Consider the following 72,089-nt stretch of genomic DNA (forward strand, 5'->3'; position numbering starts at 1 on the left):
AATAGTAGGGTAGAACATATCTTCCAGGGACAGAGGAGGGGGTAAAGAGCCTTAAATTGCCTGGGCTGAGCTCATGGGTCAACACACATTAACAATCACACACACACAAAAACAGAGAGAAACAGAGGGAGAGAAAGGTTAAATCTATATAAAATTTAAATTTTAAAATTTATTCACACTGAAAGAGTAGAACATTGGATATGCATTTTTCTTTATAACGTTCTAACCAAGAGATTAGATATAAATTGATACCTAAAAGGTACCATAATAATCATCTAGTAAAACCATGTCATTTCACAGAATAAATTAATTTACTGTAATAACAGAATCACTATCTAAGATTCTCTGTTGAGGCTCTGGATATAGATACAGATGCTAGTTTTAGGGAAAAAAATCTGTGAATTAATTATTTTATTTACAAATTCTCAATTAACTGTATGAACATTTTTGCACTTAAGTTTTAATGTTATGTTTAAGCCATATGTTTTGCTAGTTTTTAATCTGTAGAAAGAAATATAACTAATATGTATATAACCTAATGATTAAAACGAGGCAAGTGTTAGATGAAACTAAAAGTCACTTGTCTATGTTGATCATCTACAAAGGGATCCTGAAAAGTTAAACATTTCAAAGGACTGCTGCAAGTGAGGGAAACAATGTTAGAGGGTAACAATGAAGAAGGGAAGCCAATGGATATGATGTTTTATGCTGTTAATACAATGCTAAAAATAAATAATGCACTAACATGTGAACAGTTTTAAGCAGACACACTTGTTTAACCAACTGAGCCACCCAGGCATCCTATTTGTTTTTGTTTGTTTGTTTGTTTGTTTTTAAGGATTTTATTTATTTGTAAATAGATACACTTGTAATGATAGTCAAATAAGCACCCAGTTAAGTCAAAGATATTGCATAGCATCTTTGCTATTTTTTTACATGATTGATGAAATTTATTGGTGGTGTTAATATTTTTTTAAAAAGAGTGCAGGAGAATGAATCTGAATGATTTGGGAGTCTGAATGGTTTCTCATCATGTTTAAGATTTGAGAGACATAGATATTAGCTGGATCTATAAGCCAAAATTTGTAGCTATCTGCTCTCTGAGTGGTCTGTGTTATGCTGGGTCAATTGATTGATTCATTAAATCAACTGATTTGTGTCAATCAACAAAGATACTAATGGGCAGTACACAAAACAACCAAGTTATTGCTTTTAAAAAGAATGTATTTTAATGGGAGGTACAAGTAATTAAAAGTATACCAGTTGTAAAAAAAAAAAATGTGTACCAATTGTGAAATCTAATTTAATGATACATATTATGAAGATAATGAATAATTTGATAGAAAGTGATGCCAAAGTGGTGCTACTTTAGATGTGATTACCTCTCCAAAGACATGACGTCTGGGTAGAGACCTGAGTGACAGGATGGAGTGAACCTTAAGACTCCCTAAGTAAAAGGCGCTGAAGGCAAAGCCTCAATCCAGGGTAGATGTCTCCGGTGGGAGCCCACTCCAAAGTGGACGGAGCCGACTTATCCACAACAAAAGGAAAGGAGTAGGTCAGAGTAAGGGTACCGGACCATGTAGAATCTTAAAGCCAAGCATAGGATTATTTTATTCCAAGAAAGGCTGGAAAACACAAGGAGAGCTGACATTGTGACACGGTTATATGAATATATTACAAGGGTCAATCTGGCTGCTGTCTATAGAATAGAATAGTGGGGTGTAAACATGGAAACAATTTTGACAGTTACAAGGCTATTGAAATGAGTTGATATGACAGACGATGATCATGGAGACTATAATGCAAGCAGTGAAGGTATTGAGAAGCAGGTGTTCCTGGGTATAATTTAGGACAGAGCATACAAGGTATGCTGAGAGATTTGGCTGTGGAGTATGAGAAAATAAATGTCAAAGTGATTCTAAGGACCAAATTTGAGCTAAGAAACTGGAAAAATGAAGTTACCTTTCATGAAGATGTTTAATACTACAGAAGATGGAGATTTGAAGGTAAATATCAAGCTTTATATATGTGAAGTTAGAGGGGCCTTTTGGAAATACTGGAAATGCTATCAGGCAGGGAGTTGGGTATTTGAATTTTTTGTCCAAGAGTATAGTCAGAATAAGAGGTAAAAATTTGGGAGTCATAATAATACATATGATATTTACTAGTTTTACTAGATGCAATGGACATACAATAAAGAGCACATATTTGAAGTGTTCAATTTCATATTTTTGATATATGTATAAATCTGCCAATCTATTCCCGTAATTAAGATGATGAGCATATGCATCAGCCCCTAAGGTTTTCTCATGGCACATTGTAATTCTTCCTTCTCATTAAACATCCTTCAATACACAGGGCAGAGACTCCTTTTTCTCCCCCCAAAAGAATTATTTAGACCAAATAATAGTGCTGAGGTTGAGAAATTCTTTCGGCTCAGGTCATGATCCTGGAGTCCCTGGATCGAGTCCCGCATCTGGCTCCCTGCTCGGCAGGGAGCCTGCTTCTCCCTCTGACCCTCCCCCCTCTCATGTGCTCTCTCTCTCTCTCATTCTCTCTGTCTCAAATAAATAAATAAAATCTTTAAAAAAAAAAAAAGATATTTCCAACTTCATTTAAGGATTTCTCTCTATTACTCTTTTTAGTAATATGATTATGATGTGTCGCAGTGTTGGGTTTCTTTTTCTTTTCTGGTTATCTTTCTTATAGGTACTTGTACTTTTTTGGTTTTTGTTGTTGTTTTGTTTTGTTTTGTTTTTTTCTTTTTTCCTACTCTTGGTTCATATTTTAAACCACATTTGGGAAGAGTTTGGCCATTATACTGAAATAACACTTTTTCTCTTATATCATTTATTCCGGGGTCTCAATTACATGTATGGTACACCGCTTGATATCATCCTACAAATCACTGTAACTCTGCTTTTAAAAAAATCTTTATTTTTCTCTGTGCTAAATTTTTAAATAATTTCTATTGTTGTCTGCCAAGTTCACTGATTTACTCTGTCTTATCCATAATAGCTATCAATCTCCTTTGGTGAGATTTTAATTTCAGATATTGTTAATTTTATCTCTAAAATTCTCATTCAGTTCTTTATTTAAACTATAATTCTCTTCATGTTGTGAGGAACATGACAAACATTAGAATGTATTGAAAATATCTATAATAACTTTCAAAAGTTCCTTGTGTGGTAATTCATTATTTCTGTCATTTATGATAGTGTTAGTATTGGCCAATTTTTTAGCTTTGTAAAGAAGGTCTAGATTAGTCGTTACTCCAGAGTGTACTTACTTTTACAACTAGATCAAAACTTTTGGGGTTCTCTCCTGAATGCTCTCGTTGTATGACAGACATTGTCAACTTCAGTAAGTCATATCAGGGGTATGTCTCCCTCAAAAGTGAGACAAGAGCTGATGCTCCTTGAGATGCCCTTCTTTAAGAAAATGTCTTTCAGCGGTGCCTGGGTGGCCCAGGTGGTTGAGCATCAGACTCTTGATTCAGCTCAAGTCATTATCTCAAGGTTGTGAGATTGGATCAAACCCTGGTCTGGCTCCATGATCACTGGGGAGTCAGCTTTTCCTTCTCCCTCTGCCCCTCCCCTCGCTCACACATGCTCGCTCTTTCTCTCTCAAACAAATAAATAAATCTTTAAAAATATATTTTAAAAAAGAAACTATGTCTTTCAACAGATGAATGGATGAACAGAACATATTGTAAAATAATATTCACTAATAAATGATCTATTGAGTCACATAACAACATAAATGAATCTTAAATGCATTTTGCTAGGTGAAACAAGCAAGATTGTCTGTAGGCTGTACGATTACAGCTATAGGATTCAATTCTTATGAAATTTTAGAAACTGCAAAATTAAAGGATAGAGCACAGAACATGATTGCTCATGGTTGAAGTAGCATGAAGGGCTGACTACAAAGGTGGTTCTGGGGATATTTTAAAGTAATGAAACTGTTCTCTGTGGTGTTGGTACAGTAGATACATTACACGATGAATTTCTCAACATCTGCAGAACTATGTAAGATAAAGGCAAAATTTAATGCATGTAAATTAAAAAAAAAAAATCATCCAGAAATTCAGAGGATCCCATGATGAAGTAAAGACTGTGACAAGTGAATCTAACAGCATTATAAATTTAAGATTAACCTCAGTGAACTGGTGGGAGAAAAATTAAGCTGACCTAAATAACTTTACAAAACAGTATTTTGACTAGAAACTCCAAGAATAAAAGCCTTAGAATAAACAAAAATAAAAACAAGAACTGTACTTGAACACTATATTGTTGTTGGTAGTTTTGGTTTTCAAAATAATCTGGATTAACATATTGAGATTAATTTACCTGTATTGTTAGACTAAAAACAAATAAATATATGGAAGAAAGTAGGAATCAGGTTTTTCACTCTCAGAGAAATTGCAGCCAGACTAAAGACAAAAATGAACTTTGTGGTGTTGAATTAGAGCTGGCAACATCAATGTGAATTCATGTTCATGTATATACACATACACACACATAGAATCAGAAAGACAGAGGTAGATGTATACACAAATAAACATGCACACATATGTGTGTGTCCCTGTCTCTGTGTGTGTGTGAGTTAAGTTGACTCTGTATGCTCACAGTCCCTGGATACCGTGAGACCCTAGCAGTAATGAGAATGCACAAAGCCCAGGATTTGGATTTCTATATACCATTCTTTATTAAAAGGAGCCAGGGCTTCTTTGAGAAATGGGTGAAGCTAGAGCTCAGACAGGGAAACTATGAGATGAGCCTGAACATCATGCAATACTATAAAGTAAGGAAGTGTTAAAAACCAAACTAATGGAGATACATCAAGGTGACACATGAGTCAACCTAAAAGAATACACAAGGGCCAAAATTGGAATAATTTGAGTAATGCAATAGAAAATGCAGTATTGGATTAAAACCTAAATTGTGAAATTAATATCAATCAGTCTATATTGATATAGGTAAATTATTTAGTATGTAAATAAATGGGAGAGATAGGAAAGCTTCTTGATATAATAATTCTAAATGATATATTGGTATGTGTTTGTTTCCCTTCTAAAAGATTTGCCTCTTCTCAAACATGGGTTGGCATGAGTGACTTTTTTTCTGAAGATTGCAGTATGAAAATGGGAAAATAGTATCATACAATGGAGAAATTTTGCAAACACTATTCTAACCAAGTGATCAAGGTTAAGTCCATCAGTAATAAGCTATTTTGATACCAACAATTCTGATATTGGACATAATGTGGTGGTAAGGGCACTTCACCTCCGCGACATTCTTCCTCAAAATCCATAACCCAGTGTATTGATAGGGAAAAAAAAAAAAAAAAAAAAAAACAGACATGCCCAAATTGAGGGACTTTCTATAACTCTTCAAAACTGTCAAAATCATGAAAAAAAAAAAAGAAAAGAAAAGAAAGGCTGAAGAACTGTCACTGAACACTAGAGACAGGACACGTGACAAGTAGACGTAATGTGGCATCTCTGCCTGAATTCTGGGGCAGAAAAGACATTAATAGAAAAACTAGTGAGATCCATACAAAACTTCAAGTTTAGTTGATAGTAATGCAACAACACTAATTTTTAGTTTTGACAAACGTGCTATATGTAAGATGTTACACTAAGAGAAAATGAGTGATATATACATTGAAACTCTTGGTGCTATTTTTAAATCTTTTTGTAAAGCTAAAATTACCCCCAAGTTTTATATGTATAGATATAGATATATATCATGTATGAAAAAGAGAGGGAAAACCTTAGGGACTCCATAATCATGGGCCATAAAGGATTCAAAACTTGAATAAATGAAAATTTCCATGACTGCATCAGAAGAACTTCATCCAACCAATATGCAGGCAGATACAGTGGGAGAAAAATAAAATAGATGCTGTAAGAAGGAAGTTAGGACAATTCAGGGCAGTCTCAGGACACTTTATGAAGTATTACCCTAGCAGCTATGTTTTATGTGAATTAATATTTTTCTACTCTCTTCCTTCCCCCATATACTTTATTTGAAGCTTGTCTTTATTTTGAAAATGGGAATATAACATAATTAAAATCATGCTTAATAATACAGTGTCTGATGCAAATTCATGGTTTCTCTACACTGGGGATAAAAGTTTTTCATTTAGACAAAAGATGAATGGAAAAGAGGCCTGCTGTGCTAAATGGATGTATAGTTCCACAACTATGCTCAACCCTGGGACAACGGAAGGCTCCTGTTGGGTCAGTTTTCTATAGCTTCAAGCAATTGCTCCCTGCTATAGGTTGAATTGTGTCTATCCCCAATTCATATGTCAAAGTCCTAAACCCCCTTACCTCAAACTGTGACTATATTTGGAGCTAAAGTCTTTAAACAGTTAAGATTAAATGAGCTCCTTGGGGTGGGCCCTAATCCAATATGACTGGTGTCTTTATAAAAAGAGATTAAGACACAGACATGCACAGAGGAAAGACCATGTGAAGACACAAGGAAAAGACAACCATCTATAAGCCAAAGAGAGAAGCCTCAAAATGAAATGACCCCTGCCAACACCTGGATCTTGGATTTCTATCCTCCAGAATTATTCGAAAATAACTATCTGTTGTACAAGTTGCCCAGTCTGTTGTAATTTGTTATGGCAGCTCCAGTGAACAATGCACTTGCAAACCTTTCTCTTTTAGACATAATGACCTCTTGCCACTGTTGTTACCTCAGAGATCTTTACCATCCCTTGTTGGTTTCCCTTATCCCTGAAAAAATTGTATAAGTTGCTTTTTTTAATTTTTTTTATTATTATGTTATGTTAATCACCATGCATCACATCATTAGTTTTTGATGTAGTGTTCCATGAGTCATTGTTTGAGTATAACACCCAGTGCTCCATGCAGAACGTGCCATCTTTAATACCCATCACCAGGCATCACTGAGTTTTTTTAGTGTATTATTTGTTTTCTGTCAGGACCTTTTGGATATGTTACTCTATCACAAAGTGAACAAAGTGAGCAATTCTTTTCTTAAGATACTTTAACTAAAATATATGCCACTTTTCTGGATTATGAGTCACAAAATAGTTTTTAAATAAGTGTTTTCCATGAGACATACCTTTTCAAATTATGAAACTACTGAAAGGGTAAGACAACATTTCTTTGCCAAATGTGTCAACTTTATTTTGAAACTCATTTGGAATCACCATTTCAAGTCAAACATAAGACAATCAGTCTTAGTATTTTGTATTACATCTTGATTTTGAAAAAAAATGATATTATTCACCTGGATTACTTTTTCTATTAAAAAAAAATGAGTTCTGCTGTCTTCCAGTGATGATGATTTGTCATCACAGGAGACTGTAAAAGAGAAAATCTTCCAGGAATGTCTAAAAGTAGATTTAAAAGAAGTGTGTCAAAACTATTTTCAGGGAAAATGATGTCACCAGGATGGCAACATAGGTCATTCTTGACTTTGCTGCCACTTACAGCATAAACAACTAACATCTATTCGAGAATAAGACACCACTGAGAGAAGCTCAGAACACAGGGTTGAGGCCAAAGCATGCCCTTGCACCTAGGAGACCAATAAGACAGACTGCATTAGAAGGGTAAAAGAAATGGCTACACAGCATCATGTGGAGAGATCCCCTCTGAGCCTCCATGTCCCCCAGTGGGAAGATTGAGCCTGGGTGAGGGGCAGCCAGCCTTCCCTAGCATTGTGGGGACTTTATGGGGACCCCCTGCTCTGATCTTACACCACAGGGATAGCAGACAATTCTTTAGGGCTCAGGCAGTGGGAGTCTGGTTGTGACAGAAAAGGGAGAGGAGTCTACAACAAGCAGCAGATGAATCTTGGCAGACCCAGGACATTCCTACAATGCCCAAGTAGTATTCCCAAATAGTTGCTTTGCTCATCTGCAGACCCAAGATGGGGGCACACTCTGGCCAAGAAACTCAGCAAAGTGCAGAATTGCCTGATTTGGATCCTCAAACAGAGAGTTTTCCCAGCCAATATAGTATTAGTGGTAAATAACTCACAACTCCAGTTTAAAAGTTAAAAAAATATATAACAAAAATAACCATAAATATGGGACACCTGAGTGGCTCAGTAGGTTAAGCAGTAAACTCTTGATTTCAGCTCAGGCCATGATCTCAGGGGTGTGGAATCAAGCCCCATGTCAGGCTTGGCACTCAGTAGGGAGTCTGCTTCTCTCCTCTCCCTCTTCCTTTGTCCCTCCCCATGCCCCCCACACACTCTCTCTCTCTTTCTCTCAAATAAATAAATCTTTAAAAAATAACCATAACTACAATAACCTGTTATTATTTACACAATATAAAAGACATGTAAATTGTAACAGTAATTACCTAAAATATGAGGAGGAAGAGAAATAAAAATGTAAAGTATACAGGTTCTACTGAAGTTAAGTTGCTATCAATTTGAAATAGAGTGTGAATAAGTTTCAAATGTTTTATGTAAGTTTCATGATGACCACGAGGGGAAATTCTGTAATAATCACAAAAAAAAACACAATAAATAAATCAAAGCATAGTAATACCAAAGGACATCAAAACACGCATGTGCGTGTGTACACACACACACACAAAGACAGCTGAGTAACAAGAACAATGGATCTACAAAACACAAGAAAATAATTAACAAAATGGCAATAGTATGTACTTAACTATCAATAATTAGATTAAATTCTTCAATCAAAGATGTAAAATGGCCCAGTGGATTAAAGAAAATAAGATCCCAAAATATGCTGCCTACAAGAGACTCACTTTAGTTTTATTTTTTTAAAGATTTTATTTATTTATTTGACAGAGAGAGACACAGCGAGAGAAAGAACACAAGCAGGGGGAGTGGGAGAGGGAGAAGCAGGCTTCCCGCAGTCTTTTACAGTCTCCTGTGATGACAAATCATCATCACTGGGAGACAGCAGAACTCATTTTTTTTAATAGAAAAAGTAATCCAGGTGAATAATATCATTTTTTTTCAAAATCAAGATGTAATACAAAATACTAAGACTGATTGTCTTATGTTTGACTTGGAATGGTGATTCCAAATGAGTTTCAAAATAAAGTTGACACATTTGGCAAAGAAATGTTGTCTTACCCTTTCAGTAGTTTCATAATTTGAAAAGGTATGTCTCATGGAAAACACTTATTTAAAAACTATTTTGTGACTCATAATCCAGAAAAGTGGCATATATTTTAGTTAAAGTATCTTAAGAAAAGAATTGCTCACTTTGTTCACTTTGTGATTTATTTTTTTAATTGTGTATAGCCAAACCCAGGACCCTGGGACCATGACCTGAGCCGAAGGCAGACACTTAACGACTGAGCCACCCAGGTGCCCCTCACTTTAGTTTTAAAGACACATCTTTAAAATGGATAGAAAAAGACATTTGAAATACATAGTAACCCAAAAATTTCAGGAGTAGCTATACTTACATCAGACAATACAGACTTTAAACTAAAAATGGTAAAGGTGAAAAAGACGGTCATTATATAATGATAAAAATGTCAATATGTAAAAAAAGATCTAACGCTGTAAATATTTATGTGCCCCACATCAGAGCATTTAAATATATAAAGCAAAAACTAACACAGCTAAAATGAGAAATAAACATTAATACAATAAGAGTTATGGACTTTAATACCCACTCTCAATGATGGATAGATCATCCAGACAGACAATAACGAAACTGGATTTGCACAGCACTATAGACCAAATGGACCTAAAGGATATATACAGAATATTTTACCCAACAACAGCAGAGTACACATTTTCATATGTACATAAAACATTTTCTAGAATAGACCATATGTTAGTCACAAAACAACTCTTAGTGAGTTCAAGGAGATTGACATCATACCAAGTGTCTTCTCTGACCACAATGGTATGAAATAATACCAATAACCTCAATAACAATACTAAGTTCCTTAATAACAAGAGGAAAACTAGGAAATTCATGAACACATGGAAATTAAACAACATTCTTCTGAACGCTCTTCTAAGAGAGAAGTTCATAGCAATAAGCACCTACATTAAGGAGAAAAAAAGATCCCAAGTAAGCAACCTAACATTATTCTTTGAATAACAAGAAAAAGTAGAACAAACTGAGCCCAAAGTTACCAGAAGAAGGGTAATAATATAGATTAGAGGAGAAATAATTAAAATAGAGAAGAGAAAAACAATAGAAAATATTAACCAAACTAAGAGTTAGTTATTTGAAACAATAAACAAAACTGGCAAACCATTAGCCTGACTAACCAAGAGAAAAAGAGAAAAGATCTAAATAAACAAAATTGTAAATGAAAAAGAAGACATTATAATAGATACCACAAAAATTCAAAGGATCGTAAGAGGCTACTATGAACAGTTATATGCCAAACAACTGGACAACCTGGAAGACATGGAAAAATTCTTAGAAACACAAAACTTATCAAGACTGAATCAGGAAGAAATGGAAAATCTAAATAGATCAATTACTTTTAAGAATATTGAATTGGTAATAACAAAAATTTCCTAATAAAGAAAAGCCCAGGACTAGATGGCTTCACTGGTGAATTTTACCAAACATTTAAGGAGAATTAACACCAATCTTTAATCTTTCTCAGACTCTTCCAAAGAATTGAAGAGGAGAGAGTACTCCCAAACTCATTCTATGAGGACAGCATTATCTGATACTAAAACCAGAAAAAGGACACTACTTGAAAAGAAAACTGTAGGTCAATATCCCTGTTAAATATAGGTGCAAATTTTTTTCAGTAAAATACTAACAAATCCAATTCAGCAGCAAATTTAAAGGATAATTCATCATGATCAAGTGGAATTTACCCCTGGGATGCAAGGATGATTTTAGATATGCAGATCAATCAATGTAATATATCACCTTAATAGACTGAATGAGAAGAATCATATGATCATCTCAATAGATGCAAGAAAAGCATTTGACAATATTCTACATCCACTCATGATAAAACTCAGCAAGTTAGGCATAGAAGGAGCATATCTCAACATAATAAGAGCCATGTATGTCAAACCCACAGCTAAAATTATACTCAATAGCGAAAGGATGAAAACTTTTCCTCTAAGATTAGAAACAAGACAAGAATGTTCACTTTCTCCACTCCTATTCAACATAGTACTGAAGTCCTAGTGAGAGGAATCAGGAAAGAAAAAGAAATAAAAGGTATTGAATTGGAACAAAAAAGTAAAATTGTTACTATCTTCAGATGACATGATTTTACATAGAGAAAATCCTATAGACTCAATCAAAAAACTGCTGGATTTAATCAATGAATTCAATCAAGTTTCAAGATACAAAATTAACATACAAAAATCAGTGGTGTTTCTAAACACTAACAAATTTTCTAAAAAAGAAATCAAGAAATTGATCCTGTTTACAATAGAATAAAAAAATACTTAGGAATAAATTTAACTAAGAAGGTGAAAGAGCTGTATGCTGAAATCCACAAGACATTGATGAAAGAAATTGAGGACAGAAATAGATGGAAGAGTATCCCATGTTCATGGACTGAAAGTATTAATATTGTTCAAATGTTAATACTACTGAAAGCCATTTATAGATTCAATGCAATTCCTATCAAGAATCCAATGTAATTATTTTTACAGAAGTTAAGAAAACACTCCTAAAATTGATATGAAACCAAAAAAGATTGTGTATAGCCAAAGACAATCTGAGAAAGAACAAAGCAGGAGGTCTCACACTACCTGATTTCAAGCTATACTATAAACGCATAGTCATCAAAACACTATGGTACTGGCATAAAAACAGACTAATAGAACAGTGGAACAGAACTGAGAGCCCAGAAAGAAACACTAGCATATACAGCGGACTAATATTTGACAAAGGAGCCAAGAATACTCAATGTAGAAAAAACAGTCTCTTCAGTAAATGGTGCTGGGATATTCCTCTATAAAAGAATGAACAGTTCTTATACTACTTACAAAAATTACCTTGAAATGGACTAAAGACTTAAATATAAGATCTGAAACCATGAAATTTCTAAAAGAAAATATAGGAACAAAGCCTCTTGATATGGGTCTTGGTAATGATTTTTTTTTTTTTTTTTTTGGAAATGACACCTAAAGCACAAGCAACAAAATAAAAATAAATAAATAAATAAATAATAAATAAGTGGCAGTATATCAAACTAAAAAGCTTCTCCACAGCAAAAGAAACCATCAATGTGGTGAAAAGACAACCTATGGAATGGGAAAAATATATTTGCAAACCATATATCTGATAAAGGGTTAATATCCAAAGCATATAAGGAACTCATGTAACTCAATAGCAATAGAACAACTCAATTAAAACAAACGTGGGCAAAGAAGCTGAGTAAACATTTTTCCAGAGAAGATATGCAAAAGTCCAACAGGTATATGAAAAGATGCTCGACATCATTAATCATTAGGGAAGTGGAAATTAAAACCACAATGAAATATTACCCCTTGCCTGTTAGAATGACCATCATCAAAAAGATAAGAGTTAACAAATGCTGGCATTGATGTATAGAAAAAGGAACCTTTGTGCACTGTTGGTGGGATTGTAAATTCGTGGAGCCGCTGTGGAAACAATATGGAGGATCCTCAAAAAATTAAAAATGAACTGCCATATGATCCAGCAATTCTATATCCAAAGGTAACAGAAACACTAACTTGAAAAGATATGTACATCTCCAGGTTCACCATGTTCATAGTAGCATTTTTTTATAATAGCCAAGACATAGAAGCAGCCTAAGTGTTCATTGATGGTTGGATGAAGAAGTTGTATTACGTATGTACACAATGGAATACTTTTCTGTCATAAAAAATAAGGAAATCCTACTATTTGTAGCAATATTTTTTTAATTTTTTTATTGTTATGTTAATCCCCATACATTACATCATTAGTTTTAGATATAGTGTTCCATGCTTCATTGTTCGTGCATAACACCCAGTGCTCCATGCAGAACGTGCCCTCCTCAATACCCATCACCAGGCTAACCCATCCTCCCAACCCCCTCCCCTCTAGAACCCTCAGTTTGTTTTTCAGAGTCCATTGTCTCTCATGGTTCTTCTCCCCCTCCGATTTCCCCCCCTTCATTCTTCCCCTCCTGCTACATTCTTCTTCTTCTTTTTTTCTTTCTTAACATATATTGCATTATTTGTTTCAGAGGTACAGATCTGAGATTCAACAGTCTTGCACAATTCACAGCGCTTACCAGAACACATACCCTCCCCAGTGTCCATCACCCAGTCACCCCATCCCTCCCACCCCACCCCCCACTCCAGCAACCCTCAGTTTGTTTCCTGAGATTAAGAATTCCTCATATCAGTGAGGTCATATGATACATGTCTTTCTCTGTTTGACTTATTTCGCTCAGCATAATACCCTCCAGTTCCATCCACGTCGTTGCAAATGGCAAGATCTTATTCCTTCTGATGGCTGCATAATATTCCATTGTATATATATACCACCTCTTCTTTATCCATTCATCTGTTGATGGACATCTTGGCTCTTTCCACAGTTTGGCTATTGTGGACATTGCTGCTATAAACATCGGGGTGCACGTAGCCTTTCGGGTCCCTACTTTGGTGGAACTTAAAGGCATTATGCAAAGAGAAATAAGTCAGAGAAAGACAAATACTTTGTGATGTCACTTCTATGTGAAATCTAAAACAACAATAAGAAGAAATTCATAGAAAAAAGAGATCAAATTTATGGTTATCAGGGACAGGGAGTGGTATGAGGGGGAACTGGAGGAAAGTGGTCAAAAGGTCCAAACTTCCAGTTATAGAATAAGTACTAGGGATATAATGTAGAGCATGATGAATATATCTAACAGTGCTGTATGGTATAGGGAAGTTGTTAAGAAAGCAAATCCAAAGAGTTCTGATCACAAGAAAAAAATTATTTTTTCCTTTATTCTTTTCTTATTTCTTTTCTTTTTATTGTATCTATATGAGAAGATGGATGTTAGCTGAATCTATTATGGCAATCATATTACAATATATATCAATCAAACCATCATGCTATAGGCCTTAAACTTGTACAGTGATGTCTGTCAATTATTTCTCAATAAAACTGAAGAAGCAGATTATATTCATAAAAATGATTTTGGATTAAGTATATTATATACACTGATTATTCTAAAGTACTACTTATTTAAATTTATATGTCAAAAGTTAACTTCTATTATTTATTTTCAGTGTCATCAGAATACATTTTACTCTATGATATATTTATTTTAATTAAAAAAAATTTTTAAGTAGGCTCCACGCCCAACATGGGGCTTGAACTCATGACCCAGAGATCAAGAGTTGGCTGCTCTACCAACTGAGCCCGTTAGGCACCCCTATGTTTATTTTAAAGAAACATGGATTAAGTACTTACAAAGCCTGGGGGGAAAAAAAGAAGTTCTTTCTATTAAAGAGGGCACATATTAAATGGAGCACTGCGTGTTATACACAAACAATGAATCATGGAACACTACATCAAAAACTAATGATGTAATGTATGGTGATTAACATAATAAAATAAAATTAAAAAAATAAAGAAAGGAAAGTAAACCATAATTTTTAAAAAGATTTATTTATTTATTTATTTTAGAGAGAGTAGGGAGCATGAGCAGGGAGAAGAGCAGAGGGAGAGAGAAAGAGAGAATCCCCAAGCAGACTCCCCTCTGAGTGTGGAGCCCCTCACATGGCTTGATCCAAGGACCCTGAGATCACATCCCAAGCCGAAACCAAGAGTCGCCACTCAACCTAGAGAGCCACCCAGGTGCCCCACATAATTAACTTTTTTAATAAATTCAAAATTTGAGAATCCTAGTATTGCCTTATTTAGGCAGCATATTTTTCCCATATTTACATAAAGCATTTCTTATATATAGTATGTTAGACATCTTCAAGCAAATTACTACACTTTTTCACTTGGATCTTGCCAAATATTATGGGTATGTGGACAAGTCTTTGTAATTAACATCATTCAAGCTGATTTATATGCATAGAATATATACTTCTCCTATGGCCCCACATTTAAGATAAGAATACGCACCCCCTGAATCTTGCATAAATATTCACTAGCCATTGTTGCTTCCAATTTTTAGAGAGAAAAAAATATTTCCAATCTTTTTATGAAAGCATTGTTCATCAGGTTGCATTTAAAATGGTACAAAAAAGGGTGCCTGGGTGGCTCAGTCAGTTAAGCGTCTGCCTTTGGCCCAGGTCATGATCTCAGCGTCCTGGGACTGAGCCCCACATCAGGCTCCCTGCTCAGTGGGGAGCCTGCTTCTCCCTCTCCCCTTGCTCCTCCCCTCTGCTCATGCTGTCTGTCTCTCTGTCAAATAAATAAATAAAATCTAAAAAAAAAAAAGGGGTGCAAAAAAATCCATGTCTGTCAATTAGACTAAAATGGATACAGTACATTTCATAGAGAATCAGAAAGACACAGCTGGGGGGTGCCTGACTGGCTCAGTTGGTATTTCACATGACTTGATCTTGGGGTCATGAGTTGGAGCCCCATGTTGGGTATAGGGATTACTTAAAAATAAAATCTTTAAAAAGAAAAAAAGTAAAAAAAAAAAAAAAAAAAAGACACAATTGCCCAGATGATTGTAGGCCAAATCAGTGAAGCTTAGAACATGTGCTGCAAGTTGTTAAGTGTTTGCTGATATGAAGCCTGCCTTTGATTCCCAGCCATCATTCAGAGGAGTCCTGACCAGTATAAAATTCGCTGTTCATAGATGAACACAAATCACCAGAGACTAGTGTTGTATTTTCAAAAAGCTGACTTTTTTCTCTTGCACCTCTGAAAGATAAGCAGATAATACCATATTCATTTTCAGATTCCAAGAAATAGATTAAATTATTTTGACAATCTTAAGATGATCAACCAAAATTTGTATATGTATATGTATAGGTAATAATGTATACATATATATGTCTGTATATATATGTATAGGTAATATGTATAGGTAATAATGGTATTTATATTGCTTAGCAACCAATAGCTTTCTTGATTCCTGTCTTTAAGTTGTAGAGTTAGAAAGATACTGAAAAAAAAGGAAAAGAGTGAGAGCCAGGGCATCATCTTTACTGAAGATTTCCATGTGGTTGGTTTGTGCAAAGGGGTCACAAACAATTAGTTACACATCAGCCACTCCTAACTCCATTTACAATTTTCTCTGGTCTTTAAATTTAACTCTATTTCACTTCATTCCATCACCTAACAAAAATAGATATGTTTTAGGGAGGTTATAAAAGTCGTCTTTTAGATTTACGCATCCTGGTAAGTATATCTTAATAATATCTACCTGAAAATGTAGCATTAAATTAATTATATCTGAAATGTACTTAGTGTCTGACACATATTAAGAAATAAATATTACCTATCATCATCATTACCACCACCATCATTATCAGAAGAGTAATTTAGTTAGCAAGAGAGAATTATAGACATCTATTTTGCTTCATATTCAAAGTAATGCAGTAACTTATTAACCAACAGCATAATCTAAAATTTGATACTTGAGTGATTTGAGCCCTTGATGTGTGGCTCTTCTTCAATGGAATTATCAGAGGATGCCCTAGAGAATTCTCTCGATTCCAGCTACCTTTCTCTTTGAACCTAAGTTATCAGTATCCCTATTAACCTTGATGGTTAAGATTAATCACCTCACCCATCAAGATAACTTACTGTTGCCTACTAGTGCAATAAAAACCTTAACTTCCTATTAAAGGAATCAGTATGTGTACACCAATGAAATACTTTTCACTTGGAGAACAAAAATTATAAGCTAAATGATCCCAATAAGCCAGGTTGGGGGAGAGGGGAAGCAGAAATGTGAATCATCAGATGTAATAGTGAAAAATATGATTCTTTTTTCCATCTCTTTTTTCCACTTTCTCTCTTGTTCCTGTTTTTTGTTCTGTTTTGTTTTGTTTTGTTTTGTTTTTTTAGCTCTACTTTCTAACGGGGAGTAAACACCATCAGGTGTTGCTACTTTATACCTTCAAGTCTTCAACTAATCTCTAAATATATTATCACCCAACTGGCTTCATTACTAAATTTTCAATATGTCATTTTATATAATAAGGGCCAGTGTTCCAATGTGATAGGGAATATGATAAGCCCAATGAAAGACGTTTTTTAAAAAATGTATTTATTATAGAAATAGAAACACTTCTAAAGATTCTGATAGAGATATGAAGATAATATTAAGTATGCCACAAAAATTGGTCAAATCCAGGAACTATCTCAGACAAACCTGGATTTAAAGTCATCCCACCAATGAATACATGGACCTCAACTCATTTTTACAGTAAATTATTGCATAAAATCACTAATTATTTGCCATTTTAAGGTTTTCATGATGTTGTATAAGACATTAAGCAATCCCAAGTAAGCTCAGACTGACAGTTAAGTAGGAGAAAGAAATCCACATCCCCAAAAACCATTGTTTCAAATATATTATATAATTCCAGATGTAATCAACCTTCATGATGTGTCTGCTTTGCATCCAGAGATCCTCCCTTGCTTTTATTTCTATTCAATGAAAGATGGTCAGATAAGCATACCGTGTGTGTGTGTGTGTGTGTGTGTGTGTGTGTGTGTGTGTATGTGTTTTTTATGACTGTGTCTTTTCATCATTTTGGATAAGGTTATTTTACATGCTGTACAATTCAAGGTCAACAGAAATTTTACTGAAATGACAGATACCTAATTTTTATGGAATTAATCTCCTACATTATGCCCCCAATAATTCTTAACAACATGTATTATACCTAATATCCTAGGTTCTCTATATGCTATCAGCAGGAATATATAAGAAATTTATGCCATAATGCCCTATAGGATGTTAGACAATTAAAGCCCTTTTAGTCTAACTTCTGTAATAGAGCCAAATGATGACTACAACCCAATGTGATAAAATGAACATATACTGTTATCTCTGCTTTCTGCTTCTGGTATTCTCTAACTACTGGAATAAGAAGGGAAAAACCCACATTTGGCAGTTTAATTGTTGTTTATCAGATCCTAAGGTTGTATTGATTTGCTCAAGTAAAGAGCACATGTCAGATAAAATCTCTGAATTTGAAACTGCCAATTAATAATCTTAGACTATGCCTCTATCTTCTTCCCAAAACCATCTTACTTCTTTTAAGGGTAAACATAGAATCATATTTTATGTCTTTGATGGTGAAACTAATCTCTGTGATTCCCCAGGTGAAGTAGTATTGCCTTTAGTTTATCATTTTGGGAGACAAAATGCTTCAATTTAGTCCCTCATGTTCAAATGATCATATAAGGATTAGAGCTGATATGAGAATTCTGTCAAGTGCTATTATAAATATATGTTTGCAAAACAGTAAAATAATTTTAGTTGAGATTAAAAGACTTGCTAAGTAAAATATTTATCACTTGACAAAGTAAGTTCCACTCTGAGCAGTGAACCACGGAGGTGTTCAGTTTGCCCAGATGTCATGGTGGGCTCAGAGCCAGGTTCAAATATTTTCTGTAAAGTTAATGTCTAGATAGTTTTGTTTCCTGGTACATATTTATTCTAAAAAAATAGCAGCAATTACATTTGAGGAATTCTAGTAACAAGATTTAGGGAACATGGCTGTGATGTTTTATGAAATGCTTTTTCTCATTTTGCTATCCTGGGAATCCAGAGATTCCAATTGAAATCAGAAAGTCCACTTAATTGAAGTATCTCCTTACAGAGAACAATTAATCTAAAATCACTTCTTAAAGACCATGATGGTCTCTCTTCAGTGGTTTTCATAATGACTTGTTGAGTGAATTCACTTCTGGGTCCATTCAGAGGGCATTGTTTGGGGGAACTGAGTCTCTTACACCTGACAAATCTACTCAAAATTTTTATTTCTCTGTGTTCTTAAAGTCTATTCCCTTCATTGTAATCAGGAACTTCTGTCATCTCAAATTTGGTTTTCATGGTCCACTACTAAATCCAAATGTGTCAACTAAACAACAAGAGTGACTATAGACACTCCTATCTGTTTGATCTAGCACACTGAGTGCAGAATATCTGCCAAATACACTCCTATTCATAAATTGAAATCAGACTAAAATTTTGCCCCACCCTAATTTAATACAGCTTTCAGAAACTATGCACAGATATACTTATCATGATTTTGTCCTAAATAATAAAATTTAGAACTAATTTATTTCTTATATGTATTTCTTCTGCTCCTAGGTTTGACTTTGTAATTGATCTACAGAGCATGATCTCATCTAGTTCTGGAGAAAAGAGAGAATATGAGACTGATGCTTGAATATTTCTTTCTCCTTGCAAATTCATTTTGTAGGAGAGGTTGCCAAAGTATCTCCAGAAAGTAGAGGAAGAAATGATTCTGCCAGCTAGTGAGATTCTTCATTATGAGATAACTTTCATGATGGAGTAGTGTTGTTTTCTTCAGTCTAGAGTGTAACACATAATAAACTCAAAAAATTTGTTGAATGAATGAATGAATCTAAACTTTCAAATTGCCCCCCCTCTTATTCAATCACTTTCCAAATGTTACATGGAAAACTAAAAGGATATGAATTCAAGTGAGACAACAGAGGATGCAAAATTTGAATTTTTGGTCTGTTATCTTAGCTTCGTGCCTAAAATAGATAAGACATTCTTTTAGCATGAGCATAGAATGTTTCTGGAATTTAACCCAATCAGAGAATTTAGAAATGTGAAGTTTATATCCTTTTTATTTAAGCAAATTATTTGAAAGAATCATCTGTCCTCTATAGTCTTTGAAATAATTAAATAGAAATACTTATTCGCCATGTCTTTAAGTCATTATCCATTCAATACAAAATAATTGTTGAGCATCCATTCTCTTCCAGGCACTGTTCTAGGCTAGAGGGATACAACAGTGAATAAAGGAGATATCTCTATGCTATGGAGCTAATATTTTAATAAAATGAAACAAATAATAAACAAATTGAGTGAATGTATGACATGTCCAATGCTGATATATGCTATGGAAAGAAAGAAAATAGATTAAATGGGATAGAGAGTGCTAACAAGGAGTGTGGGTTGCTCCAGAGAGTCCATTTTCCAGGTGATGATAAGGGATCATTTGATGAATTGTTTTATCACTGCACTCCTTAAACTGCCATAAGGCCATCCCTTATTCCTGACGGGATCTTCTCTACTTTTAATCTCCAATCCAGATTCCTTCTCTCAGATTTGCCCAGATATTCTACTTTTTTGCCTATAGTCACTTTATGTACCAGTTGCTCTATCATTCATGTTTTGTTGTGGAATATAAAGGGAAAAAATACTGTCAAATTCAAGGAAAATAAAAGTATTAGAAAGTATTAGGTAGATCAATGAAAGCCCAAAGTTGTTAGAGAAATAAGAATGTGGTTACACAGTCAGGGATGATACCCAAAATAATAACACAAAATTAGTCCATTGTCAGTCTTTTCACTGCAAAGGTACACTGCAGTTTCTACCAAAACTCCACAGTGGTTGGATGCTAGATACTGCTGAGAAAACTTACTATCGCCACCTCTAAAAATATCACCACTACCACAACCCTTGCAAAAACTGAAATCATTGGATTCTGTTTACATGAGTGGGATGTGTTTATCTCATTTATTCACATTATGACACAACTGTGACTTAGCTTCAAGGAAGCTAAAAATTGCTGGCTCTCTTGGTCAGGGTTTGGTCAGAGGATAGAACTAACCAAGATATTTCAATCTGAAAATTATAAATACAGAGAATTGGAGGCTTACCAAATTGTTTGAAATGGAGAATGAATGCAAAGTAAGCAGTGCAGTAGAAATGCAGGACCTGTAGGAAGCCACGCAAATGGTTTCTGCTGCCTGATGCAATAAAACGGCTCATTCACAAGGAAGACCCATAAAGCTTGAGTAAAAATATCTCACTGGCTATCTCCCATAGGTCACAAGGTTTCTTTGTATTTTTAACCACTTAATTCAGATATATTTGCTATGTAAAGAGCTACAACTATTTAATATGTACAAGTGATGAGTTTAGACATATGCAAAAACTTGTGAAACCATCACTGCAATCAAGGTAATAGATGTATCCGACACCTCCCAAAGTTTCCTGTGTCTCATTGTGGGTTTTCTTTATTTTGGGGGGAGGGTATGGGGGTTTTTGGTCTATTTTTGTGGTAGGAATACTTACTGGCAGACATTTATAGTAATCTATACTGGGAAATGTCAGTCTTATATCCTACTTCTCCATTGCTACATCCAATGGCAGAAAATAGTGACACAGTGGTATATTTCTCTAAGAAGCAGTAGTAAACAAATTATTGTAGTAAAATACAAACTATTTTGTAGTAAACAAACTATTGTTCAAGAAAAACCAGTAGTGAGGTCATCTGGGTAGCTCAGTCGGGTAAGCGTCTGCCTTCAGCTCAGGTCATGATCCCAGGGTCCCGGGATTGAGTCCCACATCCTGTTTCCTGCTCCACGGGGAGCCTGCTTCTCCCTCTCCCTCTGCCTATCTCTCTCTCTCCAAAAAGCACAAGAAATTAATGAAGTGATTTTTGCCAAGAAACCTGGAGGTGACCATTGAATCTATTTCCGTAGGAATAATACTATAATAAAGAGGGTCGCAAAGAAGAGTTTTAATGATATAAAATCTGCATAGGCAGAAATAATGTAAAGTCTATGAATAAAGGAACTGTATGCAGAAAACCATGAAATGATGATGAAAAACATTCGTGAAGATCTAAATACATGAAAAAATAATTCCTGCATGTGGATTGGAAGCCTCCATATTACTAAATGTTAATTTTTCCCAACTTTATCCACAAAATGGGGGCAATCCAAATAAAAATCCTAGCAACATAAACTGATTCTAAATTTTACCTGGAACGTAAAAACAAAACAAATCAAAAAAACCTAGAATATCAACACAGTTTTGAAGAAAAAGAGGAGCACTGGAGGACTCACATTACCTGATTTCAAGCCTTACTAGAGGCCACAATAATTGCACCAATGTGGCATTGGCAAAGGGAAAGATACACAGATTTGGGCTATATATAGCCCAGAAATAGATCTACAAGAAATACAGTCAACTGATATTTGACCAAGAAGCAAATTAAAAAAAAAAAAAAAAAGAAATTAAGGAAACAATTTCATTTACCATTTAAAGTATTAACTTACAAAAATCAGTAGTTTTCTCATATAAAAGCTACAGATAGAAAGATATATCAAAATAAAGGTCTGCTCGCAATTGTCAAAACTATTAACATCTCTAGATATAAACTCAACGTGAAATGAGCTTGATCTATGTGAAGAAATATTTAAAATATTACTCAAAGACCAAAGATGGCATAAACAAATACAATATATATCATGTTCTGCATAGTAATACTCAAAATCATAAAAATGCCATTTCTCCATATGTTTATCCATAAATATATAAAAATTCCAATAAAAATAAAAATGGTATTTTTGTGGGAAGGAGGTGAAACAGCAGATCTGGTTTTAAAGGTCATAAGAAAAAATAAATCCGAATGATCAGCCAAGAACTTACTAAAATATAGAGTAATAGTGATAGGGCAGAGGGGGTTAACGCTACCAGATATTAAAGCATAATATAAAGATGCATAGATCAAAATCAAAACTCTAGAAATAGTCTCTGCACAATGCTAAGATTTTGTATGTACATTTAAAATCAATGAGAAGAAGAGATGGATGATTTCATAAATTATGATGAGGAAACTAGACTGTCTGTCAGATGGGAAGGGAAGTGTTTTTTTTAAATAGAGATGATTTTCAGCTTTTTTTTTTTTTGAGAAAATATTCACCATGTATAATTGATAAAGGTAAAACTTATATATGTTATATTTATAAACATATAATTTATATATAATTTATATCACTTCAAGAATTTTTGAGTTCATATATGTTTAAAAGACCATATTACATTATATTTGGCCTAGAAACTGGAAATATTTTAAAGTTTGGACAGAAATGTAATCCTATATTTCAGGATCAGAAATTGAGCAGACTTCTTGCATGATCTGATGTTTGGATAGTTTTTGCCTTTTTCCAGTCTACAAATTCATCAGTTAAGTTGCTTGTATAATTTCCATTTTAGTTATAAATGATGCAGTGACAGAAGGGATATATGACTTCAGTTGGTGAGATGTTTTTCTGAAATACAGTTTGATGATGAAAATTTATTAGCAGTAAATAGTCCTATTGAATGTTAGTCATGATATTTTCTCACCCTAATACTGATTTTTAAAGGTTTTGAAACATTTAGTGTTGCTACATAAATGTATTGATCAGACAAATAGGAGTTATAAACCTCTAAATCTTAAAACAATCTATAGAATAATTATAATACTGGTTTTCCTCATTAACTTCTACTTTGACATAGTGTCACTTATTTCTGGTTTGTCTATATGTCAATTTTGGACATAATTAAATAAATTACAATACAAATAAAAACAAATTACAATAGTCTACTAGTTAAAACTATCATGATAAAATTGAGACATTTAAGTAAAAATTAAAAGAAAAAATATGTTTCACACATTGAGTGAATTCAGTTAAGTGTTTGTAAAAAAACTACAGAGAAATCACTGATCTTCTAATATAGAAGCAAACACCAGTTAGCTGATAAGACCTAGACATATCAACTAATTGAATCCTAAGCAAGCTCATCTGATCCTAACTAATCTTTACCTGAGCTTACTCAGTACACGCTCAAATTCTTAAATGGTTTCATTTTTAAAGAAGATTTGCAAATTATCATATTGCTAAGGAAATAGAAATTTGATACCTCGGCCATTTTTACCTTAACAAAAGAACCCCTTTTCACATCTTTTTTTTTTTTTTTTTAAGATTTATTTATTTATTTTAGAGAGAGAGGGTGAGCATAAGTGGGAGGAGAGAGGGAGAGAATCTTCAAGCAGGCTTCGCAACGAGAATGGAGCCCGATGCAGGGCTTGATCTCACAATCCATGAGATCATGACCTGAGCAGAAACCAAGAGTCAGACACTTAACCAACTGAGCCTCCCAGGTGCTCCCCCTTTTCACATTTTAATGAAAGGATTCACAAGCCAAAAGTTGGCAAATGCTACATTAGACTGAACTACCACAAGGGTTTTGTTCACAGTTGTGTTCCTAGAGCTTAGCCTAGAGCTTTGAATAAATGTATGAGGAATATATGAATGATTGAAGGAGGGAATGAAGAAATGAAGCTTCACCAACATGACTTGACACACAATAAACCCCAATTAATTACAAATTAATTGACGTAAAAAACAGTAACTTGTCCTAAATAGAATTTTATTATCAGTTACAGAATTTAAAATATTAATGGGTTCCTAATGATTTTCTCTATAGGTCCTAAGTTTGCAGTGTAATAATGAAGCAAATAATGCCCTAAGCTTTGAAAAAATTTGCTGAATAGCTCAAAGCTTATGTTTGACAGCAACAGAGCCAGGACCCAAATTTTCACAATTTATTTTTAATATCCTTTAATGTTTTTAAGGATAATTACTAAGTATTTTGAAAAGAAATTTTATACAGAGGTCATATTATTTCATAAAGTTTCAGTTCGTATCTATTTGTTTTATTGTCTTCATTATCTATTCTTTTCTACTTCCTTTTGTTTTACTATATAAAAAAGCAATTAAAGTTAAAATGCAGACCAACGAGTAACACATTTCTCGCAAACATTGATTCATATTATTGATTAGGTTTCAAGGTCTTCATATATTAAGGAATTAAAAAGTAGAGAAGGAGTTTTTTTTTCTTTATCCCCAGTTATCTTGCATGATGGATACAGTGTCATACTTTATTGATTAAGGAAGGCTATAACAAGAATTCACATTATACTTTGTATTTTAAATAGTCAACCTGAAATTATGTGTTATATGTCTTTGTTATTTACTGAGTTCAGAGACTGCTTTTGTTATCAGAGGCTGGTCTGATATATAACACAAAGGCTGGTCCAAAGGGAAAGAAGTTGGATATAGACATTTCTGTTAGAAAACAAATTTTCTGAAGCACCATGAATTAGTGACCAGATACTTTTGAATGGGATTGTTTCTTTTTTTTTTTAATATCTTATTTATTTCTTTTGAAAGAGAGAGATAGAGGAGGGGCAGAAGCAGAGGGTGAGAGAGAATCTCAAGCAGACTCTGTGCTGAGTGTAAAGCCAGATGCGGGGCTCAGTCCCACAACCCTGAGATCATGACCTGAGGGGAAATCAAGAGTCAGATGCTTGACTGACTGAGCCATCCAGATGCCCCAGGATTCTGTATCTTTCTATTAGGATCTTCTTAATACATGTGGTATGATCTTTAAAATAACCATTATATCTGAAAGAAATTTCCAGAACTTTAGCATGAAAGAGTCAATATAAAGAAAAATAAAGGAAATAAAGTGCCGTAAAACAACTTCCAAACTGTTCATAGAATTCCTTCACTTTTTTTTCTTATAATTAGAAAGCTACAAATTGTATCTAATAGAATTATAAGTCCAAAATCAATGGAAATGCATTGCCATGATTAAGCTAACTGCAATAGTAATTTCAGCTTTGTAAGCCTTATTAGTGACCCTTAATTTTTCATGTGCATATTACTTAAAAACATATTAAATTGTACAAGTATATCAGTGTTATGAAAACAGCTGTTCATGTAAGATTAGACTATGACCCACAAGGAAAGCCATCATAATCAAAAGTTAAAATTGCACTAATTTCTCTTTAATCTTTGTGTTACATTTCTGTTCTTCAGTACTGCATGAACTGTTTATTTCATAAAAATAATTATACTTGCATATGATTTTCATAAGAAAAGTTATTATATATCTTTTTAAAAAAATGGTACCAACCAGATATTACCTGATAAATTCATTCTCTTTTATGTTTAAGTAGGATTGACTCAAACTTCAAATCCCATTGCAAATGGAAGCCCACATCGATCATCAAGATTTCTGCAGATGCTCAAGGATATTTGTTCTCTTGCTTGCCTTTGCCATTGGATCATTTTTCTATGAATGTTATCTCTGTTTTTATATTTATTTGGAGAGGGATAACTCTATTTTCTTCAGGGGTGTGGGCAGATGTCTCATCTCAGAACTTCTGGAATTGCTTCCTGGTGCCGGCGGCCTTCCAGACTTTGAGCACATTGAATCGTACAGTCTTGTTCAAGGACTGGAATTCTCCCACCGTGACAATGTCCCCAATCTGGACATCCCTGAAGCAGGGCAACAGGTGCACGAACATGTTCTTGTGTGTTTCTCAAAGTGGTTGTACTTTTGGATGTAGTGGAGGTAGTCTTGGTGGATAACAAGGATCCTCTGCATCTTTATCTTGGTCACCACACCAAACAGAATCCACCCTTGGATGGAGACATCACCAGTACAGGGGCATTTGTTGTTAATATTTGTGCCCTCAATGGCCTCCTTGAGCAACTTGAAGCACAGACCGATGTATTTGTAGAATCACAGGAGCTTCTCCTCGCCATTTTCTTTAAGGAGGACTCTCTTCTTATTTCAAAAGATGGATGGCTGCTTTTGGTGAGCCTACTCAGTCTGAATATTGGCCATTTTCTAGCCACCTGAAAAAAGGATTTTTTTTTATATTATTGATGTAATCCATAATTCAGCTTTTTCATTAATCTCCTCATGTACTATGGCCATTTGCATATTCATCCATTTAGTGACTGTATTAAAGATGGAAGAAGTTATTCAAAATGTGAATAATTACCCACAAAATATCAAAAAGGTAAACAATTCATATCTAGAATAGGCAAGAAACTTCCAAATCAATAAGAAAAATTATTCATAATCAGATAAATACATATTTTAAAATGTATTTTCATTCTACAGCTATTGGAATAGCAGAACACAGGGGCACCTGGGTGGCTCAGTCAGTTGAGCATCCGACTCTTGATTTTGGCTCAGGTTGTGATTTCAGGGTCCTGGGATTGAGCCCCCATCTGTCTCCACACACAGTGGGGATTCTGCTTGAAGATTTCTCTCCCTTTCTCTCTTCCCTGCTCTCTCTCTCTTTCTCTCTCCCCCTCACTCTCAAAGAAATAAATAAATCTTAAAAAATAAAGAATAGCAAAACACAGACACTGGATAATGCAAATACTGTTAAGGATTTGGGATTCAGGAACATATCCTTGATAAAAGAGTAACTAGTAGGAGCAAATTTGCAGAGCAACCTGCGCTGATGAAGTTGCCCACCAATAGGACAGAAAAATTAGTTAAATCAGAGAGAGAGAGACAGACACAGAAATAGAAAAGTGAAAGGTGAAAGAGAAATTAGGTTCCTTATTCTTATAAAATCACATGGCCACTTGAGGAGAAATTTACTGCAACCCTCCGACCCATATGGTTCTTGGCATCATATCCATCCCCTTCTCCCCAGTCTTTTATCTTTTGTCTCTTTATGTATTGTCTCTTGCACTACACCTCATTGAGATTTCTCAAAATTTCCTGTTAGGAATGGCTTTATCAATCCTCTTCGTTTTTTCTTTTTAATTTTTTAAGAGCCCCTTGGCTTATACTTTTGGTCTCTTATCTTCTGACAGAGTTTACCTGGTACTTTACCAAAGGAAAGTAATTCCTTCTTAAAAATCTCTCAGCTGTCATGAAAATAGAAATTTCACTATTTTTGAGGTTATTTCATGAAAAATATTCTTCCATGCATTACTGGAAAGTTCTCCAAGGAATTAAAGATAGTTACTGTAATTAATATAAAGAAGCTGTAACTCAAAGTACCAAAGTACTGGTTTAAAGTTTAGGTGCATGCCATAGAATTAAAATTTTGTTTTGTTTTTAAACAATTAAAAAAATAAAATGTAATCTATTAAGGAATTACTTTTACAGGACAGATTGCAATAGAAATATTCATTCTGTTATATCCTATGAGTAGATTTGGGAAACAAATGATAGATTTTATGTATGACTCTGCACTAAACATAATTCAATCAAAAGATTCTAGGGTTCCTTCATAGGTCATCGTCCATTCCTTCCTCTACACTTAATATAAAGAAGGCCACTTAAATTAGCATAAGGACCAGAAGGTCTTCTTCCCTCCTAGACAGGAAAGAAGAGTTAATTAAAAAATACATTCCATAGGCTGCAAAGGTTAAATCACTCAGATACCCAGCCTGGTATCCAGCTTTAATCAAGATTCTCAGGAAAGCAATAGAGCTTTTCAAAACTCACCAGGATTTTGAGTCAGCCTTAAAACAGTATCATTTCTTTCTTTTAGATCAGAGCTACTCCGACTTTAATGTACATATCAACCTTTTGTCAGAGTGGAGATTCTGACTGATGTGATCTTAAGTTTTGCATTTCTAACAAGCTCCCAGGTGATGCTGATGCTATTCAGTCCATGGGCCATGCTGTAGAAAAGGCGTTAGTAAAAGTGAGAAAGATACAAATATTAGATAAATTATAGAGCTCCCTATATGTGCTTAGAGCTCGCTTTAGTTTAAAAATTTGGTCTTCATGCATTTCTGTTCTTAGATAATTAATGTTTTTTTTCTTTTTATTTTGACATGATAGATACACAGGTGGTTGCAAAGGTAGTGCAGAGAGGATTCACGTAAGCTCCCACCAGTTTCTTCCAATGGTTACATTTTACTTAATTATAGTGCAAGAGCAAACCAGAAACTTGACATTGGTACAATGTGTCAGTATGTAGTCATAGGTCATGTTTTAACACATGTGCAGATTCATGTAACAACAACTATAATCATGTTACAGAACTATTCCTTTACCACAAAAATATCCTTTGTGCTATCCCTTCATAGTAAAACCCATTCCTTCCCTCTACCACCCCAAATCCCTTAATACCGCTAACATGTTACTCATCTCCATAATTTTGTCATTTCAAGAATGCTGTATAAATGAATCCTCTCAATTTATTACCTTTGGGGTGATTACCTTTGGGGACTAGTTTATTTCATTCAGAATAATTCTCTGGAGATTTGTCCTAATTGTGTGCCATCAAAAGTTTTTTTCGTTTTATTTTTGAGTAGTATTCCACGGTATGAATGTACCACAATTTTGTTTTCGTTTTGTTTTGTTTTGTTTTGTTTTGTTTTGTTTTACCCTTTTAACTATTGAGAGACATTTTGGTTGTTTCAGTTTTGGGGGCTATCACAAATACAGTTGCTATATATATATATACTTGTGTGCATGATTTTGCCTGGACATAGTTTTCATTTCTGAGATAAATCTTCAGGAGCACAATTACAGGGTCATATAGTAAATCTATGTGTAGTTTATTTTGCAAGATGCCAAACTATTTTCCAGAGTGGTTGTATCACTTCACATTTTCATCAGCAACCTCTGAGTGATCTACTTTCTCTGCATCTTTACCAGAATTTCATGGTGTCACTATTTTTTTTTTTTTAGCTGTTCTAATAGAAGTATAGTGATCTCTCATAGTATTTTCATATAGCATTTCCTAATGCTAATGATGTTTAACATCTTTTCACGTATTTATTGGCTATCTTAAACCTTCTCGAGTAATATATCTCTTCATGTCTTTTGTCCATTTATTAATTGGATCATTTTTGTCTGTTTGTTTTTAATAGTTGAATCTTGAGAGTTCTTTATATAATCTAGATACTAGTCTTTTGCTAGATATGGGGTCAGCAAATACTTTTTTTTTTTCTCCTGTCTATAGCTTGTCTTTTCATCCTTTTAACAGGGTATTTCACAGAGCAAATGTTTTAAAAATTTTGGTCAGGTCCAACTTACAATTTTTTTTCTTTTTTGTTTCATGCTTTTGATGAAGGTCTAATAACTCTTTGCTACCCATAGTTTTGAAAATATTTTCCTATTCTATCCTCTGGTCGTTTTATGGTTTGACATTTTATATTTAAATCTATGATCTATTTTGAGCTAATTTTTGTAAATAAAAGATTTAGGAGTCTTCATTTTTTTGTTTATTTGTTTTATTTTAGATTCCATATATAAGTGACATCATATGGTATTTATCTTTCTCTGTCTGACTTATTTCACTGAGCATAATACCCTCTACATCCATCCATGTTGTTGCAAATGCTAAGATCTCATTCTTTTTTTTTTGGCTGAGTAATATTTATATATACACATATACTACATCTTCTTTATCTGTTCATCTGTTGATGGATGGACACTTGGGCTGCTTCCATATCTTGGCTATTGTAAATAATGCTGCAGTAAACAGAAGGGTACATATATCTTTTTGAATTAGTGTTTTTGTTTTCTTTGGGTAAATTCCCAATAGTGGAATTACTGGATCTTATGGTATTTCTACTTTTAATTTCTTAAGGAAGCTCCATACTGTTTTCCATAGGGCCTGCAACAATTCACATTCCTATCAACAGTGCACAGAGGTTTCCTTTTCTCCACATTCTCACCAGCACTTGTTATTTCTTGTCTTTTTGATACTAGCCATCCTCACAGGTGTGAGGTGGTATCTCATTGTGGTTTGATTTGCATTTTCCTGATGATAAATGATGCATCTTTTCATGTGTCTGTTGGTCATCTATATGTCTTCTTTAGAAAAATGTCTATTCAGGTCCTCTACCTATTATTAATTGGATTGTTTGGGGAGGTGAGTGGCAGGATGGGCAAAATAGATAAAGGGAATTAAGATGTACAAACTTCCAATTATAAAGTAAATAAGTCACAGAGATGAAAAGTACACCAAAGGGAATATAGTCAGTGATATTGTAATAACGTTGTAAGGTGACAGATAGTCATTACAGTTATTATGGTGAACATTGAGCAATGTATAGAATTGTTTAGTCAGTTATGTTTTACACCTTATAAAATATCTAGTCTTCAAGCTCCCCCCCAAAAAGATGAGTTTTAAGTCATGTTCCTTCCTTCTTTCCTTCCTTTCTTTTCTTTCCTTCCTTTCTTTTCTTTCCTTCCTTTCTTTTCTTTTCCTTTCTTTCCTTTTCCCTTCCCTTCCCTTTCCTTCCCTTCCCTTCTCTTTCCTATTCATTCTTTTTTTCTCACTATGGATATCCAATTGTTCTAGCATCATTTATTATCACTTCTCCATAGAATTGCTCTTGAACTTTTGCAAATTATCAGCTGGCCATAATTCTGTGAGCTATTGATGAGTTCTCTGTTTAGTTCCACTGACCTATAAGTCCATTCTTCATCTAATATCATACAGTCTTGATTACTGTAGCCATATAATAAATAGTGAATCTAGAGTGACTCCTCCTAATCTACACTTTCTTTCAAAAAAAAATATTAGCAGGGGCACCTGGGTGGCTCAATTGGTTAAGTGTCTGCCTTCGGCTCAGGTCATGATCCCGGGGTCCTGGGATTGAGCCCCACATCGGGCTCCCTGCTCAGCGGGAGCCTGCTTCTCCTCTGCCTGCCATTCCCCCTGCTTGTGCTTGCTCTCTCTCTCTCTGCGTCAAATAAATAAGTAAAATCTTTTTAAAAATTAGCAATTCTACTTCCTTCAAAAAAAAAAGAAAACTTGAATTAAATCTTGATGAATTAGGGGATATTTGACAGCTTTACTATGCCGAAGCTTCTGATAAATGAACAAGTATGATTATCCATTTATTTAAGTCTCTATTTCAGCAGCATTTTATATATAAGTCTTGCACACATTTTGTGAAATGTACATCCAAGTAATCCTAGTTTAAGCAATTGTAAGTGATATTATATTTTCAATTTCATTTTCCACATACTCAATGTAAGTATATAGAAATATATTTATGTTTTATATGCTGATCTTATATCCTGTGAACTTTCCCTTTTTTTTTTTTTTTGTTGGTACTGCTTTTGTTAGCTTTCTTGTCACTGTAATGCCAGCTTCGTAGAATAAGTGGAATGATGTTCCCTCCCCTTCATTTTTTCTAGAAGAAAATCTGTAGGATTTTTTTTTTTTATTTTATTTATTTATTTGAGAGAGAGAGAAGAGAGCAGGAGTGGGGGGCAGAGGCAGAGGGAGAAACAGACTCCCTGCTGAGCAGGGAGCCCAATGCAGGGCTCAATTCCAGACCCCAAAATCATGCTCAACATGCTTAACCGACTGAGCCACCTAGGCGCCCTGAGAATCTGTAGGATTAATGTTCGTTTTTTTTTTAAGCATTTGGTAGAATTCTTCAATAAAAACATCCATATCAAGAGCAGACAATTTTTTCAGAAGTATCAAATTATGAATTCAATTTCTTTAATAGTTACAGGGTTATTCAAATTATTTATTTCATATTTACTGTTATGTTGAAGTAGTTTGAACTTTTTGAGTAATTAATCTCTTTCATCTAAGTTATGAAATTTATATGTGTAGCATTGATTTTGGTATTCCCTTCTGATGTCTTCAGGTTCTGTAATGATATGCCCTATTTTGTTTTTAATATTAATAGTGTGTCTGCTCTTTTTTCCCTTTATATATCTTGCTATAATTTTGACAATTTTGTCAATCTTTTCAAAAAACTAGCTTTTGTTCTTAGTTTTCTTTTTCAATTTCATTGCAATTCCCACTCTTATTTTTATTACTTCTTTCCTTCTGCTTTACTTTGACTAATTTTTTTTTTTTACTTATTTGAGACCTTTACTCTTTGCTAATGTAAGCATTTAAGGCTGTAGGTTTCCAATTCCATACTGCTTTGGGTGTATTCCAAATATTTTGATATATTGTATTTTCATTTTCATTCATTTAATATGTTTTTTAAATTTCTTTTGATTTTTTTCTCTTTAACCAATGGATTATTTAGAGTTTCCAAACATTTGGAAGGTTTTCTGTTATCTTCCTGTTATTAATTTATAGTTTGAGTCATTGTAGTCAGATAACACATTCTATAGATTTAAACTCTTTTAACTTTGTTGAAGCTTGTTTAATGACCCAGGATATGGTCTATCCTTGTAAAACTTCTGTGGTCACTTATTTTGAATGCTTATTTTGTTGTTGGTGAATGGAGTGCTTATAAATCTTGGTTGATGGTGTTTTGAGTTGATATCATTGCTGATATTCTGTCTCGTTATTCTTTTAGTTTTTGAAAGAAACTGTTGAAGTCTCCAATTAGAATTCTTTATTTTTCTATTTATTCTTTCAGTCATGTCACTTTTTGTTTCAGCCATTTTTTTTTTTTAGTGCTTTACATTTAGGATTGCTTTGTCTTCTTAGTTGGTTGAATTTCTATGTCTCTAGAAAATTTCTTTGCTCTGAAGTCTAATTTGCCAGATATTAATATAACTACTCCTGCTTTCTTTTAATTAATGTTTCAATGGTATATATATTGTTCCATTCTTTCATACTATCTATGTTATCATGTTAAAGCGAATTTCTTGCATACAGCATCTAGGTGGTTCATTTTATTAATGTAGTCTCTCAATCTCTCTCTTCTAATTGGTATGTGAAGATCTTCTACATTTCACACAATTATTTATATGTTAAAGTTTAAATCTGACTTTTTTTTCCTGTCCATCCTCTCTGTGTTTTGTTTCTGCTTTATTTTCCCTTCTTTCCTGGAGTTACTTGATTATTCTTTAGAATTCCATTTTTATTTATCTATAGTGGTTTTGAGTATCTCTTCTAATGGATTTTCCAGTGGTTGCTGTAGATATTACTATATACATTATATAACTATATATGTGTGTATATATATATTGTTATATATATATATATATATATATATATATATATATATATATACACACATATATACTTTAGAGTCTAAATGTTAGAATGCCAAATACAATGAAATTTATGTGGAGCAAGAATCATTTCAAGCCAGTGACTATTAATAATGTCAAAAATTATCTAAAAATAACTTATTGTAAGTATCAGTGTTTAGCAACTCTAAATTCTAATTTATTTGGAGTACTTATACTTCACTTTCCCATTACTGTGGTGCTCAGGCAGTTAAAGTGAATTCTGATCCATAATGTCTTAGGGAGTCTTTGCCTTGAGATAGTCTTTAAGATGGAAAGTGTTTTTTTGTTTTTTTAAAGAAGGAAATATTCTACGAGAGTGATTTATAAATCTGTAAATCTTCCCAAGGCCACAGAATGTCATCTATAAGTGACATCTGTCCACTACAAAGAAATCTGAAAGTCTAGTTTCCTATTGTCACTGTTCTTGCTACCGATCTGCTCTAAAATATGCACACTGCTGTTCATTGTTCTATCCAGCTGCATGCCTATTGCTGAGATTGAGAGACCAGATTGACTCATCCACATTTATTACAGCTTGGTTTTATAGCCATAGTCCCTTTCACTCGTTATCACTTTGTGGCAGAAAATACTCCCATTAGTGTAACTCTGGGAACATGTCCCTGCCAGACCAAAGCCCACATCAGCCATGGGCCATTTTGGCAATTCTTTCATTTTAACTCCCTAGCTACAACCAAAAAAGAAAAACAAAACAAAACAAAAAACAGTGAAGTTAATTCTTGCTTTCCTTTCTATAAATACTTCATCAAATCACAGAGGTTGAGAGGCTGATACATGTAAGCTGAAAGAACTGGTACCACTTCTTGTGAGCTCTTATACTTCTAAGAAACAAATCTTTTCCCTTGCCGCTCCCAGCTCTTTCCTTCCTCTGAGTTTGGTTTGCACATTTAACTTCAATCTTTTTGCTTTTTTCTTAAAATTTTCCTCCATTTAAATCCAATAAATAATTCATATTACTATATTCATTCATTTTAAAAATAATTCCTCCAGTGAAGACATTACACATTATCAAAGATATGAAAATGAGCACTGGCACTTTTCTATTAATAATAAAAAAGAAAATAGTAATTTGCACATTTATAGGCACTTCATATGTCAGGTAGAATTAGATCAGATGAATATATCCTAAAACAGTGTTTCTCAAACTTTAATGTGAGGATGCTGTTAAATGCAAACTCTGTTTTATTAGGTATGACATAGGGCCTCAGACTTTCCATTTCTAGAAACCAGTCAGAGTGATACAATTTGAGTGGCAGGGTCTTAGGAAATTTGAGTTGAATGTATCATCTTTGGGCCATCTATGTTATTATTTTTTTTGATACCTGACTACTTTAATAACAACTCTTGAAAATAATATAGAACAAGTAAAACACAAACCTGGAAGAAGAGTACACTCTGTAAAAAGTAAATAGATATTTATTTTCTTTTTAACTGTATCACCACCATTATTCCTTCATTTTACTTTTTAATTAATTCCATACAACTTGAATTAAGAATTCATTGTTTTGGGAAAAAAAAAGAAAGAATTCACATTTTGGCTACTTGGAATATGTCTTTCTGAAAGTGACCAATGTGACAGTTTGATTGTTTAAGTAATATTCTCTTGAAGGATTTCTCTGAAATATATTATTTAAATTTTGCAACAGATATAGATATGTTTTAATATATTTTAAATACTTGATGTGTGCTAACTTAAAAAAAAGACCAGATTATTTTGTGTAAAGATACATTATTGAAATTCAATTTTCTTTAGACCATTCAAGGATCCATTTTCTTATTTTTCCTAATAAGCTATTAGTTTTAGATCATTTATCACTTATTTTAATAATTTCTATAATTTTGTTCATAATATTGAATTGCATTGAAAAAATATAATTATCTGTATAAAGGTTTCTTTTTAAAGCAAACTTCAGATTTCCTAATGGTACTGCAGCCTTAATTATACTTCAAAAATGACAAGACCACATAGAAATACTTATAAAACATACTGAATATTCTTTTGTAGTCTATTGATCCAACGGAGAAAATTGTTCTTTGTACTAAATATTTCTGCATCTTGCTAAAAGTAGAAACAGATACTGGCTCATTGAAAAAATATATCTTTAGGGGCACCTGGGTGGCTCAATCAGTTGAGAGGCCAACTCTTGATTTCAGCTCAGGTCATGATTTCAGGGTCCTGGGCTCGAGCCCCACATTGGGCTCCCCACTCAGCAGGGGTCTGCTTGAGGATTTTCTTTCTCCCTCTCCCCTTACCCCTCCCCCTGCTAGAACTCTCTCTCTCTCTCTCCAAAATAGATAAATATGTATTAAAATATATCTGTATATGTCTTTAAAATCATTTGCAAGATCCAAGTTACATAAGAATTTAGCTTCTATCCAGAAACCAAAATTAACCGCCAACTCTAAAATTTTGCATGGCACATAATTCTCAGATAGCTTGTACCCTTTCTAAGCTGATTTTTACTGCTATACTAGCCACTTTCAATATCAACCAGGCAGCAAAGGTTTACTCATCTTTTATCTCTAGTAATTATACTCCAAATACCCCCCAGGGTGGTGGATTGATGAAATACAGTTACACAGTAGTAAATTTTTAAATAGAGACACTTAAATGGTGCACTTTGGGAAGCTTTCCATTAATTTCATGTAAAACTTTGCAATCCATTGTCTTTTATTTCCTTTGGTTACCACAAGGGTCAGAGATACAACTTTAGTGTAAATACAGTTTTCTTAGTTCATTCTGATATTCATGTATAGTTACCCTCTTAAAAATTGTTCAAGCAAAAGAAATTGTTCAAGCATAATGTAAATAGTCAAGAATAATGCCACAGTTTTCTAGCCCTTATTATATAATGGTGACTTGATGGACATTAGAATTTTGTTGCAGTTTCAAATAATAAAGAAGCTAGTAGTTTCTTATTAAAGAAATTCCATTATTCTAGGTATTTCTGGAGATTTTCTTTGGGAAATAATTGCAAGGCCATTGAAAAGCAACATGGGAAGTTAATCTCATTAATTTATAGTTTCAATTCATCTGACTTCAGATATTTTGACCCAACTTACTCACCATTTTAACTCCCATATTCTAAAAGAAATAGTAACCATGAGTGTTAATTTTCCTATACCTATCTACATACAGACATTAAACTAAAAGTATCAGGTCATAAGTCTAAGAGGTTAGGTGAAGCTCAAAATCCAGAGGCACATCTGAAGAGTTCATGTAAGTCAGAATTCAAGATTTTATGAGTATGAAATAGGAATCTAAAGAAGAAAAATTCACCAGTTGTTATAAATAAGATGACTAGAGTCCATAACACTAGGATTGCCTCATCTAATATAACCCAGGCTTATTGACATCCTGCTGTTTTTTCGTATTGTGTAATCCATCTCCTTGAACTGCTCTCCATTTTTGATTATACAAATGCTTTATCTTATTCATGAGTGACTGAATTGTCACTACTTCCTCTAGGGAGTCTGATCGATATTAAAATATTATCTCTTTGGTCAAATGTTACAATCAGTATGCCATTATATAATAAATGTTGCCTAAAAATATGTATTAACTTACTTCTTACAATTGGATTTTATATTGATTGTTTTTCAAATACTCATAGCGTAGAGAAGTAGAAGTAGGCACATGCTGGGTGTAATCAAAATAGTAATTGATATTTTGTAGAAATAAGCAGCTGACACAGGCTGACTCTGCAGCCAAACTGCCTGGGTTTGAGTTCCAACTTTATCATGCTCTCGGTGTTAAACCTTACCTCTCTGTGGTTGGTTCCTGTATCAGTACAAATGAGAGTAGTCTTACCTTTTAGGTTTGTTGTTATGGTAAATGAGCTAATATATTCAAGAACTTATGCCAGTGAGCAAAAAATAATAAATAATCAGAAAATGGTAGCTATTATTATTTAACAATAACATTTGTGTTGATGACATTTTCATGCTGTTGAAAGTTGTTGCTTACTTTATATATGCAAACAATTACTAAGTGATTTATTTTGAAGATTCTGAGATATTACTTGCAATCATCTGAATAATAATTTTGTTCTAAATAGTAAATGATAAAATATCCAAATAATGCCCTAGCATTTTGGTTCAGACTCACTTCACTTCAAAATACCCTAAATTGATTTCCTCAATAAGTCCTCTTTATTTAGAGAATATCAGTTTTATTTGAGTTCTACGAACTCATTCTCTGTAATTCATATACAATGATTAGGACTAGTATCTTGTTCCTAAGCATCACCGGTCTGTTGCCAGATTACCCTTCTACAACACAAAATTGAAGAAAAAAAAAAAAAAAAGTTTAATGAATCAGTGATTCAGTAGCACTCTTGGAGAGAGGATAATTATTGACATATACTTTCATCATCCATGGGATAATTAAAGGCAAATTGATTGTGGTCTCAGGTAAGAGTTACCAAGGTACTCACATCTGAATTCACACTTAGGAAAGCTCTTGTACCTTTGACTTTAGATTTGCATACACTTCCACAGAGTAACCAATGCAAAGTATAACAGTTGATGGTGTGGAAGTGCACAGTCTCTTTGTGCCTTATTAAATATATGAGCAGGCTAAGTAGATTATAAACCTAAGGTTAGATATTTGAAGGAAACTGTGTAGTCGGTTGGCTGTTACATGCAGAATTTCAGAAATTATGGCGTATCTTAATCCAGTGTGTTTGTCTGTTTGCTTGTTGTTTTCCAAACTAGAATTCCCTTAACTCAAAGAGGAGGGAAAATACTTTAAAAAGAAATAACTATGTATGACTCAGCTATAGATTATCATAAAAATAAACAATGATGCAGAATGGGAAGAGGTGTTAATCAATACATAAGGGATGTACTGTGCAGTATGATTGTTTGAGCAACCCAAATGATTGATAGAAATAGGTGAAACACTGCTTTGTGTTTGGCTGAAACCAAAAACAAAAAAAAAGAGAGAGAAACATTGTGACTGGGGAATAATGACTTTTCCAGATTCTATAAAATAATAGTATAATTTAAGAAAACATATAATGTCCCCCGCCTATATTTATAATGCACTATAGACACTATTTTGACAAAACTGGAATGTATAACTACTATCTATTCCAAAGTAGTCAAATCATTCTTTATTTGTGTTAATCCTTTTTAAAGAAGTCTAATATGTAATATATGTATATTTTAAAAATGATTACATAGCTAGAAAAATGGTATTTAGTGGGCACTATTCCCTAGCAATAAGTTATGTAAATTATAAAGTAATTGTATATACTTGTAAGTATAACTTTATATATTTAGCTTAATACTTTATATAGTAGGACTCTGTGTAAATATCTACATATAATCAAAACTAGCTTAGTGAGGTGTCAGGTTGAAGAACTAGATAGCACACTGCTGTATGTAAGAAATTAAAACCTCAAACTAAAATCCGATTCTGTGTATTGTGAACACTAGCTAATCAATTAAAATTTCACAAGCATATCATCTCTGAACTACAGAAGTTTCCTTATCTATTAAAAAAAGGGACTAATAATAAGTTGAACAATCTAAAACTACCATTTTGTATGTCAAAATGAACAAACACCAACAAATTCATATATTCTAAACCTTAATGTTCCATTTTTTTGAGGATATAAAATTGATACATTAGTAGTTTTCAAATGTTAGTTTTTATTCAGATCAGCATTGCGGTAATAGTAAAAGACTATAAACAACTCAAAGTCTGTCAGAGGAAATTGTCCAATTAAATTATGATACAAAACTATGCCTTAAGATAACAATAATAATAAATACAGTATTAAATAAAAAGAGAAAGTAAAATGTAGGGCTTTTTTTTTTTACATTTTGTGTTATAAGGGAGTAAAAATAAATATATATATATTCATATTTTTCCTTTTTTGATATTAAAAAAAAAAACCTCTGGAAGCATGAAGTTTCTGTATGGGGAGGAATGATAACTTATTCCAAGGTGTGCAAGAGGAATTTGTTATCTTTTCTTTATGGCTCTTTCTTTTTACCTAGTCTTTTATCACACTCTAATTGTATTAACAGTAATACAACTTTTCCTGATTTGTATTTAGTATGTTAGAATTTCCTTTAATCTTCTAAGTTCTTCTAATATTCAGATTTCCAAAACTGCAGTACATTCCAGAACTCATGCTAACCTCCCTCAAGGGCTCATCCTATTCCAAGATGCAACAGAAAAGGTAGTAGCCCAGTTTACTTCTTAACTTTTTATCCATTTGAATTCCTTCAAATTCCTCTCTTTTGCTTTTTTGCCCCTTGTACATCGATATCAAACTTTTCAAGAGAGAAACACTCATTGGGAGTATCTCATTAACATTTAAGGAAGCGTCTACAATGAGAGGTGTCAAACCCCATCCATGTGTGCAGGTCCTTATCAATGCCCTGTCTACAGATTCTTGCTTTGGCTCAAATATCAACCCATAGAACAGTAAATTGTGACCATTATAGCATGGACACATTACATCAGACATGCCACACCTATACAGAAAAATTCACCTGTGAATATTTGGCCAAATTGGACATATATTTGGACATAGGCTCTGAACATAGCAAAATCTCAGTTTCTGTGAATATCAATTACTTATACAAACACTAAACTTACCTCATACAGTCTATATTAATTTTCCCACAGTTTGAGTGACAATCACATGGACCTTCAAGACAGTGATAAACCATTTATTGATGAGGATGTTTTGAAGGGTTTGAACAGAATAATGGCGTAACGTGATTTACTTTTTTTAAATGAACATCTGGTTGCTCCGTTGAGAACACAGTTGGAGGGGGAGAAATGGAATTGAGAGTACTGGTGATAAATTTCTTCCCAACAGAGAATGTATAGGAAGCAGACTGACCTAAATTGTTTACTTACTGACTAGGTTGATATTTGTTCTCAAAATTGAGATTTGGAATATGACAGGAGGAGAGAAGTTTTGATAGTGTTTATGAGGTAAATTTGGACTGTCCCTAGGACATCCAAATTGTATTATAGTAATAATATTTTGCTACACTAGACAGAGGACTCAGATGAAGATATAAATTTAGGTATCACCACAGATTAAAAACATATTCATAAGTATTCTTTTTAAAATATACTTTTATTCCTAATATAAATAAAATTTAAATCATCTTTTAAATACTATCATTTTAAAACAAAGACTTCCTTTACCTTATTCACCAATTTAAAGCCCAATTCTGATCAGATTAGACCATCATGATTGTGGGAACACTCATGTGGTATTATTGGTGAATTGGTTGAGTGTGGACTGACATGAGACTGATAATCTAGGGGCCACAGTTTGGGGAGAGGGACCCACACTTTCACTGGCATTACCTCCAGGAGCCCCACCAGCTTCTTAATGTGAAGATTCAAGACAATTCCCTCATAGATCTGGTTAGGGAAAGGGAAAAACAATCATTGTGAAATATATGCACCACCTTCCTAATTATAAGGGGCTAGTCTCCAGGGAAAAAGAGTTTTCCAGACCCTTATACCAGCTGAAGGAAGGGCACTCTTCCTCTCAAGTTCCCTCTTATCTTTCTATCTCCCCTAAAGGATGATAAGAATAGAATCAATAGGGGTCTGGACTTCAAGGAAATAGATTGAAAATGCAGTAGTCAGAGAAGGGAGTAGGGGTATGGTGGGAAAAACTACACCACTGGAGAAATAGTTGTGAGGATCATAGCCAAGAGACACAGTCTCCCCAAAAGACTGAGATTTAATCACAGAACTATACAACATCCCAACACACCTTATTACCATACCAACAGGGTCCCAGTATATTAACAGTAAATTATAGTTGAAAGAGCTCTATGATGCAGACTTTATATGAGGAAGTGATAAAAAAAAATACTAGAAAAATTTGAAGCCTCTGGCACTCAGAGCTACAGCAAATGAATTACAGCCCAACTCATAGCCAGAATAACATAGAATTTCACACCACAGACCTATTTACATGAGTTCCTTTAACCCAAATATTATGTCTTTCAAAGAAAAAAAAAACACAATTATAAGGCATGCTAAGTGAAAAAAAAAAAAAAAAAAAAGATAGTGTGAAGAGCCTAAGTATGCATCAGAACAAAACTCAGATATGACACAGATTTTGGAACTGCTAGACAGGGATTAAAAATAACTATAATTAACATGTTAAAAAAGCTAATGGAAAAAATTAGACAACATTCAAGAACAGATGGGCAATATAAGCCAAAAGATGGAAACGCTAAGACTGAGTAAAACAAATTCTAGGTATAAAAAATACTATAATGGTAACAGAAAATGACTTTGATGAGATCGTCAGTAGACTGGACAAGGCAAAGGAAAGAGTCAGTGAGCTTGAAGGTCTGTTAATAGAAAATTTACAAACTGAATGCAAAGGGAACAGAGAATGGAGGGGCAGAGGACAAAACAAAAAACAAAAAACAAAAAACAACCAATATTCAAGAACTATGGGACAATTTCAAAAGTAGTGAACATATGTGTAATTTAGAGAAGTAGAGTATGGAGAATACATATTTGAAATAATAATGATGAAGTCTTTCCAGAATTAATGACAGACATCAAATCACAGATTCAGGGAGTTCAAAGAACACCAGTCAGGAGATATGTAAAAAATAGACACAAAAAATTAGGAGTATCATGTTCAAATGTAAAAAATAAAACAACAAAACAAAGCAAAAATATGAAGAAAAATTCTTTAAAGAAGCCAGAGAAAAGGTATAGAAGAATAAAGGTAAGAACGATAGCCACCTTTTCATCCAAAAGCATAAAAGCAGATGAGTGGAATGAAATAAAGTATATAAAAAAAGAAAAACCCCACCAGCCTAGAATTCTGTATCTAGCAAAATAATCTACCAATATTTAAAGAGAAATACTTTCTCTGTTAAACAAAAACAGAGGGCATTCACTGACAGCAGACCTTTCCTGCAAGAAATGTTAAAAGCTCCTCTGATATAAAGAAAATAATATATGTCTGAAACTTGGATCTACATAAATAAAAGAGAAGTATCAGGGAATGAATAAATGAAGGTAAAATAAAAATTGTTATGTCTTAATCCTAAATGATCTAAAAGAGAAGTGTTGAAAGTAGTAACAATATAGTGGGTAAATACACCATGTGGATAAGTGGAATGAGTGAAAACAACGTCATAAAGGACAAAAGAGAGGAATTGGGAGTACTCAGATATGAGGTACCTAGAGTACACATAAAGTGTTATAAAGGTATTTGAAGGTCCACTTAGATGAGTTAAAAATGCATATTTAAATACTGTATCAATTGATACAGGAAAAAAAAATCAGTTGACAGACCCTTTAAATGTTCACAAACTATAAGGAACACCCTCAACCTAATAAAAGGCAGCAACAAAAAACACACAGCTAAGATCCTCCTTAATGAAAGATTGAATGCTTCCACTGAATTCAGGAATCAGACAAGGATGTCTGTTCTCATCATTTTGATTTATCATTGAGTTGGAAAGTATAACCAGTGAAATTAGACAAGAAAAAAGTAATGAAAGGCAGCAAGATTGGGAAGGAAGAAATAAAAACTGTTTCTATTCATAGGTGACATGATCATGTATATAGAATATCCTAAGGAATTCACTTAAAGAAACTATTAGAATTAATAAACCACCTAAGCAAATTTACAGCATACAAAGCCAATTGTACAAAAATCAGTAGTATTGTATATACTAGTGATGAACATTCCCAAATGAAATTAAGAAAATCATTTCATTTATTATGGCACCAAAAAGAATAAAATACTTAGGTATAAATTCCAAAATAAGCTTAAGACTATACAGTGAAACAACAAAATATTGTTTAAAAATGATAATGAAAATAATCTAAATTCAATTTTTTTTATTTTTTTCAAATTTTATTTTATTGTTCTGTTAGTCACCACACAATACATCATTAGTTTTTGATGTAGTGATCCATGCTTCATTGTTTTTGTATAACACCCAGTGCTCCATGCAGAACATACCCTCCTTAATACCCATCACCAGGCTAACCCATCCCCCTACCCCCCTCCCCTCTAAAACCCTCAGTTTGTTTCTCAGAGTCCATAGTCTCATGGTTCATCTCTCCCTCCAATTTCCCGCCCCTTCGTTTTTCCCTTCCTTCTTCTAATGTCCTCCATGCTATTCCTTATGTTCCACAAATAAGTGAAACCATATGATAATTGACCTTCTCTGCTTGACTTACTTCACTTAGCATAATCTCCTCCAGCCCCATCCATGTTAATGTAAAAGTTGGGTATTCATCCTTTCTGATAGCTGATTAGTATTCCATTGTCTATATGGATCACATCTTCTTTATCCATCTGTTGAAGGGCATCTCGGCTCTTTCCACAGTTTGGCTATTGCGGACATTGCTGCTATGAACATTGGGGTGCATATGGCCCTTCTTTTCACTACATTTGCATCTTTGGGGTAAATACCAAGTAGTACAATTGCTGGGTCATAGGGTAGCTCTATTTTTAATTTTTTGAGGCACCTCCACACTGTTTTCCAAAGTGGCTGTACCAACTTGCATTCCCACCAACAGTGTAAGAGGGTTCCCCTTTCTCCACAACCTCTCCAACATTTGTTGTTTCTTGCCTTGTCAATTTTTGCAAGAATCTAAATTTTAAAATCCTATGTTCATGGATCAGAAGAATGTTTAAAAGGCAATGCTTTCAAGTTGATGTATAGATTGAGCACAATCCTTATCAAAATCTCATATGGAAATGCAAGGAACCTTGAAGAGCCCAAACAATCATGGAAACAAAAAAACAAAATTGCAGAATTGACACTTCCAAATTTCAAAGTTTACACCATAGTATTATGGCACCAGGATACATATGTAGATCAATGAATTAAAATTAAGAGTCTAGAAATATATCCTCATGTTTATGGTCAATTGACCATAATTCAACATCAGTGCTAAGACAATTCAGTGGTGAAAAACTATCTTTTCAACAAATTGTGCTGGGACAATTAGATTTCCACATGTAAAAGAGTGAAGTAAGACCGCTACTTCTCACCATATATATAAAAATTAATCCAAATGGATCAGAGTTTAAACGTAAGGGCTAAAACTACAAAACTCCTAGAAGAAAACAGAGAAGTAAGTCTTCATATGTTAGTTTAAGCAATGTTTTATTAGATATAACACCAGAAGCACAAACAACAAAAGAAAATGAGTAGATAAATCCAACTACATCAAAATAAAAAATATTTTGTGTTGTAAATAATACCATCAAGAAAATGAAAAGACAACCCATAGATTGGGAAAAATATTGCAAATCATATATTTGAAAAGGAGCTTGCATCAAGAATATATAAATAACTTTTAAGACACAATAATAAAAAGACAAATAAAGACAGTCAAGAGATTTTAATCGACATTCCTTAAATGGAGATACGCAAATGGATAACGTGCATATGAGAAAATGTTCCACATCATTAGTAATTAGCAAAACAAAAATAAAACCACAAATGAATCCTTATATATTATTGGTGTTACAGTTTGGCAATTCCATAAAATGATAAATACTGCTTTACCTTATGACCCAGCAATCCCACTTCTAGATTGTATTAGTGTCCTAGGGCTACTATTGAAAAACTACCACAAATTGGATGATTTACAACAATAGAATGCATTCCTTCACAGTGTGGCAGCCCGAAGTCTGGAATCAAGATTTCAGTAGCGTAACAGTTCCTCTGAAGTCTGTAGGGGAGATTCCTTCCTTGCCTCTCCCAGCTATAGTTGTCTTCAGGCATTCCTCAGCATGACTCCAATCTCTTCCTCCCTCTTCATGGTTTTTTCCTCTACGTCTGAAATCTTCCTCTACCTTTCTCATATAAGTCCACCTGTTTTTTGAATTTAAGACCCACCAGATAATCCCGATTATTTTATCTCATAATCCTTAACTAATTATATCTACAAATACTCTTTTCCCAGACAAAATACTTAAAATAAACCCAGTTATTTTATCTCATAATCCTTAACTAATTATATCTACAAATACTCTTTTCCCAGACAAAATGCTATTTGCAGGTTAGGGCATGGATATATCATTTTGGGAGTCACCATAAGGACACTTGTCATGGCCTTAAGGGATCAGACAAATAATTCCAGATAACCTTATCTCAGGATCTTTAACCTAATTACATCTGCAAAATCCATTTTACAAATAGGATCCTATTTACAGTTTCCAGAGGGTAAGACAGACATATCATTTTCGGGACAACCATTTAATCTACTACGTATTTATATATGCAAGATAAATGAAAACACACTAAAACAAAAACTTATGAAATGTTCGAAATAATCAAACATTAGAAACAACCCAAATGTCCATCAGCTGATAAATGGGTAAATAAAATATTGTTAGGTCCATACAATGGAATATTATTCAATAATTAAAAGGATTGGAGTACTGATAAAATGCTACTACATGGATGAACCTTGAAAATATGCTAAGTGAAATAAGTAACAGGATTCTATATAATATATGATTCTATTTATATGAAAAAATCCAAAATAGGCAAATAAATAAAGATAGAAAGTAGATTAGTGGTTTCCTAGGACCTGGCCTTGTCAATGGGCATGGGATGACTGCTAATGAATATTAGCTTTTTTTTTTAGGGTTATCTAAAATTAGATTGTGTGGAGAGTATTACATAATCCTGTGAATACACAATACAAATTGAATTGTATAATTTAAATGGGTGAACTGTATAATACGTTAATTATATTTCAATAAAGCTGTTAAAAAACAGAATGGATGCTCTAGAATCAGAATAGTGTGGCCAAATTATTATACATCTCCAAAAATCTTTAGCATCATCTGAATAATTGGAGTGATACTCTTATTCAAATTAACTCTACAAATAACACATGATAAAGATATAGAGAGAGCACTGAGAGAAGTAGCTAGTATATAACGCACAATTATTAGTAATCAGAGAGATCTCTTAACTTTGCATATATGGTCTCATAGTTGAAATTTTCCATAAAAAGAAAAAAAAAACTCTGAGAAATATCAGATTAATATTTGAATGAACTTGTGGCAGAGTATAACATAAAATTAGCAAACGTGAGGATGTTAGGGTCTCTAGTTACAAATCCATTGTGCTATGCATCATTGTCTATTTGTTCACTTAAATGAAAAAGTAAAATTAAAGACTAGAGAAGATCAATATGGGGGAATCACACAAAAACAAAAGATAGTAGCAAAATGCATTGGAATGACACTGGGTAGAAATGCAGAGACCAGAGTCAGCCATATCCAAGACTTTAAATGTTATCCTAAGTGTAAAAATTATCTGCAAAGGAGCATATTTCAGAGAAATATTTTCTGTCATCAAGATCTGCAGAAAACACTCTTGACTAATTAAAAAAGGTATAGAAAATAGAGTCAATGACCATGATATAAATAAATCTGAGTTGATAAGGGGATATAGAAAATAAGAGGAAGAAACCTGTTCAGAGGTTTAAAAAAAGTGTTGAACAAATGCATGTATGTGTATTGTATGTTTATTTCTGAAAAATATATATAGTCAAATCGATTAGGCATACTATATGTTTTAAAGGATCTGTAAAATAGATCCTAAGAGAATTAACTAGAAGAGCCCTTTGATGATGTTTAAAGTTGAGATGATGGTTTAACTCAGTGCTGTCCAACACTGGCTAAACAATAAATCATTTCTGGAACTTTCAAAAGTATAAAACCATGACAAATTTATTAAATCAAAATTTCTGGAGGTTGGTCATGGATATATAGGAATTTTATTTTTTAGTTTAAGTGTTTTTGTTTTTGTTTTTGTTCTCCAAGTGACTCTAAAATCCGTCAGGTTTGAGAACTACTGATTTAAGTAATCCAAATGGTAGAGGGATTATATAAAGATTAATTAACAAAAATTGATAAAAATGGAAGCTATAATGGCTTACATAGCACATATTTTAAGGTAATATTTTCCTTTATACAAAATAATATTTCAGAATTAGAATGAGTGTAAATAAATGAATAAATATTCAGTGTATCTTTTCTAAGTATTCAAAATAGTTTGTTTATTTGGTAGATGCAATGAAATCAATAGCAGTTACAATCAGAAATCTAGGAAGTGATTTTTCTGGAATTGATTCTAAAATATTTTCAACTCAGTAGTGTATCTTTGTTTTAACCAATTCATTAAAAAATCAGATTAATTAATTTTTATTTTATTTCATTTCACTTTTTTAGAGAGAGAGAGTGAGCACATGAGTGGGGAGGGGGGAGAGGGGGGTGGGCCAGAGGGAGAGAGAGAATCTTAAGCAGGCTCCATGCGCAGCATGGAGTCCAACTCAGGGCTCGATCTTCAGACCCTGAGATCATGACCTGAGCCAAAATCAAGAGTCAGGCACTTAACCTACTGAACCACCCAGGCACCCCCAGATTAGTTTAAATATTATAATTCCTTAATGACTAGGAAGAAAAAATTGGAATCTTTTGGAATGTCCTCATCATTTTGATATTGGTAATCAGGTAAAAAAATTGGCAAACTTTAGTAAAGTTACTGATTATGGGGAAAAATATAGCATTAATAAAATGCATTGGGCGAAATGGTAAATACTATTATACTGGTCTATGTTCCTCCCTATTGAATATTTGCAGATTCAGTAGCCACTCTTTTGTGCATATTATTAAAAATTATTCTATTAGCAAATAATAGAAACTGAACTCAAATAGCTTTAGCAAAATGGAATATTATCTTAGGTACTGAATACCCACATAGTTACAAGATCAAAGAAAGAACTCAGATTCAATCTGGTTTTGTTGGGGGGTGGGGGTGCTTCCATGCCCATCTCTCATTTCCACTTTCATTTTGCCGAGAAGTTCTCCCACTAAATGATTCAAAGTGTAGTTTTGCAATATCAGCTAACAAAAAAAAAGATTCTTTCTCCCAGTGTTTATAGTCATTCTGGAATTTTTTTATTTTCTGCTACTTGGCCATTTGTCTATCCCTTGTGAAGATTGGTTCGATAGATATATAGATAGACACACCACATGCCCATTGCTGTGTTTTCTGTAACTAGAATAAAGAGGTTGGGAAAATTTATATGCAGAGGAAAAACAAAACAAAACAAAACAAAACCGCCACAGTTCACTCTACAATGATTAAGAAAATAGTGTAAGTATTGAGTTAACCATCTCTCCATTTTATCAATAACCCATCTTGAAAAATCAATGCCCATTTCTTCCTTTTTGAATTATGTTACTATAAACAATAAATCTGTATTTCCCCTAACGGCTCAGCAATGTTGAGTGCTGCACAATATTAAATGTATTTTATATTGTGAGGTACCAAATAGAAACTACTGATGAGTTAGTCAGATAATAATAATTCTTCTTTTCCCTTAAATCAGTAGTTTTCAAACTTGCCTCTAATAAGTTCCCAGGTGTTGATGAAGATGCTGGTCTGGAGGTCACAGTTTAATACCTATTACCCCTATCCCTGCAATCTATATAAATATATTAAGAAATGTTCCTATTCATACATTTTTCAACCTATGTACATCATGTTTATCAGGAAATATATTAAAATAATTTATGATGCATAAATAGTGATTAAAATCTTACAGACGATCACAAAGAATTCATGAAATGTCGAGGTTAGATCAAAGCACTATAAATAATATAAAATCCAACTCAAATTGGCATCAACAAAAACTAATTTTACTGATTCAAGTATTAAAAAGGTCCAGGGATAGTGTTGGCTTTAGTCAGAAATAAATCTAATGACTCAAATAATGTCACCAAGGTCGGAGTTTTTCCTTTTTCTACACTTCTGCTCTGCGAGTTTTTTCTCAGGTAATGATGAATGCCTTTCTCTTGCCTAACGAATACTGGCAGCTCCAGGCACTTCTCCGGTGGCCAAAAGAGTGGTAGAAGTCATAACCTCTCCTTTTTAACCAAAGAGTGCAAGAGAATAGAACACTTATCTTATTTTTCACTGACTATAGCATACCTTGGTTATCAGGTCCATCCACAGAGACTAAGAGGATAGAATATACCAACTCACTTAAGGAAATCAAAGACCACCTCTGTGGCCAAAGGTGGGAAAGTTTCTCTTCAAACATAATGAGTCAAGAGTCAGAGAATTACTTCCTCTAGAAGAAAATTGAGATACCAGTGTATCAGAAGAAGTGTCATTACTGTGACTAAAGATTGAAGAGGAAAGAAACAGATGTCTACTATGTTATTTAATTAATATCAGTTACATCATCTTTATGGTTAGATATATAGAATCCTATATACATTTTAACACATTGTTATATATGAAAAGGAGGAAAAAACAAGTTGGTAAATTGAACTTGCAGTTATATTCTATTTTAATTTGTTATTATTAAGGGAGTGATTCTCAAACTTCAGTGAGTTTTATGAATAACCTTAAAATTTTATAAATATGCAGATTTTTTGGTTTGTACACCAAATATTCTTATTCACAGGAATAGAATGGTTCTTCATTTCTTTATTTTTAAGAAATACCACAAATAACTTCCCCAATAACATGCAGTGTTAAAAATGTTTTAAATTTAATATTCATCTTTAAGTTCAGAACTTTAAATGCAAAATTCAGGTGAAGTAACGTGCTACACATGTTAGACTGTTTTTATTGTAAGGGAGTGAAGACAAACTCAAATTCATAGAACAAAAAGGGAATTTTTAGACTTATGGGAAGAGGATTAAAATAATCTCAGTTGGATCATTATCTTCTCAGGCTATTTGTGGACTCCCACTGCTTTAGACTCCCTACTCTCAGCCTTAAATGACTAAAGTCTCTGAACTTACAATTTTACCCACCAAATCCATGGAAGGGAGAGAAAAATGCAATTTAGCAGCAACTCCAACAAATGTTTCCAATATGTCTTTGATTCTTACTAGGCAATTTGCCTATCCCTGAATCAAAAATACTTGCTGGAAGAATGAAGTATATTGAATGACCAATCAGAAGGGTACTGTTAATTTACTTCAACTGCACAGATTGGATTGGGGAGACGTGATATCTCAAATGAAATGAAGGCTTTTCTTAGAAGAATGGGGAAATGGATTTTGTGAACAAAGTCAACTTGATGGAGTGTAACATGATATATTTATTTTCTTTTGCTGACTTTAAAAATTACCACAACCTTAGAGGCTTACATCAACACAAATTTATTATCTCACTGTTCTATAGATCAGAATTCTGACATGGGTTTCACTGAGCTAAAGTCAAGGTGTTGATAGGCCTGTATTTCTTTCTGAAAGCTTTGGGGCAGGGGTTCTGCTTCCTTGCTTATTCAGTGGTTGGCAGAATTCAGTTGTTTGTTGCTCTAAGACTAAGGTCTTCTTTTCCCTGCTGGCTCTCACCTAAGAGCTGTTTCTAGCTTCTAGAGCCTGCCCTCATTTCTTTCTCCATCTTCCAAGCCAACAACAGAGTTGAATCTCTTCCACTCTTTGCATCCTTCTGCATTTTTTCCTATCTTTTCTCTCCCTGACTTTACCTGGGAAAGATTGTCTTCCTTTAAAGACTCATCAGATGGGGCGCCTGAGTGGCTCAGTTGGTTGAGCGTCCAACTCTTAATTTCTGCTCAGGTTGTGATCTCAGGGTCCTAAGAGCAGGGTTGTCAGATCAAGCCCTGAGTCTGGGCTCCATTTTGGATGTGGAGGCTGCTTGGGATTCTCTCTCTCCCTCTCCTCTCCCCTGCTCTGGCATGCATGCTCTCCAGAATGCTCTCTCTCTCTCAAATAAATAAATAAATAAATAAAATGTTTAAAAGTAAATAAATAAAGACTCATTAGATAAGCCAGATAAGTCTCTCCATCTTAAGATGTCTACTTTAATCACACCTGCAAAGTTCCTTTTCCATGCAATGTAACATAATCACAGGTTTTGGAAATTTTTTTGTTTTTTTTTTTTTGGTGGAGGGGATCATCATTCAAGCTACCACACACTGAATGTTGTTATAAATTGAATCTCTATACTTCCTTTTTGCAATATTGTTTTTGTTAACTCTATAAACATAATTTTGAGGTTTATTGTTAAGTCAGGAACTATGAAGATTTTACTACTTGCAAGCTAACAAGTACCTTGTCACAACACTAAATATATATATTTATAATATATAAATTTACAATAATAAATATATTATGTTATGTTATATTATAAATATATTACATATAATGTATATAACAAATACATCGTATTATACATAATATATAAATATATAATAATACTTATTATAAATTTAAAAATGATAAATTTATGATTTTTAAATTTATAAGTACATAGTTTATAATATACTACATATTTAAATATATATACTCTGTTAACACACATAAAAGAATATAAATGTGTGTGTGTTATAGGGAGACACAAAATTGTTGGAACAAAAAAATAGGTCTTTTTTTTTTTTAAAGATTTTTATTTATTTATTTGACAGAGAGAGACACAGCGAGAGAGGGAACACAAGCAGGGGGAGTGGGAGAGGGAGAAGCGGGCTTCCCGCAGAGCAGGGATCCCGATGCGGGGCTCGATCCCAGGACCCTGGGATCATGACCTGAGCCGAAGACAGCCGCTTAACGACTGAGCCACCAGGCGCCCCTAGGCCTTTTTTTACTCACAGCAAAACAGCAGCCTGATTTGATTTTGCTGTGATGATGGTTGGACATCACATATACCTGCAGTGGAGTATACACAGTAGAGTAACCTCAAAATTAGCATTGCTGAGCTTTTATGGGGCTTCGGGCATATCTCCCCAATCTTCCCTCCAGAGATATAGATTACACCGTGCTCTTAAATATAAGACTCTCCTGTGGGGCAGAAAAAGGCAGGTGTCTTAGATTTATTACAATGGAATGTAAGCAAATGTCTCTAAAGAGTAGGAAGACAGGACTTGATCTTTAATACCATGGGATGCCTCCCAGGGATCCATCTCTAAATCTTTCTGTGAGGGAGGATACACTAACACTTGCTTCTAAGGCCTATCTGCTACTCATACATCTTTTGCTCAGAATGCCCAGAGCATGCAAAACACCCTAAGTCTATGAAGGATTTGTTTCCCACCACTGATGGTCTCATTTTAATAATTCTCTATATGAATCAAAACCAGAGTATTCAAAATTTCAAACACAAATAAAACTTTGAGTGGAGGAAGGGTTTTCTCTTGGATAAAATATAGCTAGCTTAGAAGTAGACAACTACCATGTCTTTGAAATCATAATTAGTAATTCAATATGTATGTTAGACATGTATATTAGACATATATGAATTGGACTATCTCTAGCTACATTCTGTACAACAAAGTTCAGAATGGATCACATATTGCAGTTTTCACTATATGGCAGTGAAAATAAGAGTGGTGTAAGTTAAAGTCAACCAACACTCAGGATATTTGAATTTGCCAAGACTTTTTGACCTAACCAATTATTAAATCTTCAAATCACCAGTTAACTCTTCTGGAAAATTAATAAATCTTCAAATCATCAGTTAATTCTTCTGGAAAATTATAATGTATAATGGAACTTCCATTTCTGTGATTTAGTTGTGAAACATCAAGTAAAAAATATTTATTTAAAAACATAATCTATGTATATTTAAATTTATGCTTTAAAAATTATCTATAAAGATATCCTCAGCCTATTTTAGACCTTGTCTCATCTCTTATAAAATGTGAAATCAAAAGTAATTTCTAATCTTTGCAACCTAAGAACAGAAATATTTTCCACCCATTGTAAAGTGGTTTCTTACGTCTTCTTTTATGTTGTCAAAAATGAAGTATAAAGATGTTAACATTGAATTTACTCTGAATAATACCTCAATTGTTTTTGCTCTGTGATCTCAAAGCTTTTTGCTTTATTTCAGATTTTATCATTATCTGCAAAACATTCCTACCTTTTTTTGAAGTCTAGAAATATTGTTTGTTTCATTTTAATTGAGCAGATTCAAATTCTTATTATTTTTTATGCACTGTTTTCACTCCCTTTCAAAAAAACAAATATAGTGGCTGCTTCTGCAAAAACTTTGGGCAAAGGAACAATAAAATACAGTAAACTAACAGAAGGAACCAGCAGCTTTTCACATTTAAATATACTATTTATTCCACACATTGAAATGGCATCTCATTTTTCAGTGAGTCCCAGAAGAGCAGGCATATACAACTCCATCAAAGCACATGAATCAATAGACTAAACAAGTTACAGTGGAGCAGTTTATACATCAAAACCACTTGTCTATTTCTTTGAGCAGTATTATCAAAATCAATATATCCCCCAATCTACAGCTATTCCCCAAACTACTCTTTCATATTACATATTCAAACAGCTGTAAACAAATTAATAAATTGCTCTGGACTTTTGTTTTCTCTCCTCCTGAATTTTAATTGATTCGTATCGCTGGAAAATCCATGCAGGCTTGTTATCTTGGCTCTTTTTTCCCCGTCTTCTGGCATGAAGATGAATACAGTGAATAACAGCTTCAGCCTCACACTTCACTAACCACTTGTAGTTTTGATGTTAAACTCAAAGAGAGTACTTCTGTTAAACGTTTAGTATGTAATTTTCTTCTATCACTGAAACACAAAGCAAAAGAGTTTTCTTATCCAGACCATAGTGATGAGTCCTATAATGCCAGTGAAGCACAAAATGTACAGATGCCATTAGAAGGCATCCAATCTATGCCAGCTAATAACGTAGTGATTAGATAACTGACATCTGCAAAAACTAGAATATGCAAGAATGCTTAATTACTAAATCTCCTACTTGCATTTTATATTAAGGGAATTACCCTATTGAATTCCTTCTTCTTTTTATTGTTTTTGTGTTCTTTATCAGGGCTGTGTTTTGTGTTCTTATAGTGAAGTGATATTATTTAAGTTTGCAATAGTATACCTAGAGAACAAAAGTCAACCAACCCAACAGTTTGACTGTATTTAATCCTTGGTTGCTGTTAAAAATAATTAAGTTGATTTCAGATGAGGCTTGGATTTGATACAATCCTAGATATAAAATTATTGATATCGTTTGGTAGTAGAAAAGAGAGCATAAACGGCACAGGTTTTGGAATTTAGGTGCAACCTAGCTGTTAACCTGGCCATGTCATGGGGCTGGTGGTGGCTCTAGGTTGTGCAACTGGTAAGTGTTGATAATGATACATACCTCTTCTGGTTATTTTCAAGGTTAAAGCTGAGATGTTACAATGTATTATGCATAATATCCAACAAAATATTTTTTCTGTATATCCTCAGCCCACTGTATTTATTTGCTTAAGTAATCGACAGCATCGTAGCTCTTTTGTGATAAGCATTGAATGGACGGGAATCTCAGGGAATTTGTCAGACAGGGTCACACAATGTCCAGTGAAAACCACTTCAGTCATTTCTTTACTTGTGTGAGGTCAGAAATACAATATGACCACTCTGTCCTAACAAAAATGAAAATGTAAATATTGGTTTGCTTCTGATCTTAATAAATTGTACTTTTGGGGTTTATATCTGAGAGGTAATTCCAGGGTTATGAACAGGTGATACAGGGAATCAAAGCAAATAAACTATACCTCCACTTTTAAAATCTTTAATAAAGAAGACAGTGCAATGGATTGAATGTGTCTCCTCTCCAAATTCATATGTTTAAATCCTAACCCCTGATGTGATGGTATTAAGAGGTGAGGCCTTTGGGAAGTAATGAGGTCACGAGGGTGGCACCTTCATGAATGAGATTAGTGCCCTTATAACAGAGATCCCAGAGAGACCTCTTGTTCCTTTTCTCACATCCTGTGAGAACACAGCAAGAAGATGGCCGTCCGGAACCAGGAAGAGGGCTCTCATCAAATACTGAATCAGCTGGTACTTTCACATTGGCCTTCCTAACCTCCAGAACTATGAGAAATAAATGCTTGTTGTTTAAGCCACACAGTCTGAGACACACAGTCTGAGATTGCCAAAATAAAACCTCAACAGTAACTGTACTTGTTTTCTCTTACTCCTGTAACAAATTGTTAAACTGAATTGTTTAAAACAGCACAAATTCATTATCTCACAGTTCTGGAGGTTCAAAGTCTGACACTGGTCTCACTGGGTAAAAATCTCAGTGCTGGCAAGACTGCTTTTCTTCTTTACAAAGAACTGAATTCAGTTCTTAGTGGTTGTAGGACAGAGGTCTCCGTTTCCTTGCTGGCTGTCAGCCCGTGATTAATCTTTGGTTATAGGGGGCTAAATTTCTGTCTCATGATTTCCATGATCTCCTAAGGGCTCTTTCCAGTTCTTACGTGTGGGTCCCCAAGGTCACTAAGCCAACAAGGGTGCATTAAGTCCCTCTCATGCTACAAATCTCTGACTCCAGCTGAAGAAAGTTCTATGCATTTAAGGGATCAAGAAATTAGAGTTAAGTCAGATAAACCAGGATAATCTTATTTTAAGGTTGGTCCTCTTAACTACATGTAAAGTCCCCTTTGTTATGTAAAATAATACATTCATGGGTTCCAGAGATTAGGGTGTATACATCCCGCCTTATGGGTGGCGGGGGGGGCTTTATGAAGCCTATTTTGGTAACCATCTTTCAAATTGGCTTTAAAAACTCCACAGTGTCATGTAATACTTTTCTGTTACATCAAATTGTTTAAATCTAGATCCTGTTTTTCTGTCATCTGATAAATAAGGAGGCATTGGCTGACCTCTCCACCTCTGCTTCTTTCTTTGGGCAGAGGAGGTGAACATCATACTTGCTGCACACAGTGGGAGGAGTAAATGAGGAAGTGTATTTGCCCTCTCAATAGCTGGCATAAAGTAGGTACCCAGAAATTGTCCCCTGCCATCCTTGTTCACGAGGCAACCATTCTCTGCATATTTTAGCGTTGGAGTATTAAACCCTTGTTAAATTCACAAATCTGTGAAGTCGATGTTATTTCTGCCCACTTTTCCGGGTTATCCTGCTACTGAAGAGGAAGCAGAAGTTACTGATTCTAAATTGGTGCTACTTTCATCAAACCAAAATACATTTTACTGCTTTGAATGGAGATCAACGGAACGTTTTGTCCGATGTTATAATCCAACTCCTCCAAGTATAACTCACGTGCTTCTCAATTGTAGGAAAAAAAATGTAATATTTCTCAGCCTAGAGCTGTCTGGAAATGGACCGATAACTACAAAGTGCTGAAAGAAAAAATGCTAATACTCTACCTGGCAATGCTATACCTGGTAATTTCTTTTTTTTTTTTTTTTTTTTAAGATTTTATTTATTTGACAGAGAGAGAGACAGCGAGAGCGGGAACACAAGCAGGGGGAGTGGGAGAGGGAGAAGCAGGCTTCCCGCTGAGCAGGGACCCCAATGTGGGACTCGATCCCGGGACCCTGGGATCATGACCTGAGCCGAAGGCAGACGCTTAACGACTGAGCCACCCAGGCACCCCTATACCTGGTAATTTCTTAATTTAGTTCAGAAATTAAGGATAAAGACTTACCTAAACAAAAGTTGTAAGAGTTCATCATCACTAGACCTGCACTATAAGAATTGCTAAAGAAGTTGAAAAAAAAAAAAAAGAATTACTAAGGAAGTTTTTCAAGTTGAAACAAAAACACAAAACATATAAAAGTATAAAACTCACTGTAAAGGTAAGAATATAGTCAAAACTCTAATATTGCAATGGTGGTGAAAAAAATCACTTTTAATTCTAATATAAAAGTTAAAATATAAAAGTATTAAAAATATCTCTAGGTATAATAATTTATTAAAAGTTACAAAATATATAAAATATGTAAATTATGATAGCAATAGCATAAAATGTCTGTGGAAAAGGTAAAGTGTAGTTTTTGTATAAAGTTGAATTTATCTGTTTAAAGTAGACTATTACAACTATAACATGTTTATGTAAGTGTCATGGTAATGACTGGAAAAAAACCTGTATAGATACACAAACAATAAAAAAGAAGAATCTGTACCACTAAAGAATATCATCAAATCACAAGGGAAGACAGCAAAAGAGGAAGAAAGAAATAAAAGAACTACAGAACAGTCAGAAAACAATGAACAAAATGGCAATACTAAACTCTTAACTATCACTAATTATTTTAAATGTAAATAGATTAAATTTTATAATCAAAAGCAAGGAATGGTTGAGTAGATTTAAAAAGAAAAAAAAAATCCAACCATGCACTGCCTACAAAAGACTCACTTTAGATTTAAGGACACGCATATCCTGAAAGTGAAGCATGGAAAAAAATACTCTATGCAAATGGTAATCAAAAGAGACCAGAAATGGTTTTATTTATACCAGACAAAATATACTTTAAGTCAAAAACCGTCACAAGAGAAGTATAAAGTATTATCTAATGATAACAGGGTGAATTCATCAAGAGGAAAAACAATTATAAACATACATGCACACACTGGAATACTTAAATATATAAAGCAGATATTAAGAGAAGTGAAAGGAGAAATAAACAGCAATTAGTAATAAGAGACTTTAATATCCCACTCTCAGCAATGAGCAAATGATCCAGACAGAGAACCAATAATGAAATAGTGGACTTGACATTATAGACCAAATGGACCTAACATGTACACAAAACACACATTGTTTTCAAGCACACAGATATTTTCCAAGTACATCATATGTTAGGCCACAAAACAAGTCTTAAAAAAGTAAGATTCAACCACAATGGTATGAAACTAGGAATCAGTACTAGGAAAATTGGAAAATTTACTAATATGTAGAAATTAAGTAATGCATTTCTTAATGCATGTGTCACTCAAATGAGTGACTCAAATCGATTTTCTCATCTCTAAAATGAAATAATGACATCTACCTCATATGCTGCTTTAAGATTTCAATGACCAATGTGTCAAAGCAGAAATAAAAGGAAAATCCACATATATCTCAAGACAAATAAAAATAGAAATACAACATACCAAAACTTAAGGGATGCAACAAAAACAATTCTAAGAGGGAAGTTTATCAAGATAAGCATTAAGAATAAAGAGGAATCTCAAACAAAAAACATAACTTTATGCTTCAAGGAACTAGAAAAAGAAAAGAAAGCCTAAAATCAGCAGACAGGAGGAAATAATAATGATTAAAACAGAAATAAATGAAATCAAAACTTGGGAAACAATAGGAAACAAAAAGTAGACGTTGGTTTTTTGAAAAGAAAAGCAAAACCTAGATCCTTAGCTAGACTAAGAAAAAGAGAGAGAAGACTCAAAATCAGAAAAGAAGACTTTGGAACTGATACCTCAGAAACAGAATGGTTCATAAGAGAACTATGTACACTTACATGACATCAAATTGGATATCCTAGAAGAAATGGATAAAATCCTAGAATTTATGACATGACAATCTCTGGAATCTGAGAAAATGTTTGCAAACCATACATCTAATAAGGGGTATCCAAAATATATATATAGAGAGAACTCAAAAAGCCTGATAGGAAGAAAACAAAAACAAGATTAAAAAATGGTCAAAGGACCTGTGTAGACATTTCTCAAAAGAAGACAAAAAACGGCCAACAGGTATATGAAAAAACACTTAATATCACTAATCACTAGGGAAATGCAAATCAAAGCCACAAGGTAATGTTACCTCACACCTGTTTGAATGGCTATAATCAAAAAGACAAATGATAAGTATTGGCATGGGTGTGGAGAGAAGAAAGCTCTTGTGCATTGTTGATGGGAATGTATTTCAGTACAACCATTATGGAAAATATTATGGAGGTTCCTCAAAAAACTAAAAATAGAACTGCTATATGATCTGGCAATCTCACTTCTGGGTATATACACGCAGGCAATGAAAACAGGATCTTGTAGAAAAGGTATCTGCACTCCCATGTTCATTGCAGCATTATTCACAATAGTCAACGTATAGAATCAACAACACAACCTAAGTGTGTACTGAAGGATGAATGGGTAAAGAAAATGTAGTTTGTGTTTGTGTACGTGTGTGTGTGTGTGTGTGTGTGTGTGTGTGTGTGTGTGTATGCATACATACATACAATGGGATATTGAGCCTTAGAAAAGGAAATCCTAATGTTAGTCACAGCATCGATGCACTCAGGGCATTATGCTAAGTGACGTAAGTCAGATCTAGAAAGACAAATACTTCCTGGTCTCACTTATATGTAAAATATGAATAAGTTGAACTAATAGGAGCAGAGAGTAAAATGGTGGTTTCCAGGGCCTCTAGGAGACAGGCGCATTGGAAAGAGGTTGATCAAAGAATACAAGGTTTCAGTTATGAAGAATTAATAATTTCTGAAGATCTAATGTACGATATGTTGGCTATAGTTAATAATACCGTCTTGTATACTAGAAGTTTGTTAAGAGAATATATCTTGAACATTCTCACCACAGTTTAAAAATAGTAACTATGTGAAGTGATGAATATGTTAATTAGGTTGATTGTGGTTATCATTTCACAACATATATGTATATCAAAACATCATATACAATTTTTATTTGTCAATTATACCTTAAATCTGGAAAAAAATGAATTAGATCTTTATATTTGGAAAGTTTCTCTTCTAGACTAGTTTCCTAAACCAGCTTGCATCATGTAAATACATTCTTATCAATCTAATGTCATATATAAATTAAAATACGTCTTTAGAGCAAAGATTTAAACATAGGGAAGTGAAATCTCATATAACTTAAGGTGAAAAGAAAAGGCAGTGATGTCAGCTATCTGCCCACATTTCTCTTTCACTCACAGTTTGTGAATAATAGATTTTAAAGACTAGCAATTCTTTCCTTCAGGATGGATTTGACTTCTGTGGATGTTGTGGTAGTTATTCTATATTATATCATAGACATAAATTCTTTTTATGCCCCCAAGTAGACTTAAAAGAATAGGGCTTGATTTCAATTTAAATAGAAAGATTTGATATTCAATACAGTCCATGGCAAGAGTTGAGACCTTTTACAGAACTTCCCCTAGCCCACTTTTGCAAATTCATCAGCAGTTTATCAGAATAAGGGCCGTTCTGTAATGGGCCCTTTTTCCCTCAGCTTGTTACATCGCAAGAGGCCTTTTCTCTGATTGGCTGTTTCCCCTTAAACCCAGTCCTAAGCTTGAAGATTAAAATTAATTTTTGTTCAAACATTTTATCTTACTTAGGGAGACAAGTATAATAAATCAAACATTCTTCACACTAAGTTATGATAATCAGTATACAATTACCTAGGCTTCATAATGTGTGTTATGCTGAAACTCACTCCCTATCTGAACTGGTTTTCGTTTTGCTTTCAAAACACAAAACTTAAAATATTGTATGTATAAAATCATTTTCATAGGACACTGACATTTTCTTTAACTATTCCAGTCTGCCTGTTGAGTGCATCACAAAATATCTTTAAAATATGCAAAAATTGGTATTGAGATATTCAACCTAGACACTGGAGAAAAGGAAAATAATTTCATTTGATGAATACTTACTTTGATCAGCTACTTCCTCATTGAAATCTTAAAGCAGCATATGAGGTAGATGTCATTATTTCATTTTAGAGATGAGAAAATCGATTTGAGTCACTCATTTGAGATATCACAACCATTTGAGTGGTGGGACAAAATTTTATTTTCCAAGTATTAATAATATGCAAATTTGCTCAAAATTTTTGTCCTTACAGTTCTTCTTTCCAGGAATAATTATTATTGTTCTATACATGAATGTTCTGTGGAATACGCCTGGGCCATTTTCTTCTAGAACTATTATTCCCAAAAATTTTCTTTGTATTTCTGCAAACTTGTCATAGGATTTGCTAATGATTGGAAGAGAAAGAATCATAGGGAGGGTGTTTCTTAGTGTCTCAGACCCTGTAATTCTTTTGTTTAGGGTAGAGGGTGTGGAAATATATTTTTTAAAGTCTCATGATAAACTTATCAATCATCCTTAATTTGTCATGGAACCCTAAAGTACAAAGTAATGTAATTTTATTTAAATTTTATTTATTTATTTGACACACACACACACACACAGAGTGCACAAGCAGGGACAGAGGGTGAGGGAAAAGCAGATTCCCCGCTGAGCAGGGAGCCTGATGTGGGGCTCGATCCCAGGACCCTGGGATCATGACCTGAGGCGAAGACAGATGCTCTATCGAGTGAGCCACCTAGGTGCCCTGAAAGTGATGTAATTTTAGATACCCATAATTTTTATCATCTACTCAGGGTAAACTGATTGACTTGATCTAAAAGAAATTGTAAATATTTTTGCAATTTAGTATATTGGCTTGTGTTTAAATATTCAATATTGATATCTACATTATATATGAGATACAAGGAAATGAAAAATGAATATGGAATAAACATTTTCAAAACTTATATTTTATCAATGTAAATGAGAAGTATAATAGGGAGGAATAATTGGTACAATTCAAACACAATTGTAAACCCCTTACTGATGTCTTCACTGCAACAGAGTAACCCTATGATCTCATTCTGAAAGTAACCATATGGAACTGACAAGTCAGCTGACTCTTAACATATTTTGAAATTTCCTGGAAGCTTAGTTAATCAGAGGCATAATTTCCAAATTGCTCTTATAAGTTGACTGGTCAAATCTCATGAGGTTGCAAAGACATTTTGGCAACAGTTTACTTTTAGGTAAATGAAAGTGTTGTATTATTTAAATCTGTACAGGATACAAAATGATAAAATGAGTTAAATGTTACCCCATCACTCAAATGTTTTAATTATTTAAAGTACATTTTTGTTTGGTTTGTCTGAATACCAGTATCTGTAGAAGTATGCCACGCTTTTTTTCCAGTGGGAAAATTCAGTGAGAATTATTCTCTTCATTATTCAGTTCAAGTGTCACCTCCTTTATCATAATGGTCTTGCAGACATGAACATTCTTTTTATCCATTAACCTCAGAATATGCTTCTATGTCAAATAGCTATCTGTCTTTTTTACATGACTGTGGATCAATTAGGTTAATATTTAAAAATATTATGTAATGCATATATTAGAATATTTCTGAACAAATCCAATTGATTGAGCATTAACATTTACCTTTGTAGGCAATGAGCTTGATTGAGCTTCTATGCCATATAACATCATAGAATCTCTTAAACTCAGCTTTAGTATAGTAGGTTAAAGACTAAGAGGTGAGGATTAATCCCATAAGTTTTGCTTCTACATCTTGTGTGGGCAAGCTTGCCCTGTAAAATATAGTAAATTTCTGCCTTGAAAAAGCAGTAGATTCTAGTCAGTTATCTTTTAGCTGGACTGCTGATGGAACATATATACAGAATCTTTGCAAATGTATATTTATTGGAAGGTGGTTGAGGCCATAGGCTCTGGAATCAAGCTGCCTTACATGGAACTGCTTTAATTTCATTATTTAAATTAAATAAATTTAATTTATTAAATGTTTCCCATTGCTTCAGACTAGTGATGCAATATTTCTTCTAATGAAATTTAACATTTCGCTCATTCACGCATGCAATTTTAAATAAATGTTTCTATAATGCATGACATAATAAATATACACATTTGGCCAGAAGAGATCTAAGTCATGTGGAATCACAATGAAGGATAGCATTAAAGTTTCTCTCATAATCTCTATCCATGAGATGATGCTAAAATATTTTTACTGCAATAGAAAATATACTCTGCCAGCTCAACCAGGTATCTCAGGAGAGGCCATGAGAAAGTGACTGAATTCCCTACAAAACGGTGAAGTATAACAATCATGTGATTTCCTTCTGGAAGAGTTAGTTCATGCAATTAGAAAATAATAAAGAAAATAAATATGTAAATGTATGTTAAAAGATTAGGAAAATTACCATGATACACAAGTGACATGACGAATGCGTCAAAAATCTGGAAGAATGAGCCGGAAATTCATAGGAATTAAGTAGATCAACAAGGTGCCTATTATAAAATAAATAATCAGTAAACAATTTATATCTTAAATCATTATAATGAGTTAGAAACTGTAATTGAGTAAAGATCTCATTCATGTTGTGTGGAACATTCTTTGTAAAATACAGGTCTCTAGCTCCAGTGTGCAAGCCAAACATGTATAAGTATATATACGATTCTATTTAGGACTACCCTCTTCCTAACCAGGAAACAATTACTGGAGATAATTTAGGTGAATTGGACACATTTCCTCAGAGGTTTTATTATTAAACCCAAAGGTTAGAGCTCGTTCACATTACAGCACTGAGCAGCCCAGGAGCAGCTGCTTTATGTTTATCCATGGTAGTACCACAGGCAGTGTTCTGACCAAGCTGTTCCAACTGCAGGATGTGATTTCTGAGCTTTCTTTGGTTCCAGTCTGTTTTCCAAAGCTGGTATTCTGGGCTTCCTGTTGATGTGTGGACTACAAAATATCCTTCCAAAAAATTTATTTTCTGTTTAGGTTAGCCAGGGTAGGTTTCTACTGAACAAAGGTAAGAACCCTGGCTAATAACTATCACAGGTGCACACAAACATTAGAAGTACGTGTGTGTGTGTGTGTGTGTGTGTGTGTGTGTGTGTGTGTGTGTGTTGCTGCCTGTATGTGAATTCCTGGTAAAGAGATGCCCATCTGTTCCTATTCTACAGAGTTTGTTTGAACCAGAATATGCATGTATATAAATATCTTCCTTGCAATCCTATAACAAAACCCTTTTTCTCTTCATGAATTCTATTTAATATCCTGCTATATTATTTTTCTAGTGATTTATCATATTTTGCATTATTTTTATGAGTTTTAACTGTAGATCTTTTTAAGTAAATTATTTTAAAAAATAAAACAAGTGATGGTTGCATTTTTTGCATTATATGAAGTTCATTTTGTAATTCTTTGACATTCATATAATATTTAAATTATGATTTTTAGTCCATTATTAGGGAGCAGGTGTTTGAAGCAAACCCAAAACTTGACAGAATTTCAAATATATGTTTTATTATAAAATAATATTTTATTTATTTCTGTATTATGTACTTCTTATATATTTTATGTAGTTCTTACAGGTTTCATATGACTCTGTTTTATGTAGTATCATATATTTTATTTAGGTTTGAAGACAATTTTCTAGGCCTAATCAATAAAGTGAAGAAGCAAGCTGCAGAAATAATGTAAAGTGCAATAACTTTTTCTTTTGATTAAAATAGGAGGAAAACACACACACACACACTTGGAGGAACATATTGAAAAATAAATCCAAATCTTTAGCATTACTTTCAGACAGTAAGGATGGTCACTGAGTACGCTTCAGTGTTTATCTATTATAAAATAACTTTTACTGTTGAAATGTGAAAATGAGTAAGTTTTAATAATACACGAAAATGACATTATTGTGCAGTTCATTATGACTGCAATCCTAAAATCACTCAGGTGATTTAAAACAAAATTGAAACATTTTTTTATTAGGTTAGAGGGATTATGGAATTTATTCTTTGTCCAGAGGATTTTAATTAGTTGTTGCATTTGAATGTAAACATATTATTAAAAGACTGCCTGTCATGTAATAAGCCAATTTTGGATCAAAATATTTTTGTAGAAGAGTAATGTAACATGATCAGCATGTCATTGATATTGTTAAGGAGCTGTTTACTTCCTTTGAGAGAGCAAGTTATTTCTCTGAAAGTAGTTACTAAATATCACTTTTAAAGAAATTGGGTCTAGACATGAAATTACTCAATATGCTCATTCAAACATACTGGATAGCAATTAATTCAAAACTTTGTAACGCTTAATTGACACAAGCCCAAATATTATTACTTCAATTTGGAAATATTGATAATAACTATGGAGAAAATTTAAAAGTGTGTTTAAACCATTTGACCAGACCTTCTCAGCAAAGAAATATATTCAGTGAATAGTTCAATCATCGTTTTGTAAATTATCATATCACTTTACCAATGATACGTAGTTATGTATTTCAACTCTATACGCAAGAAGGAACTGCAAATTTCCATATTATTTGTTTTAGTTACTACATCGATTATTCAAATTCTGTCTTGAAAAAATTGTCAGTATAGTCACTTGCAAGTGGATAAACATATCTGGAAATAATTTTGATACCTGTAGAATATAGACCTGTAACAATGGGTTTTTTAAAGACTTGATGAACACACATGCCAAACCTAAATTAAGAATATTTAATCCAGATTTGGAGATGGGGCAACTCTAGACATAACTCTGAAGAATTCCTATCTTGTCAAAATTTTAAGTATTTTGTTCAAAAGTAAGTGACAATCACAATTATTTTCTTGTTTATATAGTTCTCAGTCCAGGACTAGCCTCTCAGCTAATGCTGATATAATGAACTTCTAAATGAGACTCTGCATAGTAAATAGTTTACAAGTTCTTTTTGCCTTGCCTAATTTTCCTTTATTTCTTTAATAGTTATGTCATCTGTAATGGAAAGGAAGATTAATAGTAATGATTTTCTTGATACACCTCCTAATTTTTATTACTATTGATTTGAAATATTCTGAGAAATATCACTTCGTAATCATTCTGCTCAGCATTCTGGAAGCTTTATATGGCACATAAAACAGTTTTCTTTCTATTTGATACAGAAACTCTACAAAATTTATTTCTTCTTTCATAAACATTCTGAACTATCCAGAGAGGAGATATTTATTCTAATTTAAGTAAACTAAAGTGATGGAGATTCCCTAATAACTCTTGGAAAATCATGGCAATACCGAAGAAATCATATGGTCCTGAAGTTTCATTGTTTTACCTTCAGTTCTCAACTGTAGTTCTTCTTTTCCTGTATTGATTAAAAGTGTATAAAGTGCATGGCCTGCTAACAAATATTTTAGTGAAGAAAAGCCACTCTATGAAGCAGTATTGTGTAAACACAGCCTTGAATATGCTCTTTCATGGAAAGGTAGTCTCAAGTAATGCTAACACATTTAGCTGTTAAAGAAACAACAAACTCCTTTTAAATTCAGAAAATTTATTATTTACATAAGCAGTGAAAGCAAGAATAGCATAAGTATCTATTCCTAATGTCTATTATCCTATAGGATGACACTGAATTACAAATGTCCAAATGATGGAATCTAGAATGGCAGGTCACAATTGGAAAGCCTGAAGTTATGTACCTTAAGAAAGGGGAAGCAGAAAGCCTCAGAGATCATCAGAACACAGAAGGAGTAAGGAATTGTCCAGGGACAGCCTCCATGGTAAATAGGGAGGTGAGTGACAAACAGCCTACTAACACCACCTTACGAATCCTCCCATGTTCTTGGCGTTTGAGTATGATCACAGGGCATTCTGCCCAACTTAGACCAATTCGCATTAAGCGTTGTATGAAGGCAAAGTCATCAGGGTACCATGGAAAGACTAATATTAGTGGTTAAGACCATGCTATTAAGTTTTAAGACCATGCTACATATGTGTGGTCACACACACACACACACACACACACTCATAGTGAGACAAACACTCAACATTGTATTCTGGGGTAAAGTTGAAAGTAAATAATAGTTGGGTCACTCTGTTCTCGTCCCAGATGCACCAAAGAATTGGAGACCGGAGGCCAGATTGACGAGATAGTTTACACTTTCAGGAGTGAAAGCGGGCCACTGCCAGTGCAAGAGGGGTAATGGCCCCGAGAAGCTCTAGCTGCATCCTTTTAAGCCTGCTTTCTGCAGGTGTAAATTTGGCTTTGATTGACATTTTGATTGACAGTTGGCGGTTATATCACATTTCGGCTTCTGCGCATGTGCCTACCCACGACACGTTCTGTTATAATTGTATTTATTTATGTATTGCATATTTATGAGTGTCTAATGAATTTTTGTTGTGACCTTAAAGGTATTTAATGGCAAGTTGCAGCTTCTGTGCCCATGCTCAGCTCTTGGAAGGCCCCTGTGGCTTCTGAGCCAGCTCCGTGGCTACGCCCCTCCTGTTCTGTTAGCCCTTAGAGGTGGCTCTTTTCAGGTGTGGCTGTTTAGCCAAGGGGGCGCTCCGAGGGCCTGGCCAGCACCTGCTTCATCCCTGCTCCTTCATTCCTAACTGCCGGACAGCTCTGTGGATTCACCTCTTTCTGGAAAATGAAGGAAAATAAACCACTGTTTAAATGTCCCTTTAACATTAAAAAGAATAATAATAATACAAAATATCTGTTCTTTTAATACCTAGGCTCACTACAAATTTTGCAAATCTGCAGAGAAATAGATTGAGACTTCCCAAAGCTAACACTTAACACTCAGACCTTGTAAGTGGTCTAGTCCTAAGAGACTCAAAACATTGTGACCGGGGCGCCTGGGTGGCTCAGTCGTTAAGCGTCTGCCTTCGGCTCACGTCATGGTCCCAGGGTCCTGGGATCGAGCCCCACATCGGGCTCCCTGCTCCGTGGGAAGCCTGCTTCTCCCTCTCCCACTCCCCCTGCTTGTGTTCCCTCTCTCGCTGTGTCTCTATCAAATAAATAAATAAAATCTTTAAAAAAAAAAAATTTGTGACCTAAAGATTTAAAAGAGGACTAAATTCTATATAAATGTACTCCAGATTAAATTTTGAGGTTAAAATAAAACCGAAACTCACCTTGTAAAATACCCTGTTTCAGAAGATATAAAGCCTTTGATAATCCAATCAAAATTGACCCCAGAATTTAAATGTTGCCAGATTTCATAGGTATGTTGGCCCCTATCTTTTATATAAGTTAGGTTTCAGTAAATTGATATATATAGTGTTACTGAGAGTTATACTCCACCTTTTCCCCTTTTTGTTGACTTGCTTGTTTGCCTTCATGTTCTGTTACTCTAACTTTCTCACTGTATGCTTGGTGACTGTTCTATGTTATCTTTTAGACATTATTTTTACTCTCCTGTGTATTGTGGTTATATGATTACATTGTCAAAAATATGTTATTTCTACTTTGGAAAATGTGTTCAGCCTTAAAGCTATTAGGTATGTATATGTGTGTGTGCCCTCGTGTGTGAGTCTGTGTGCACGGACACGTGTGTGTGTCTTCCTAATCAATCTCTCTCCTCAGATCAACTTTTCCTTCCTATTTTTCTCTATATTTAATTTATTCAGTGGTGCCTGGCTGGCTCTCTCAGTGGAGCATGCAACTCTTGATCTCAGGGTTGTGGGTTTGAACCCCACATTGGGTGCAGAGATTACTTAAAAATAAAATCTTTAAAAAAATGTATTCATCTTCTGGCTGGTTTTAATGATGTCTGTTCTGTTTCTTGTTTGTGTTGTTTTAAGTATAGTAAGCTGATAGCTTGGAATTTCTCAGAAATAAAGTTGAAAACTTTGTTCCCTTTGCAGCTCAACTTACTGGTAAACTTAACACCATTGGTTTTCCATAAATTGAAGTTGAAACTTAAAATTTTCAAAAAAAATAGACAGAACAATTGTCCAGTCAACTATATAGTCAGTGGAGAGTATTTTTGGAATTGGAGGGGTTTAGTGGTTGGTTAATATAAGATTGGACACTAGTAGAAAATTTTTACTTGTGTAAGGCATTTGATTAAAGCATCAATATCTTTCTTTCATGGCTACTATGTTTCTCCTAAACGGGGCAGGGAATTCCAATGGAAAGCACATTAGACAAAGAACAGAGTGGACTACATTCTGTATCTGGTGTGACTCACCAGCTGTCTTTATTTATTTATTTATTTATTTATTTTTAAGATTTTATTTATTTATTTGAGAGAGAGAGAGAGAGCACATGAGAGGGGGGAGAGTCAGAGGGAGAAGCAGACTCCCCGCTGAGCAGGGAGCCTGATGCAGGACTCGATCCCAGGACTCCAGGATCATGACCTGAGCCGAAGGCAGTCGCTTAACCAACTGAGCCACCCAGGCGCCCGACCAGCTGTGTTTAAATGTGCTGGCTCTTTTGGTAATTTAAATTTTAGTATGTCTAATTGGAGAAGTAAAAATGAATAAACTATATTTTAAGATGAAATACTAAAAAGCATTGAGATGATTGGGAGGAATAAAGAAAACATTTTTTCTTATAATTGAGTAGCATTTATGAAAGACTACCCATCATAATATTAAATTTATTTATAGTTGATTATTTTATCTTAAAACCATTCGTAACAATCATAAGTCTTAAATGATTTATTTGATAATATATTTTCTATGTTACACTGTCATAACATTATATAAAAATCTTTCCTGTCTTTAAAACATTAACCAATTAACAAAATACAAGCCACAAGTTTGTATTGTAAAACATTACAACTAAATTCACTCCTCTTTAAATTCTGTTAGCTTATAAGTATCCTTTAGAAAAGTAAGGGTGAGATGAAACTCCACAATTATTTAAGGAGGGTATCACCCTGTTTATTTTTTAATAGGGTAAAATAGGAGAATGGAGATCAGTGATTGCCATGATTAATTGATTTTCACAACCAGCTACTTTTTTGTTATAATTAGGAATATATAACTAAAGGTAGATTCTTATATTTTTATTAATATTTTAAAGGAGATTTTTTTTACTTTGAGTAAGATTTTTTTACATTATAATGAGTGATGCAATATCATTATATCTTAATTATTAAACTATCATAACAATTGGTATTTTCTTGTGGTCAGAGCGATACACTTAAAATGAGTATAATGGCTGTAGTTAAATACAAAATGTTTATACTATCTATGGTGGAAAGCGGCAGGTGTAATTATCAGATAACACGCCTGGGTGCTTGAAGGCACAGATATTCTCTTCAGGGATGATATTAGGACATGATAACTATTACACCCCAATGGCCTATTATTACTTAAGCTTATTTATAACCCTTAAATTTTACTTTTGAAATGTCTATGCTATCACAAGCTATAATATCACTGTCTTAAAATGTGTATATTTTTTTCTTGTTTAATTATACCAAGACCTAGAGTTGTTAGGCATTGTCATTGTTAAGTAAACTTGAATGTGAATGAAATTATAAATTTTAAAATGTTGATTTTCATTAGAATGATCTTTAAAAATCACTAAAAATCATCTAGAATAAAAACAACTAACTAAACAAAAGCTATATTTGTTGTACATTATTTTATTATAGGATATACACATGTATTAATATGTAAATAGCAGATATATAGCTGGATGAAATTTCAAAAATTGAATCATAGCTATATAACTGAAACTGATCAAGAAACAGAATGTCACCAGTGTCCTGAAAGTCTTTTGCACATCCTCAAATAGTAACATCTCACAAAGGGTAACCAATATCTTGGCTTCTGACACCATAGTTTAGCTGTGCTTTTTTTTTTTTTTAAACTTAATATAAATGGAATCATCAATATTCTCTTTTTTGTATGTCCTCTTTTGTTGAAAATGAAGATGGTGAAATTCGTTCCTTTTACTGGGTGTTGCTTTAGTTTCTTCATATTGCATATTCAACGTTGCCTATGATCACCTTGGATGAATGTTGCCAGATTTCATAGGTATGTTGGCCCCTATCTTTTATATAAGTTAGTTTTTCAATGTTGCATATGATCACCTTGGATGAATACACCGTCATGTTTGCCCCCATTCTACTTCTGCGTGTTAAGAAAAGTTTGGGCTCTTATGAACGGTATTGGTGTGAATAACCTTGTGCATGTTTTTTGGTTAATATATGTGCTCATTTATTTTGGGTGCATATCCATGGGAGGAGTTGCTGGAGTACAGAGCATCCATATATTTAATTATAGTAGATATTGCCAGATAGTTTTCACAAAGTTATTTTTATCAATTTACACTCCCATCATCAGTGTATATAAATTCTGTTGTTTCCACATAATCTCCAAAGCTGGACTATTGCTGTCCTTTTTATTTTAGCTGTTCTTGTGGCTAATCTTTTCTGTATTTTTCTATTCAGTTGTTTGTCAATTTCTTTTTGATTGATGGTTCTTTATACATTCTGAATATAATAACTTCACATATTGTATATTAGGAATATCTTCTCCACTCTTTGGGTTGCGTCTTTATTCCCATAATAGTTTATTTTATAAATATAAATTCCTAATTGGAACATAGTGCAATTTTGTTTTATTTCCATCATAGTAGGTGTTTTGTTGTTGTTGCTATTTTGTTCTGTTTGGGAAATCTTTGATGCACATTCATGTATAGGCTGTCCTTTCTGTTTACTCAAAAATGTTCAGATGTTAAATTTTCATTTTAATGAACATAAAAGATCTAACATCTGTTTTTATATTATTTTTGTTCTACTTAATATTTAGCCATGTAATCTCAGGGATGTGAGATTGAACCCTGCGTTGGGCTCTTCGCTGGTCATGGAACCTGCTTAAGATTCTCTCTCTCCCTCTGCCCATCTCTGCTCATGTTCTCACTCTCAACAAAAAAACAAAAAACAAACAAACAAAAACAAACACACACACACATACATATACACACACACATACATATATGTATTATTTGTTTTCCAGGCAGTTGAGGATTTGAGTATTTCCTCATTACCATTGTTGTTTTTAGT

General features: G+C 33.7%; 1 pseudogene; it reads right to left on the reverse strand.

Moving 5' to 3' along the window:
* Window positions 1–26,114: 26,114 nt before the first annotated feature.
* On the reverse strand, window positions 26,115–26,590 carry LOC116638050 (annotated as a pseudogene).
* Window positions 26,591–72,089: the final 45,499 nt, after the last annotated feature.

The sequence above is a fragment of the Phoca vitulina genome, unplaced genomic scaffold, assembly GCF_004348235.1.
Source record: "Phoca vitulina isolate PV1807 unplaced genomic scaffold, GSC_HSeal_1.0 scaffold15, whole genome shotgun sequence".
In the NCBI taxonomy this organism is placed as follows: Eukaryota; Metazoa; Chordata; class Mammalia; order Carnivora; family Phocidae; genus Phoca; species Phoca vitulina.